This window comes from Mus caroli, unplaced genomic scaffold (assembly GCF_978045245.1).
Source record: "Mus caroli unplaced genomic scaffold, Mus_caroli_1 scaffold_8, whole genome shotgun sequence".
NCBI classification, from domain to species: domain Eukaryota; kingdom Metazoa; phylum Chordata; class Mammalia; order Rodentia; family Muridae; genus Mus; species Mus caroli.
This window is the reverse complement of record NW_028227263.1, coordinates 122,961,925-123,022,872: the sequence shown is the minus strand read 5'-3', so window position 1 is coordinate 123,022,872 and position 60,948 is coordinate 122,961,925. Positions and strand designations below refer to the sequence as shown.

Here is a 60,948-nt window from a genome sequence, read left to right as displayed (position 1 = left end):
GGCAAGGCCACTATGAACATAGTGGAACACATGCCCCTGTGGCCTGGTGGGGAATCTTTTGGGTATATTCTCAAGAGTGGTATAGCTGGCCTTCAGGTAGATCAATTATCTGAGGAACCTCCAGAATGATTTCCAGAAGGATTGTAGCAGTGGAGGAGTGTTCTCATGGCTGTCACATATTGATCTTAGCCATTCTGATTGGTGTAAGGTGGAATCTCAGGGTCATTTTGATTTGCAAGTACCTAATAACTAAGGGCTTTGAAAGTTTCTTTAGGTGATTCTCAGCCATTCAAGATTCATCTGCCGTGAATTCTGAGTTCTGTAATCCATATTTTGATCATGTTGATTAGGTTTTTTTGGTGGTTAGCTTCTTGAGTGTTTTTTTTAAATATATTTTGGATATTAGTCTTCTATCAGATAAGGGGTTTGTGAAGAATTTTTCCCACTCTATAGGTAGGCAAAGCATTGTTAAGTAAAGATAAATATTTAAACATAAAGATTGAGAGTATCTGAGAAAGACATGAAGTCAAACTCTGGTCCATGTATGTGCACACAAATGTGCATATGGACTTGCACACTTGCATGTCTCCAAAGAGAGAGCTCTGACAACCAAGGAGATGATGAGCTCCCACAGAAAAGTGACTCCAACTGCTAACAGATCCTCAGGAACCCCTACCCAATCTCTGATGCAATTTTAAGTGTCTTGATGTAGCATAGGTGTCGAAAGCTGCATGGCTTCATTTGCCCAACAGCTTTATCATGTCCAGAGAACAACAGTTCAGATCTCCTTCTGATCCTCTGTTCCTTAAAGGTTGGGGGATTTGATACAAAATGGTATCTCATCTTTGAACAAAAAGCAAAGTCATGTTCCTTCAAGGAACCCACATTCACGTGGCTCAGAGCTTAAAAATGGTTCCACAGAGTTTGGTGTCTTCTTCTGGCCTGCAAGGGCACATGCATACATGCATAAACATGTACAAAAAACGTATTTTTTTTCCTAAAAAAACCAAGTAGGTGTCTATAGAAGAACATGGTTGACACCTGTGCACCCACATGAACACACACAAAGTTGAAGACCGCTCTAATCACAAGTATCAAGGGAATAGCTGTGTACACAGCTGAAGGCATTGAAATAGACTAATGATGATGAACTAACCCTTTGTGCCTGTGACCCAGCACCTCATTGTGTCACCTACTAAGCCACACAGAAAGCTAGTGCAGGATGCACTTTTTAGGTTCCAAATGGTGGGCATCTTTGACTGCCTATCTCTGCTGGTTTTATAATTCAGAGGCAAAGGGCTTGACATCACAGACAACTAGAGGCATAAAATAAGCAGAGGCTTGCCTTAAACCCCTCTGTAGATTAGACAGCTCGAGTAATAAGACTGACTGACTTATTAACTCTTCCTCTGTTGCAGAAAGCACAATGGGTCCTCAAGAAAAAGACAGTAAAGCAATCTTGAAAGACCGTGGATTGGAAGAGGAACAGAAGTCAGGTTTGCAGGCTGGGTGAGGGTGTAAAGATGTGTACACTTAAAGCCACATGTTTTATAGGCTTTGATCTGAGGAATTATTACCCTGAATCCTAATGGGTGTCCATGCAGGATTGGAGTTTGGTTACCCACATCAGGTTCTCAGAGCTACATGTAATTCAGGCTCCACGAAATCCCACACATCTGTCCTCTGCTGGCACACACAAAACCGAAGACACCTGTAATTACAAGTTTTATTTACAAACTCATTACATTCTAATAGCAAGCTGCTAGCACAGGTCTGAAATTTGAAGGCTTTGAGATGACTAACCAAGGACAACCCTTAATGCCTATAACCCAGCACCTCATAGTCACACCTATCCTAAGGCACTCAGAGGAATTAGTGTAGAATGCATGTTATAGGTTGCAAATGGGAGGAGCATCTTTGCCTGCCTATGCTGACTGTTTTACTGAACTTTTGAGGCAAAGGACCAAATATCACAGACTACATGGAACATAATCAGAGCAGGCACTTACTTGCCTTAATCCTTTATGTAGTTTGGACATGAAGCATTCTCATACCAAGCAGAGGACAATGAGACTGACTTATTCACTCTTCCTCCCTCTTGCAGAAAGAAAAATGACTTCTCCAGAAAATGACAGTAAATCAGTCCAGAAAGACCAAGGACCAGAGCAGGAGCAGACATCAGGTTTGCCAGCAGGGTCGGGTGGAAAGATGGGTACACATGAAGCCACATGCTCTATAAATTTTTATCTGAAGAATTAGACCTTTGAATTCTTATGTATGTGCATGCAGTTTTGAAGTTTGGTTACCAGCACCCACAAGTAGTTCTAAAAGCTACATATAAGTGCTCGGACCCTAGAAATCCAACACCTCGGTTCTCTGCTGGCACATGGCTCATACATACGACACATAGACATGTAATTACAAGTTAAAAATAAGTCTTTGTTTTAGTAGTGGATATTTTCTGAGGAAAGAAGCCTAAGGTTGATCTCTGGCACCCACATTTACACACACACACACACACACACTTAAGACTGATTGCATACCACACAAATATGTACATGAATACTTATACAGTGTCGAGGTAGATATCGGGAAGGGTTAAAATGCTAACACTTCCTCAGGAGCCACTACCCAATCTGATTCAATTTTAAGTGTCTTGATATTGAAAAAGGTAGCCATGGCTGAGTGTCTTCATGTGCCCAACAGCTGTATTATGTCCAGGGAACAGCAGTTCACAGCTCTTCTTCCTATCCTCTGTTCCCTAAGGGTGGGGGAGCTGATAAAATGGTATCTCTTCTTTGAACAAGAAGCAAAGTCATGTTCCTTCAAGGAACCCACATTCACATGGCTGAGAGCTTCCCTTAAAAACGGTTCCACATAGTTTGCTGTCCTCTTCTGGCCTGAAAGGGCACATGCATACACACATAGACATGTACAAATTTAAAAAAAAAAAAACAAGTAGGTGCCTACAGAGGAAAGAGACCATGGTTGACACCTGTGCACGCACATGACACACACAAACTTGAAGACAGCTCTAATTACAAGTATTAAGCGAATAGGTATGTACACAGTTCTGAAATTGGGTGGCATTGAGGTAGACTAATGAAGATGAACTAACCCTTAAATCCTGTGACCAATACCTCATTGTGTCACCTAAGCTATGCCACACAGAAAACTAGTGCAGGGTGCATGTGTTCTGTTCCAAATGGTGGCTATCTTTTTGCCTATCTCTGATGCTGTATCCTGTCCTGCGGGATTCAGTTATTCCTGGGTGCAAGGGGGACCACAAACCTGGAAGGAAATGGGAGGAAGGGAAGGAGAGGCAGGAGACCAAGAAGGGTACCTATCAAGGTCTCATTTATTAGGCTGAGGTGCCTTGTCTTAAAGCATACATCTCAGGGAATAGGGAGGGGTCGAGGGGGAATTTTATAAAGAATAAAGAAGTGGGAATCTGCTGACATGAGAGCCAAAGTCAGGCGGCAGGTCCTCTGCATCTTATCTCTGGAACATAGATCCTCCTTGACAGCCTTGGGTGTCAGGCCAGGCTCAGGCTTAACTCGTGTCCTTGGATTGCATGGGAGTTCAGGAAGAGATAGGGGAGAGGGGACTATAATTCAGCTTTTATAGCCTCTGGTGCCAGGAAGGGAATAGGGAGGAGTGAGTGATAACCAACTCCTAGCACGAGGCCATTTGGCCTATTAGGGAGATTGTGAAGGGCTCGTTTTCTCACGGGATGGTCTCTGAGAATGGTGCTTTTGTACTTCTGAGGGAAAGGGCTTGACATCACAGACAACTAGGGGCATGAACTAAGTAGAGGCTTGCCTTAAATCCCTCTGTAGATTAGACAGCTCGAGTAATTAGATTGACTGACTTATTAACTCTTCCTCTCTGTTGCAGAAAGCACAATGTCTCCTTCAGAAAATGACGGTAGAGCAAACCTGAAAGACAGTGGACCAGAAGAAGTGGAACAGACTTCAGGTTTGCAGGCTGGGTAGGGGTGTAAAGATGCGTACACTTAAAGCCACAAGTTTTATAGGCTTTGATCTGAGGAATTATAACCCTGAAATCTAATGGGTGTCCATGCAGGATTGGAGTTTGGTTACCCACATCAGGTTCTCAGAGCTACATATAGTAATTCAGGCTCCACGAAATCCCACACATCTGTCCTCTGCTGGCGCACACAAAACCGAAGACACCTGTAATTACAAGTTTTACTAACAAACTCATTACATTCTAATAGCAAGCTGCTAGCACAGGTCTGAAATTTGAAGGCATTGAGATGACTAACCAAGGACAACCCTTAATGCCTACAACCCAGCACCTCATAGTCACACCTATCCTAAGGCACTCAGAAGAACTAGTGTAGAATGCATGCTATAGGTTGCAAATGGGAGGAGCATCTTTGCCTGCCTATGCCGACTGTTTTACTGAACTTTTGAGGCAAAGGACCAAATATCACAGACTACATGAAACATAATCTGAGCAGGCACTTACTTGTCTTAATCCTTTATGTAGTTTGGACATGAAGTATTCTCATACCAAGCTGCGACAATTAGACTGACTTATTTACTCTCCTTCTCTGTTGCAGAAAGCACAATGTCTCCTTCAGAAAATGTCAGTAAAGCAATCCTGAAAGACAGTGGATCAGAGCAGGAGCAGACGTCAGGTTTGCAGGCTGGGTTGGGTGTACAGATGGGTATACTTAAATAAACATTTTATTGGTTTTGATCTGAGGAATTAGACCCCAGAATTCTTTTTTAAAAAAACAATCTTTTATTAGATATTTTCTTCCTTTACTTTTCAAGGGCTATCCTGAAAGTCCCCTATACCCCCCCCCACACCCCCGCTCTGCTCCCCGACCTACCTACTGCTTCCTGGCCCTGGCATTCTCCTGTACTGGGGTATATAATATTTGCAAGACCAAGGGGTCTCTCCTCCCAATGACGCCGACTAGGCTATCTTCTGCTACGTATGCAGCTAGAGGCATGAGCTCAGGGGGTACTGGTTAGTTCATATTGTTGTTACTCTTAAAGGGTTACAGACACCTTAAGTTCCTTGGGTACCTCTCTAGCTCCTCCATTGGGGACCCTGTGTTCCATCCAATAGACGACTGTGAGCATCCACTTCTGTATTTGCCAGGCACTGGCATAGCCTCACGAGAAGACCCCAGAATTTTAATATGTGTGTAAGCAGGATTGGAGTTTGGTTATCCACATCAGGTTCTCAGAGCTACATGTAATTCAGGCTCCATGAAATCCCACACATCTGTCCTCTACTGGCACACACAAAACCGAAGACACCTATAATTACAAGTTTTACTATCAAACTCATTACATTCTAATAGCAAGCTGCTAGCACAGGTCTGAAATTTGCAGGCATTGAGATGACTAACCAAGGATAACCCTTAATGTCTATAACCCAGCACCTCATAGTCACACCTATCCTAAGGCACTCAGAAGAACTAGTGTAGAATGCGTGTTATAGGTTGCAAATGGGAGGAGCATCTTTGCCTGCCTATGCCGACTGTTTTACTGAACTTGTGAGGCAAAGGACCCAACATCACAGACTACATGGAACGTAATCTGAGCAGGCACTTACTTGTCTTAATCTTTTATGTAATTGGGACATGAAGTATTCTCATACCAAGCTGTGACAATTAGACTGACTTATTCACTCTCCCTCTCTGTTGCAGAAAGCACAATGTTTTCTTCAGAAGATGACAGTAAATCCATCCTGAAAGACCAAGGATCAGAGCCAGAGCAGACATCAGGTTTGCCAACAGGGTGGGGTGTAAATATGGGCACAGTTAAAGCCACATGCTCTGTAGGTTTTTATCTTAAGATTAGTCCTTTGAATTCTTACGTATGTGCATTCATGTTTGGAGTTTGCTTACCAGCATCCTCATCAGATTCTCAGAACTATGTGTAACTCTGGGTACAAGAAATGCAACACCTCTGTCCTCTGCTGGCACAAGGCTCTGATACATACCCACACATAAACATGTAATTACAAGTTAAAAATAAGTCTTTAATAGTGAATTTTTTTTGAGGAGGGAAACCTAAGGTTTATCTCTCATATCCATAGCAATGTGCACAAACAATCCTTTCAAATTTACTAGATAGTAATGTTGAGTGCTTCAGCCCCAGTTGATTGTTATCTGTGTCTATCCTCTTACCACTATCCCCACTGGCTTTAATGTTTATTTCAGGGTATATGGCTCTTTATATTTGTCTACAAGGTTGGAGGTGAGGGATTTCTTGGTTCCATTGATTCTATCATGAGTTTAATAGCTCCTTGACAACTTCTTTTTGAATAATGATCAGTGAGGCTCTTGATATTGACAATGTACCCAAACACAGATGCATTAAATTGCATCTGTGTTTGGGTACATTGGCGTTACTAAGGTTGTATCTCGAAAAGACAATAAAATAGTTAAAGAAATGTTTCCTGCACTAGAACCAAAGTTCAATCCTCTAAATATTCTGGTGGGAGGAGCATGTGGCTATAATACCACTACCAAGGAGGCAGAGACAGGGTGACCCCTGGTGATGTCTGGTCAGCCCATTAAACCATGGTGAGATCCAGGTTTAGTGAGACTCTCCAAAACTAAGATTGGAGACCAGAGAGGTAGCTCAGAGGGTAAGATCACTTGGTTGCTTTTCTAGAGAATCCAGGTTCAGTTTTCAGCTTCCACATGGCAACTGATATCTGTAAGTCTAGTTCCAGGGGATCCTGCCCTCTTGTGGTTTCAGCAGGCACAGGTTACAAGGGCATACATACAGGCAAAGCGTTCTTTCTTTTTTTTTTTTTTCAATTTTTTATTAGATAGTCTCTTTCTTTACATTTCAAATGCTATCCGGAAAGTCCCCTATACCCTCCCCCCACCTGCTCCCCTACCCACCCACTCCCACTTCTTGGCCCTGTACTGGGGCAAATGAAGTTTGCAAGACCAAGGAGCCTCTTTTCCCAATGATGGCTGACTAGGCCGTCTTCTGATACATATGCAGCTAGAGACACGAGCTCTGTGGGTACTGGTTTAGTTCATATTGTTGTTCCACCTATAGGGTTGCAGACCCCTTCAGCTCCTTGGGTACTTTCTCTAGCTCCTCCATTGGGGTCCCTGTGCTCCATCCAATAGCTGACTGTGGGAATCCACTTCTGTGTTTGCCAGGCACTGGCATAGCCCCACAAGAGACAGTTATTTCAGAGTCCTTTCATCAAAATCTTGCTGGCATATGTAATAGTGTCTGTGTTTGGTGGCTGATTATGGGATAGATGGGGTAGTCTCTGGATGGTCCATCCTTTCATCTCAGCCCCAAACTTTGTCTCTGTAACTCCTTCCATAGGTATTATGTTCCCCATTCTAAGGAGGGACGAAGTATCCATACTTTGGTCTTCCTCCTTCTTGAGTTTCATGTGTTTTGCAAATTGTATCTTGGGTATTCTAAGTTTCTGGGCTAATATCCACTTATCAGTGAGTGCATATCAAGTGACTTTTGTGATTGGGTTACATCACTCAGGATGATATCCTCCAGATACATCTATTTGCCTAAGAATTTCATAAATTCATTGTTTTTAATAGTTGAGTAGTACTCTATTGTGTAAATGTACCACATTTTCTGTATCCATTGTTCTGTTTAGGGACATCTGGGTTCTTCCCAGCTTCTGGCTATTATAAATAAGGCTGCTATGAACATAGTGGAGCATGTGTCCTTATTACCAGTTGGAACTTCTTCTGGGTATATGCCCAGGAGAGGAATTGCTGGATCTTCTGGTAGTACTATGTCCAATTTTCTGAGGAACCGCCAGAATGATTTCCAGAGTGGCTGTACCAGCTTGCAATCTCACCAGCAATGGAGGAGTATTCCTCTTTCTCCACATCCTCGCCAGAATCTGCTGCCACCTGAATTTTTTATCTTAGCCATTCTGACAGGTGTGAGGTTGAATATCAGGGTTGTTTTGATTTGCATTTCCCTGATGATTAACGATGTGGAACATTTTTTCAGGTGCTTCTCAGTCCTTCGGTATTCTTCAGTTGAGAATTCTTTGTTTAGCTCTGTACCCCATTTTTTAATGGGGTTATTTAAATTTTTGGAGTTGAGCTTTTTGATCTCTTTGTATATATTGGATATTAGCCCCTATCAGATTTAGGATTGGTAAAAATCCTTTCCTAATCTATTGGTGGCCTTTTTGTCTTATTGACAGTGAGGTCCCATTTGTCGATCCTTGATCGTACAGCACAAGCCATTGCTGTTCTGTTCAGGAATTTTTTTCCCCTGTGCCCATATCTTCGAGGCTTTTCCCCACTTTCTCCTCTATAAGTTTCAGTGTCTCTGGTTTTATGTGCAGGTCTTTGATCCACTTAGACTTGAGCTTTGTACAAGGAGATAAGAATGGATCAATTCGCATTTTTCTACATGATAAACGCCAGTTGTGCCAGCACCATTTGTTGAAAATGCTGTCTTTCTTTCACTGGATGGTTTTAGCTCCCTTGTCAAAGATCAAGTGTCCATAGGTGTGTGGGTTCATTTCTGGGTCTTCAATTCTATTCCATTGATCTACCTGTTTTTCGTTGTACCAGTACCATGCAGTTTTTATCACAATTGCTCTGTAGTACGGCTGGAGGTCAAGCATGGTGATTCAAGACATCTTTAAACATTAAGATTTGAGAGTAACTGGGAAAGACATGAAAATGTCAAACTCTGGCCCATACATGTGCACAGAAATATGCACACGGACCTGTCTACTGGCATGTACACACAGAGCCTTGACAGCCAAGTAGAGGACATGCTTCTACAGAGAAGTGACTCCAAATGCTGACACTTCCTCTCTGGTGCAACTTTTAAGTGTCTTGATCTTGCACAGATAGCTTTAGCTGCATGCTTTCATGTGGCCAACAGCTGTATCATGTACAGAGGAGAGCAATTCATAGCTCTCCTCCCTATCCCCTGTTCCCTAAGAATGGAGGTAGTTCACAATATTGTATCTTTGCTTTGTACAGGAAGCAAAATCATGTTGGTTGGGTTTTTTCTTCCCTTTTCCAGAAACCTTACAATCTAAGGAAGATGAAGTGACAGAGGCAGATAAAGAAGGTGACTAAAATTCTTATTTGTGGTCAGTCTATAGGGAGGCTCAGTGACAGCAATGTAAGGAATTTAGATAGAAGTGTAGGGTCCTGGTTTCACTAGTGTCTCTGCCTGAACCTTCCCTGTGAGTCATGGGGATAAACCTCACAGACAGAGCCATGTGGCTCACTGCAATTTCTGTTGGGGTTCAGCTTATGGAAATTTCAAATAACCCATAAATCCAGCAAACTGACAACACAAGCCCAAGCCCAAGGTTGACTAGTTCTTAACACAGCTGAGAGTAGTTAACCACACTGATAAAATTTAGAGATTTTATTAGGTTTCAAATTAGCGAACAATGAGAATTTGGTTCTTTTTCTTAGTGGTTTTACTACCATAGATTATATATAACGAGTTTCCCTTTGGTATTTTTGTTGTTGCTGTTTTGAGACAGGGTTTCTCTGTATAGTCGTGGAACTCACTCTGTGGTCCTGGAACTCACTCTGTAGACCAGGCTGGCCTCGAACTCAGAAATTTGCCTGCCTCTGCCTCCCAAGTTCTGGGATTAAAGGCATGTGCCACCACTGCCCGGCCTCCCTTTGATATTTTTGTACAGCTATTCCTACCTCCGCTTTGATTTGTGGTCACCCAATGTGTTAATTGAGTTGCTTACACGAGCATGGGAGAAAGGTTAATTACAGAGGCATGGGCACCTTACCAGTGGATATACCTCAGAAGAAAGTCTCATTTCCCCACCAACCAGTAACTGATGATGGATCCTCAGGCAGTGGCAGGACCTCATGTATTCTAGGCTGACCTCAAACTCTTTATGTAGTTGAGGAGGATCTTGAACAATTAAAGCTCCTGAGTGGTAGAATTCCAGTTGTGTGTGTGTGTGTGTGTTTTGTTGTTGTTGCTGTTTTGAGACAGGGTTTCTCTGTATAGTCCTGGAACTCACTCTGTAGACCAGGCTGGATGTAGAACACATCCAGTTTATATGGTGCTAGGGGTTTAACACCAAGGCAAGTGACTCTATCCACTGAGCAACCTCCCCAGACCCACTGTGTCATCGCCTATGTAGTTTCTTCTAATTTGTCATCTTCCACTTCCAGCCTCTGCCCTCCACCCCATAGCTCACCTTCTGCTCTCATGTCACATGCATTGTCACCCTCTTTTTCCTTTTCTCCTCTACTCAAGATTTCTTCTCCCTTTCTCCAAGATCTTTCTACTTTTATGGGGTATGTATGTTTGTGTGTGTTGATAAACAAAATAGAGGAGAAAACAAGCATTATTTGTCTTTCTGAGTCTGGCACATTTTGCCTAATGGCAGTTGCCAATTCCATTTGTTTTACTGAATAAATAGAATTCCATTAATATAGACAGATGGTAGTGGCTCACACCTTCAATCTCGGCACTCAGGAGGTAGAGACAGGTTGCTCTCTGTGAGTTTGAGGCCAGCCTGGTCTACAGAGAAACTTCCAGGACAGCCAGAGCTACACGGAGAAACCTTGTCTCAGAAAAAACAAAATCCATTGTAAATATCATTATTTTTTCATTCCTTGTGTTGCCTTGCAATATTCTATTATTAATCACAGCACTCGAGGCAAAGGAAAGTGGATCTGTGTAAGTCCCAGGCCATTCAAGTCTACATAGTGAAAAATAAGTAAATACATTCCATTGTAGAGCTGGAGAGATAGTACCATGGTTAGAGTACTTGCTGCTCTTGTAGAGGTCTGGGGTGCAATCCATAGCACTCATTGGGCAGCTTGCAACCATCTATAACTCCAGTTCCTAGAAATTTGAGGCTACCTCTGACCTTTTCAGACACCAGACATGCATACCATATGCATGCATACATACACTCATAGAAAATGCTCCCTACACCTACAATTTTTTCAATTTATTTTTTATTAGTTATTTTCTTTATATTTCAAATGCTATCCCCAAAGCCCCCTTAAACCCTCCCCCTGCCGTGCTCCCCAACCCACCCACTCCTGCTTCCTGGCCCTGGCATTCCCCTGTACTGGGGCATATGATATTCACAAGACCTAGAAACCCTAATGCATTGCATGAGCAAGCTGCTCTCTATTTCCCCACTAGTGGGATTTTCCCTTGTTCTTTCTTCATTAGTGGTTAATCCAGCTCTAAGCATATGATGTCCACTGAGGCAGTGATTAAAAGCAGTGATAGGACTTGGGTGAGATATTTACATTGTACACTTGCTTAGTAGAACTGAGGATCTGACCACCTCGGACAAGAGTCCAAACTGCATCCCACTTTGCTTCAAGAGCCTGATGGGAGGCAATGCTGGGAGCCATGACTCTAGGCCTGTAGGTCACGACCCCTTTGGGGGTCAGACAACCCTTTCACAGGGGTCACATATCAGATATCAGATGTTTATATTGTGCCTTACAAGAGTAGCAAAAGTATAGTTCTGAGGTAGCAATAACTGGTTGGAGCATCACTACAACATGATTAAAGAATCACAGCTTTGGAAAGGTCGAGAACCACTGGTCTAGACTGCAAATGGGGCCTGTATTTATCCATGTTGAAAAACTGATATTTTGAAGTGCCCTCTAAATTCGAATCCATGCTATTTTGTAGGAGTAAGGCTTCAAGACCAGGGTTTCTGTCCTGGAACCAGTTTTGTAGACCAAGCTGACCTGAAACTTGCAGAGATCCACCTGCCTCTACCTCCTGAGTGATAGAATTACAGTTGTGCACCACCTCTGCCTGACTGGAATCTATACTATTAAATATAAATATTGATGGCATCTTGAGCCATTCACTATGGGCCAGGCACTGTGGTGCAAATAGTATCATTGTCATGTCACTTGTTCAAAACTACCTTGTTAAAGAAATTCAAAACTACCTTGTTAAAGAAATTTATATCTGTCATCAGGGTTTTTATTGCTACATTAAAACACCATAACTAAAAAGTAAGTTGGAAAGGAAAGGATTTATTTGGCAGTCTGGAGCATGGGTGTAATAATTAAGTCTGTAGGTGGGGGGGGGGGGAGCAAAGCCAGGTAGTCTTAGGTTCAACTGCAGGCTGCCTTCTGACACTCTATGCAAACCTAAACATGTTAGCATGGCTAATGTTCAATATAAAGATAATGCATTGGTCTAATTCAGCAAATAGAGATTAAGATCTTGTATGCATGAAGGACTGAGTTTAGGACCCCAGAGTAACATAAAGAGTTGGGTATGATGGCAGTGTACTTATAGTCACAGATGGGATGGAGAGAAAGGCAAGTCTCTACAGCTTACTAGTCAACGATAGCCCAGTCTACATGGATTTCATAAGAAAAACATGGCTCAGAAGAAGCTAGACTGAATTATGGATATGACTAAGTTGGTGGAGTGTCTTCTAACATGCATAAAGCCATGGGGTTCAGTCCTCAGTGCAACATAAAACTAAGCATGGTGGTTCACACCTGTAGTCCTGGGAGTTGGGACATAGACAGGAGGATCAGAAGTTCAAAGCCATTGTTGTCTACATAGCAAAGTTGAGGCCAACTTGAGTTATGAACCTCTTCTTTCAAAACAGGTAATGAAGTAGCAAGAACATTGTATATAGCTATCTGACTTAAAACCAAAGAGTGTGTGTCAACTCATATTTGTATGTATTCAGTACAACATATTTTGATTCATTATAAATATATTTGTGGTCAATTAAAAGCAATTAGCATATTAATCACCTTAAACTTCCCCTATCTCTTTATGATAAATCCATTCAGATTTCCTCCCATCTGTCTTGAGATGTTTTAAGCCATTGTTAATTATACTCATGATGCAGATATACATGTCAGTTTCACTAAAAATAAGACTTTGTTCAGTTTTTCTTATGTCCTCTTACCTGACTTCAGATAATGGAGGTTACCTACAAGACTACAAGGCCCATGTGATAGCTAAGTTCGACACAAGTGTGGATCTACACTATGACAGCCCAGAGATGAAATTATTGTCTGATGCTTTTAAACCATACCAGAAAACCTTCCAGCCTCACACCATTATCCTACATGGAAGACCAGGAGTTGGGAAGTCAGCTTTGGCTAGAAGTATTGTTCTTGGCTGGGCACAGGGTAAACTCTTCCAAAAAATGTCGTATGTCATCTTCTTCTCTGTTAGAGAAATAAAGTGGACAGAGAAGAGCAGTTTGGCACAGCTGATTGCTAAGGAGTGGCCAGACTCCTGGGCTCCAGTGACAAAGATCATGTCCCAACCAGAAAGACTCTTGTTTGTCATAGATGGCTTGGATGATATGGACTCTGTCCTCCAACATGATGATATGACACTATCCAGCAACTGGAAGGATGAACAGCCCATATACATCCTGATGTACAGCCTCCTGAGGAAGGCCCTCCTACCCCAGTCCTTTCTCATCATTACCACCAGAAACACAGGCTTACAAAAACTCAAGTCAATGGTTGTGTCCCCCCTCTATATACTGGTTGAAGGACTGTCTGCATCAAGGAGATCTCAGCTGGTCCTCGAGAACATCTCCAATGAGTGTGAGAGAATGCAAGTCTTCCATTCTCTGATAGAAAATCACCAGCTGTTTGACCAATGCCAGGCCCCCTCTGTGTGCTCCCTGGTGTGTGAGGCTCTACAGCTACAGAAGAAACTGGGAAAGAGGTGCACCCTACCCTGCCAGACTCTCACTGGTTTGTATGCCACGTGGGTGTTCCACCAGCTCACCTTGAGAAGGCCTTCCCAGAGCGCTCTCAGTCAGGAAGAACAAATTACTCTAGTGGGTTTGTGCACGATGGCAGCTGAAGGAGTGTGGGCCATGAGGTCGGTGTTCTATGATGATGACCTGAAGAACTATAGCCTAAAGGAGTCTGAGATCTTGGCCCTCTTTCACATGAACATCCTTCTCCAGGTTGGCCACAACAGTGAGCAGTGTTATAGTTTCTTCCACCTCAGCCTGCAGGATTTCTTTGCTGCCTTATATTATGTTTTAGAAGGGCTGGGGGAATGGAATCAGCATTTTTGCTTCATTGAAAACCAAAGGAGCATCATGGAGGTGAAGAGAACCGATGACACTCACCTCCTCGGGATGAAGCATTTCTTATTTGGCCTCATGAACAAGGATATCTTGAAGACTCTGGAGGTTCTGTTTGAATGTCCCGTGATTGCAACTGTTCAGCAGAAGCTCCAACACTGGGTCTCTCTGATAGGTCAGCAGGTCAATGGCACCAGCCCGATGGACACCCTGGATGCCTTCTATTGTCTGTTTGAGTCTCAGGATGAAGAGTTTGTTCACAGGGCTCTCAACCGCTTCCAAGAAGTGTGGCTGCTGATTAACCAGAAGATGGACTTGAAGGTCTCTTCCTACTGTCTCAAGCGCTGTCAGAACTTGAAGGCAATCCGGGTGGATATCAGAGACCTCCTCTCCGTAGATAATACTCTCGAGCTGTGCCCTGTTGTTACTCTCCAGGAGTGAGTATCAGATAATTTTTATCCAAAGCCAGTTAGTGATTTTTGTATATTACTATGCTTAGACATGACCTTTGGAAATATTTTGGATACTAGAAGGTACTTAAAAGATGACTCCTTACTAACGGGACTTGACCTGAGTCTAGTTTGCCATTATCTAGAGGAAAAGCCCTTTTAAAACGGAGTACCATGCTGGGGATATAGCTCAGCTGGTAGATATATTTCAGCCAGTTGAGTGGTTGCCTAGCATGAATGAAGCCTGGGGTTCAATCCTAGCACCACATAGACTAGGTACATACCTGCAATCCCAGAACTTCGGGTGACAGACGTGTCAACCTAGGTTCTACCACTAAGCCTATTAGAACAGCCAAATTAATAATGCAGAATAGAATCATTTAATGAGGCCACAGTAGAAAGAGGGGCAGAGTTCAAAGGTCAATAGGTCTACCTTGACTCCCCTCCCCATAGCCTATCTTTTGTCACTTCATGACATTACAAGTTCAGGGACTTGCATGTCTTAAGTAGTTCTGAGCGAAGTGCATGAGCCCTACCCATCATTGCCATGTCATCTGGACTCCAGTCTCTCTAGCAAGGTGGGCTGCTCTGTGTGGAATTGCTTTCTAGGGGGACAAGTTATCCTCTGGCTGACACCAAGCTCCAGCCTTTCCCTTCTAAAAGGCAATTTCTAGAGATTGGCAGCAGCTTTGGCGCCCATCATTTCCAAAATCTGATAGTCAGAATGATGGACAGATTAACAGACAAAAGTAGGCAGAAGAGGACTCAGTGATTATGAGCATGCACTCCTGTTCCAGAGATCTAGATTTTGGTTCTCACCACCCAGTGGAGTGTCTCACTACCTACAACTCCATGTCCAGGAGCTCCAGCACCTTCTTTTAGCCTCCACAGGCACCTGCATTTTATGCACATAGTCCTAGGCACATGACTTGCAATACACATAAATGAAAAATAATATTAAATATTTTTAGGATGTAATTATTATATACAAGTACACTGTAGCTGTCTTCAGACACACCAGATGAAGAGGGCATCAGATCCCATCACAGACGGTTGTGAGCCACCATGTGGTTGCTGGGATCTGAATTCAGGACCTCTAGAAGAGCAGTCAGTGCTCTTAATTGCTGAGTCATCTCTCCAGCCCAAAATTTAATTTTTTTTAATAATAAAATACCTTCATCTCTGTAAGCTGGTTACAGAGAAAGGATCGATGTTCAAGTTTTAAGATCACTTAGCAATTGTAAGTATATATGAAACATGTTAATATCATTAATCACAATATAATAATTAAAACACAATGTGCAGATCTAAGTTTGTTCCTTTTGATTGACTCTTTGAGTTTCCTTTCCCCTCCTCCCAGTCTCAGGTGTCATGACCATCCCACTATCTACTTCTGGAGAATTTTGTTTTTAAACAAGGTTCCATTTTAGTGTGTGTGTGTGTCTGCTGTCTATTCTGTGTGTGTGCACAGGTGTGTGCATGTCATGACATGCGTGGAGATCAGAGAACAACTAGCAGTAATAGATCTTTCCACCGCAGAGTTCTCTGGGTTTGATCTCAGGTACTCAGGCCTCACAGCAAAGTCCCACCTCACATAGATAATGTCCTCATGGGAGCTGTCATGGAGGCATGTTTTCAATTATCCACTTCCATGTATATTCTAGCATCCTCCAAGATCACTTGCAGCTGAGGGAGGACAAGGAGTCAGAGTTGGAGTCTCATGTCAGGGGTCCTGTAACCTTCCTCTTGCCACTACTAGAAATTAGACACACTTCCTTTACCATATACTTGGCTTTTCCTGTACTGTTTTTGTCCAGGTAGTTGCCATAACTAACAGGAAGTGGTAACATCTACTCCAAGATGGAAATGGAATGATCATATCTCCAGAGAAAAAATAAAATCCAAGCTAAAGAGATGGCTCTGTAGTTAAGAGAACTTACTGTTCTTCCAGAGGATGTGGATTTGGTTCCTAGCATCACTTTGGGTGGCTCATAGTTGCCTATAACTCCAACTCCAGGGAGATTTGATGCCTTTCTCTGGCCTCCATGAACACATATATAGAGATACAGAGACATGAAGACAACACACAGACACACACACATACAGACACATACATGCACAGACTCATGCACAGATGCACACGGTTACACAATTTTAAAAATACAATCATTTTTTAGTGCCATACAACACAGCCATACCATTTCACCATTAGTGAGCTAGAATTTAAGTCAACAGATGACTGGAAGGACTGAAGGCTCCTCTGATTGGTCTAGCATATCCCCGGGGAATATTGAAGTATCAAAGGAGTCTGACTGTAGGGCTGATCCTGTAGATCATGTACCAGGTAGTTTCCACTGAGCTGGCTTTATTTCCTCAGCTGTCCCGTGCTCCCTTACAGTCTAGTCTCCCTCCTGTGGCTGGCCTTGCTGTGGCAGTCACTCATGTTCAAATCTACCTGTTCAATCATATTTTCTCTCACTTCTTCCCCTCACTGACACAGGACACAATGTAAGCCCCTCCTCATGGAGTGGTGGGGAAACTTCTGCTCTGTGCTTGGCAACCACCGGAACTTGAAGGAGCTGGACTTGGGTGACAGCATCCTGAGTCAATGGGCCATGAAGATACTGTGCCTCGAGCTGCGGAATCCGTCCTGCAAAATACAGGAGCTGACGTAAGTGCTACCCAGCCTGGGGTAAGCAGTCTTTGCCGGGGCTTATCCTGCCAAGGCAAGGTTCTTCTGTAAACCCTGGGGAGATTTATTCTGAAAGGATAAATGCTATAAAAGATCTCTTGCATGAACCAAGTCTCCAGAAGCATGAAATGGGAGCTGAGCAAAAGACCTTCTAAAAAGAGATACATGGGTTTGAGGCGAGTTTCATTACTGTGGATTTTGAAATATAAGTAGGAATTGGTTAGAAAGGAAGAACAGGAGAGGAGGACTTTGGGGCCAATAATATAACATGAGGTAATTGTTCAAGTTATATGATTTATATTGTTCCTTGATCACTCTTTGATAACTCTAAAACTGTACAAATATGTGACCAGCTAATGGTTAAATACAACAGGGGTAACAGCAGTCAGTCTGGGAAGAAGCTGACGTGATTCCCTTCAGAAGAGGCAGTTCGATGGAAGGAAGAGCAGAGTTTACAGGAACAATACAATGGAGAGAGATCCAAACATGATGAGGCCTTTAAAATGGAGAGATTTTCCTTTAAACCCTGGAGAGCAGCTTTATTAAGAGAGAGGAGGAGGCAGAGGGGTGAGAGGGGATAGCTAGGTGGTTAGTGGATCAGCTGCTTTTGCAGAGGACTCAGGCACTGTTCCCAGCACCCACATGGTAGCTCACAGCCTCTCTAACTCCAGCTCCAGGGAATCCAGTTTCCTCTTGCCACCTCCATGGGCCCTGGCATGTATGTGGTGCATGTACAGTCAGTCATGCACACACATACACATTAATGAGAGAGTATGCTCAAGTCATCCCAAGAAGGATGTTGGGCTTGCGTCAAAGGACGGCAATCCCTTCATTAACACATCTTGGCAAATCCCTCTGAGGAGTCTCTGGACCAAATCCCCAAAACATAGAAGTTTGGTTTTTAGGAGTAGTAAGAAGTTTCCCATCACATGATTTAGTTCAGTTAGCATATGTGACAAGGAGCATGAAGAACCCAATTGAGAGCTGTCAAGTCACAGCATAGACCATTTACCTCTGTCCCAGTGAGAGCTACAGGAAGGGACATGGCCTGTTTGCCTCAGGATATGGGATCTGACCTGTTGTAAGAAACACTACCCTTGAGAGTCAGCCTCACGCTGTAACACTAATACAAATCTGAGCCTGCTACAGATGCCAGGTATCTTGGGGAAGGAGGATAAATCCCCAGCTCTATTTTAGACAAGAAGCTCACTCTTTTTTTTTTTTTTTTTTTTGGTTTTTCGAGACAGGGTTTCTCTGTGTAGCCCTGGCTGTCCTGGCACTCACTTTGTAGACCAGGCTGGCCTCGAACTCAGAAATCCGCCTGCCTCTGCCTCCCAAGTGCTGGGATTAAAGGCATGCGCCACCACGCCCGGCTAAGAAGCTCACTCTTTAACTTGTCCTCCCAAGCCAGGGAAAATCCACATGGCATCCAGCTTGGGGCTGGTCAAGTTCTCAGTTGCTAATGCACACTGGGTTCCTGCCCTGACTTCCCTAGATGATAGACTACAAGCTGCAGTGACGGAGTTTTATCACAGCAATAGAAACCCCATCTGAGACAATGACTAAAAGCTACATGGGGAGAAAGTTTTCTTCCATAACTCTCAGGTCATATTGTGTCTTTGAGGTAAGTCAAAGTACAAACTGCAGAAGTCATGGAGGAATGCTACTTAACTGGCTTGCTCCCAATTGAATGCTCAGCCTGCTTTTTTTATACACACAGGACTACCTGTCCAGGGGTGGCACTGCCCACAGTGCTCTGGTCCCTCATACATGAATCATTAATTAACCAAAAATGCCCTTCAGGTGTGCCATCCTCCCCAGAGTCTAGCTTTATCAAGTTGACAAAAAAAAAAAAAAAAAAAAAAAAAACCAACAAGGCAAAACAACAAAAATGGGGACAGCAGGTAGGTGTGGCCACGCCCAGTAATGAAGCAAAGTCTTGTGTTTGATGCTATCTGGTATCCCTGTAAACAAATGGTTCTCAACCTGTGGGTTGTGATCCTTTGGGGATCAAATGGCCCATTCATGAGGGTCACATATCAGGTACTCTGCATATCAGATAGTTACATTACAGTTCATAACAATAGTAACATTGCAGCCATGAGTAACAATGAAAATAATTTTATGGTTGGGGGTCACTACAACATTGAGGAATTATGAAAGGGTCACAGCACTAGGAAAGGTGAGAACCAGCACTCTGGAGAGAGCTCTCCAAAAACAGGATTGCTTAATGTCCTGTTCCTGGGGCCTCTGGCACACTGTGGGATGCTGTACAGTTAAAGGCAATTAGAGCTGAGGGGAGTGGCTTAGTAAGTAGAATTCTTGTCTGGCATGCAGTAAGGCAGACTTCAACCACCAGAATCACGTAAACTATACATGAGGGCACAAGCGTATAATCCTAACACTTGGGGCAGTGCTGGCAGGTGGACCTGAAGTCCAAGGTCAGTAGCGTCTTGCAGAAGACCAGAGCTGGGTTCCTAGCCTGTAACTCCAGCTCTGATGAGCTATTATTGCCCTCTGCAGGCCTCCATGGGTACCGAATACACATGCGCACAAAAACCTTTAAGATTGTTAAAAAGCTGTTCAGCATCATCCACAGCTACATAGTGAGTGCGAGACCAGCTTAGGATAAATTAGAGCCCATCTCAGAAATGGCGAACTTAACTGGCAGGAGTGTTCACACAGGGACGCAGTCCCAGCACTCGAGTAACAGTTTCACACGGTATAGGCTACGTCTCAGAAACTCTGTCTCAGAAACAAACGGTATGCAAAGAGCTACAGCTTTGAGAGCTGGCAAGATGGGTAAACAGAAGAGTGTTATTGATCAAATGTGATTAATAACTAAATGAACAATTAAATATGACCATTCTCTCTCTCACCTCCTCCCACTTCTGCAGGTTTAAGAGTGCAGAGGTAGTGTCTGGCCTGAAATATCTCTGGCAGCTCCTTTTTAGCAATCAAAACGTAAAGTACCTCAATCTAGGGAACACTCCCATGAAGGATGATGACATGAAGTTAGCCTGTGAAGCACTGAAACATCCAAAGTGCTCCCTGGAGACTCTGAGGTGAGTGTGTGACTTTTTACTTTGAAATTTGGAATGATTTCCAGGAAGTTGAAAAATACAGCAACTTGTGGGTGGTGAACTGGGGGTTAAAAGGTGGCCTGCATCCACTCTGCCCCAGGGCTCTGGCTACTAGTGGAAGTGGGAGACAAGAGTCTTAAATCTGTTTGAAATGTTCAGTTTGTTGGCATGTAGCCCAGTCTTTTGTCTCCCATCCCTACTATTGCATTGCCAAATCACTATGGCCCCCGCCTCCAGAACTTCTCCATTTCTAACTCCCTAGAGCAGTGGTTTTCAACCTTCCTAATGCCGTGACCCTTTAATACAGTTCAGCTATGAAGTACGCTTACCCCTTGCTAGTGCTGGGCTGGTGTTGGCTATGTGAAGACGCTGGACACTACTCCAAAGGTGGGGGAGCATAGTCTGAAGTCTCAGGGACTGCTGGAGCTGGCTCAGGAATCCCCAGGCCTGCACAGAGGCTGGAGCCATTAGGTTCTCAGACTCTTGGGCAACCAGACACCACTGGGAGCTGCAGAAGAGCTGAGAATGGAGTTGGGGACCCATGGGCTGGATCTAGCCCAGGGCCAAAGAGGAAAAGAGGGGAGAGCTCTGGCTGAGTCCTGTGGGAAGGAGAGTCCTTGGCTTGCTCAATGGGGGCTTGGCTTGGTGGAAATCATGGCTGGGAGCACTGAAAGGCTTTGTGCAAGAGACTTGGTGGCTGGCTCTTTAGATGAAGGCCTGCTCCATTGCTTCTCACAGTGAATCCCAATGAAAAGAGACAGTCCATGTTTTAAAGACATTTATTGTCATGGTGGAGAGTGGCAATGAATAAAAACTGTACCCCACTTTCTCAGGGCAGGCCTGAGGTAAAATGTTTTGCAGGGAGAAGTGTCTGGGAAGGGGAGTTTATTAGCTAAGCTCTTCAGACCTTTAAGTGCCTCATCAAAATGGAGATCTGTCTTGAGGCTAGGTGGTCTGTGGTCATGTCCTCTACCTGTGGAGTGGCTTGGGGTGTTGACCTTATGTGACTGGCCGCAGAATTATTATGGAGAGCTGCAGCCTCATGTCAGGGGTCTGGTGTTCAGGAGTGTGCCAAAATGCCTATTGTCTCTTCCATGGTTATCCCCTGAGGGGTCACCTGTGGGGTCACTGGGGTTTCAACCCTAGTTCAACCAGAAACCAGACTGCCGTTCACGGTCCCACAGTGAACCCTTTGGGGCTCATTTATCAGCTATCCTGTGTATCAGATACTTACATTGTGATTCAATAATAGTAGAAAACTTAGTTATGAAGTAGTGACAAAATAACTTTATGGTTGGGGATCATCACAACACAAACTGTATTAAAGGGTCACAGCATTAGGAAGGTTGAAAACCACTGCTCTAGGGAGTTAGAAATGGATAAGTTCTGGAGGCGGGGGCCATAGTGATTTGGCAATGCTATAGTAGGGATGGGAGACAGGACAAAAGAATGGGCTACATGCCAACAAATTGAACATTTCAAACAAATTTTTATGGTATAAATATTGCATCTATGTTTATAAAAATTCAGTGTTTTGTAAGCACTTAAAACAGGACCAGGGGATAAAGGATTTTGCCACCAAGCCTGATGACCTGGGTTTAATTCCCAGACCCCCCATGATGGAGAGGGAGGGGGGGTAGGGAGGGAAGAAAGAGAAAACAGGAACTCCTAAAAGTTGTCCTTTGACCACATGCCCTTTATGGCACATGTGTGTGCACACATATACATTAAGAAATATAAAACGAGTATATACCTGTAACCTAACACTGTTGTTGCTGAGTCATGGGGATGGCAAGTTTGAAGTCAACCTGCTTTGTCTAGCTAGATAGCCTGTTTTTAGAAAAAGTAGTGGAGGGTGGTAAAATGGTAGGGGTAGAAAGGCTCAGCTGGTAACAGGCTCATCATAGAGCATACAAGAAGCACAGGGTTCAGTCCCCATAGGTGCACAAATCCAAGCATAGTGCTTAAACCTATAATTCCAGTGCTCCAGAGGTAAGGGCAGAAGGAGTGGATCAACCTCAGCTTTTTAGTAATATGGAGGCTAACCTGGGCTAACACAAGGCCTTGTCTCAAAAAGAAGGTCACAGGTAACCTCAGGCATTTTTTTGAATGGTTATGTAACTACGGTGAACTTTCTCAATGAGAGCTGACACAGGCCATCTTGTGAAGTGTTCCCTATCAAGACATGTTAAGGAGCTGACACTTTGGTTTGCTTATTTTTTAAATTAGATGTGTGTGTGTGTGTGTGTGTGTGTGTGAGCGTGTGCGCACACACACATGTAGCATGTATGGTTAGAGAACAACTCGGAGCAATGTGTTCTCTCCTTGTACCACTTGGGTCCTGGTTCATACTCAGGTTTTCAGTATGTGTGATGAGACCCCTTTATCCACTGAAAACTTGCCAGCCCATGCTTTTCTTTTCCATTTGGCAAATATAGATGGCGTATTGCATCTATGGGGGTGTGGTGTGCTGGTTGACAGTGTTGACGAGCTGCTATAAGGAAGAGAGAAGTAAAACTTTGTGTGAGCAGTCCCTTCCATTTCCTAAGGAGCTAAGTAGAGAGAGGGTTACCAAAGAGGGACAAGAAAATAATCTTGTGCTGCCTCTCTCTTCAGGTTGGATTCCTGTGAGTTAACCCTCATTGGCTATGAGATGATCTCCACGCTTCTTATTTCATCCTCCAGCCTAAAGTGTCTCAGCCTGGCCAAAAATACAGTAGGAGTAAAAAGCATGATATCCCTTGGGAATGCCTTGAGTAGCTCAACGTGTCCACTGCAAAAGTTGATGTGAGTTTCCCTTCCTCTCATCCCATGACTCTATTGCATCTGAGATGCCCCAGAGGTGGGTGGGGCTGGGGAGTGTTTCTCCAGAATGAGGATGGTAGCTATGGCCTCATGGGAATGTCCTGGTGTTGGGACATACAAGAAACCCCATTCACTCAATCATGGCAGCCCTTCTGTTGAAAGGGAGCCTAGTGGGTATCAGTCAAAGACCTATGTCTTAACAAAGCTCTTTTAGAGTGTGACACCTATATGAGCCAAGTGGGTTAGTTCACACTTGACTCCACAGTTATAGTTATCCACTTGTTCAGTGACCAATGACTTTCTTCTTGGTTGTTCAAGCCCAAAGCAGAGCATGTACATGGTTGGCACAGTTATATAGTTAGAATACCCAACAGGGTATAGTTGTATATGACTAGAACCCAGGAGGCTAAAAAAGAAGGATCATAGCAAGTCTGAGGTCAGCCTGGGTTACACAATGAGTTCTTGCCTTCTCTCTCTCTCCCCCTCCCTCGCTCTTCCCCTTCCTCTCTATTACACATAACACAAACCAGAAAGAAGTTTTGGGGAGATGACTGTTGAAGAAGCCCTGTACAAGCATGAGGACTAGAGTTCAGATCACCAGAAGCCCTGTAAATGCTAGATGGGCTTGGTGGGTTACATACAGCACTGAGGAGGAAGAGGGGATCTCCAGCGCAATCTGGCTTCTCAGACTAGACAAACTGATGAGCCTTGGGTTCAGTCAGAGAGACCCTGCCTCGATGAAAAGATGGAGATTGAGCAAGGAAGATACCCAATGTCAACCTTGGGCTTCAAGCATGCGTGCAGAGACATTTGCACCTGCGCATACATGTGCAATCACAGACATACAAATATACACACATGCATACACTACACATGCCCAAAAGAGGAGGAGGGGTCCTAACAGAGGGATCATCTTGAATGCCAGATAACTCTGACCTGGGGAGACAAAGGAGCCAACAGAGAAGAGACAAGTCTAAGAATGTTGTTTTATAGACATGCTTCCACATGGAAACTTGGGCCAGTTGTTACTGTCCATTTGTCCTGTGTGCAGAGAGGAGAGTGAAGAGGTAATAATTGTAGAAACCACCATTTAAATTGAAATGAGATTTACCAGCTCTCATCAGTGCCTGCTTGCCTGCCTTCTCCAAACAGCTATGGAGTGGCTCCATCTTTAGTCTCACTGGTAAGCAAGGAGGCAAGTTTAGGCTAAGTCACTCATTCATGGATGAACTATTATCAATGGGCAAAACAGAAACTCTGATCCACAGTCACCATTCAGAGCTGTGTGCTGGCACCTGTCATAGCTCTAATTAACGTCACCGAAAACACACAGTACAAGTCGCCCTTTAGAGGCCAGAAGCAAGGCTGGAAAGATAGCTCTGACTTAAAGGCACTTGCCACTGGATTGGATTCCAAGCACCCATATTAGATGGTTCACAACTACCTGTTACTCCAGCTTCAAGGGGCTCCAGTGCCCTCCTCTGACCTCTGTAGGCACTGCACCTGCATGCACATACACACATAAATAAAAATCTTACAGGCCAGAAACAGAAGAAATGACAATGTCAACGTGGTTTCTGGACATTGGACCAATCCAGCTGATTTCTTTATTCACTATTAGTGATACTGAATAACAGGTACATGCAACAGGCCATCTTAAGAATTCAGGTTTGTTGGAGTGGTTAGTTTGGCCACAGCCTTATGAGAAAGGGTCTATAAAGCTTTGTTTTCTAGTCTGACAGCTTTCCTTTGAATGGCTAAGTATGAGGTAATCAAATAGATTTCGCATTGGCAAATATGTCAATTACTTCAAATATGTAATCAAACAGTTTACATAATCTATTGTCACACATAGGAGTTTCCTCCCATAGATTCATAGTGGTATTCAGTGAGATGGACAGGAACAAAGAAATCCTAGGCCAGTGAGATGGCTCAGTAGTTAAAGAACGTTTCAATGAATGTTTTTGTGTGTTCTTACTAAGATCTCTATTTTGTGGGTGTCTGTGTGTTAGTGCAGTACTTGGGGAGGACAGAAGAGGGCATAAGATCCTTAGGAGCTGGAGTTACAGGTAGTTGTGAGCCACTCAGTATAGGTTATGGGGACTGAACTCTCAAGCCCTTTGGAAGAACAGCAAGCTCTCTTTACCATTGAGCTATCCATCCAGCCCCTATACATGCACATCCTGTATGTTAACATAACACTCATGCACAGATATTCTCCTTTCTCTCACCCATGTGCCCACCCACTATCTCCTTTTATTCTCCGGACACATTCTTTTCTATTTTCCTGATGTTTATATGTATACAATTGTATGTGCACATAAAATCATGGGCTGGCTGGCGGGATCAGTACCAGGTCTTGGCAATCTTAGCCTAGTACTTGAACCCACATAGTGAAAAGTGACTCCTTTCAGTTGTTCTCTATGTGCACATGTGCGTGTACATGCTCATGTACTCCTGTACTCACCCTCACACTGTACCCCATGCAGGCACATAATAAATCCACTTTTTAAAAGTGTGAGGCTGGAGAGATGGCTCAGCAGTTATGAACACTTGATGCTCTTCCAGAGTTCTGAATACCCACATCGGTCATCTCACAATCACCTGTAACTCCAGCTCCAGAGAATTTAGCGCCCCCTTCGGCCACTCACATAACATGCAGATAGATACATACAGACTTGCACAAATACACATAAACATTTTTAAATAATAAAAAATTAAGTCTAGGAACCACAAATGAAATTGGCTTGATTCCCTTAATATGCTTGTCTCTTGTTGCCTCCATTTCTCTACAAATGGCAACTATCGTACTTGTGAAGGCTGGAAAAATATTCCATTAATATTCCATTAACTGTATATACATTTTCCATATAAATTGTTCTGTTGCTGGACACTTTGGTTGGTTCCATAGTTTAACTGTTTTTTTTTTGTTTTTTTTTTTTGGTTTTTTGAGACAGGGTTTCTCTGTGTAGTCGTGGCTGTCCTGGAACTCACTCTGTAGCCCAGGCTGGCCTCGAACTCAGAAATCCGCCTGCCTCTGCCTCCCGAGTGCTGGGATTAAAGGCGTGCGCCACCACGCCCGGCTCATAGTTTAACTGTTATGAGTAGTACCATAATAAATGTTGCAATGCAAGTTCGGAGGAGGGAAACAAGAATGGACCTCATTGTTTTCTCTGGGGTTATGGGGTTCTCCTTGCAGACTGGACAGCTGTGGCCTCACACCTGAGAGCTGCCTCCTTCTGGTCTCAGCCCTTTTCAGCAACCAGAACTTGACTCACCTGTGCCTGTCAAACAACAGCCTGGGGACTGAAGGAGTGCAACTGCTGTGTCAGTTCCTGAGGAATCCAGAATGTGCTCTCCAGCGGCTGATGTGAGTCTGGTTAGTTTCTTTGGGAGGCCATCACAGCTTTCAGACTAATAGGTGTGTGTGTTCTACAAGGGAAAGATGTGGGTGGGAGGTTGGTGTGTGGGAGTTAGAGTGACGGTAGTGATGCTATGCGGTGCATTGGAAGCAGCTTCCCCCAGTGTATTGGATACTTTTGTATTGCTGTGATGCAACACCCTGACAAAAAGTAACTTTAAGAAGAAAGGGGGTTGTGGTTTGTCTTAGCTCGTGGTTCCAGAGAGAGGGATTCCAGCTCCATGGGGATGGCGTGGCGGTAGTCAGGAAAAACAAAATGGCAGGAGCAGGAAGCTGGTGAGCCATTTTTTTTTTTTTAAAAATACATGGTAGGAAGCAGAACAGGAAGTGAGATGAGGCTGTAACCCTCACAGTCCAAGTCCAGCTGTGTGCTTCCTCCAGTAAGGCTCCACCTCTTAATGGTTCCACAGTCTCCCTAGGGGGCACTACCAACGGGGGAACCAATTGTTCAAGTATGTGAGCCTTGGGGGCGGTTCATAGGCTCATATTCCTCTCAGCACTCCCAGTATGTTTAGGGCTCCGGTTCTTTGACCCTCATTAGTATGAAAGCTTTTTGATATTGCTACTTGTGTATATGTTTTGAAGATGATTCTGGGCTTTTATTACATGATTATATACAGGGATGAGTACAAATGCCACAGCACTCACATGTAGGTTGGGAGGACAACTTGCAGGAGTTGGTTCTTTCCTTCCTACCCTGTGGGTCTTGGGGGTCAAACTCAAATCACTGGGCTTGGCTGCAAGCCCCTTTACCCACTATGCCGATTTTTTGTTTTGTTTTTCCAGCCCTCAAGATTCTTTCCAAACACAACCTTTGTTTTATAATTTGCTTGTGTATGTTTATGGGGAGAGGCGGTTAAGAGGATGTGTATGTGTGTGGGTACAGATGTGTGTGCATGTGGAGGCTGAATGTTTGCTGTTTTCAGTCACTTTCTGTCTAGAGTCTAGCTTGAACCCAGTTGTTAATTCATCTATCCCAGCTAGCTAGCTCAGTGGACCTATCTCTGCCTCAGAACCACTGAGATTATAGGAGGTCACTAAGTCTGACCTGCATGTCTATGGATTCCTAGGATGTGAACTCAGGTCCTCTTGCAAACAACTTTACCCAGTCATCTCAAGTTCTACGGTATTTTTCAAAAATATAAGATGGTGTATTTGCAATATCCTGTACACATTTCTCTGCACACACTATGCCTTCTAATGACAAAGTGAAGTATATATGGTATGTAGTCGTATTACTGAATATGGACCACAAAACTGCTTTATATGTTTATTTCAGGCACAGCATTTTTTTTGTAATGTTTGATACAGATATTGTTTAATACACAGGTGTAGGGTAGCCATCTGGGCTGAGTCCTGTCCCTCTCTGTTTCTGTGCTTTGCTCTGTCCTTGTAAATCCTATCTGTCTTTGTTTTCTTGTAGTGGAAAAGGTTTCCTTCAAATATAGTGGAGCTGTATTCCCTAAGTATCCTTGACTGCCCAGTCTGAAGCTGTTATTCATGGTGACACAGGCTTTTCTTCCTGGGATCTTTGATTGTTCTTTCATCAGCCACTCAACTCTGACTTTGTGTTTTCCATGGAACAATGCTTTCCTTCATGTCTACTGTGGATCCAGCTACAGTGGCTTGTGCCTGACAAGTGTTATCTAGAACATCACAAGGGATGTCCTAGCCTCCTGGTGCTTAGCAATACTGCAGTCACTTTCTAGTTGGGGTGTTGGTGTATCAAGGAGGGGGTGAACATTCACATGTGGGACACCCATCCATGTGAGTACAGAAATGTGCATGCCACACTGAGGTCAGCCTTGGCCACTGAGTCTCACTTTCCACCTTCTTGAGCTGGGGCTCTCTGTTGTTTGCATATGCCAGACTAGCCAAATCGGCAAGCTAGCTAGGTTCAAGGAAGATACTTTGCCTCAGTGTAATCAGGTGGTGGAGATCCATCAAGGAAAACACCAGCAGCCAACCTTCTTGCTTTAAGGCACTCCCATCTACCATTCATGGTGCAGGGATACAGATATGTGCTGGACTCTAGGGATCCAGACACAGGTTAGACAATTGTCTAAGAGGCAGTCTACCCACTGAGTCATCCTTCCAGCCTGAGATTTCTGAGAGCAGGATCTTATGTAGCCTCATGAGACTTGTGATCTCATTTGAGGAACAACTGTCAAGGGCCTACACACACATGCACACATGGACACGTACCTAGGAAAATATTTTTTTAGGAGGCAGCAGTTGGCTCAGGGATAAGACCACAGATACATGGTGTTGGAAGCTCCTAGGAGCACCACTTGTGCAGGCCACAGTGGGAAGACATTCTCCTCAGCTGCTGTGTAACACTTGTCCCATGTAAATGTTTTAAAAACTAAGTTACCTTCAACCATAAATCTTAAGTCTGACAATGAAATTCTTGTTAACACTGATTAACGCAAGCTGTTTATTCTGGTTGGGGGTGTGGGGTGCTTCTTCTTGTTCATTCCCTTTGCTTTAAGGGAATTAAATTAGCCCACTAATAACTTCTTGTGAATAAAACATATGAGGCAGCTGGTAAAGGAAGTTGCAGCCAAGCTTGATGACCTGAGTTCAATCCCCAGGACCCATATAATGGAAGGAGAGCTGAGTCTCACAAGTGGTCCTGTGGCACATCCTTGCTGATGCACATACCTTCATTTCAAAAATGTGAAAATATGTGTTCAGCATGTCTGAATAATCCAGGAAGTCTGTTAAAGGATATAAGCTTAGCTGCATGGAGTCACGCTTACTTGTAATGACAATATTCAGGACGTGGAGGTAGAAATTCTAGGTTATCCTCATCAACAAAATGAGTTCCCAACCAGCCTAGCCTACCGAAGATCCTGTCTCAAAAAATATATAAATAGGGGCTGGCAAGATGGGTCAGTAGGTAAAGGCACTTGCTGCTAAGGTTGACAGTCTGAATGTGATCCCTGTGACTGCACAGTGGGACAGAGAGAACCAACTTGAACCAATTATCCTCTGACCTCCCTTCATGCACCATAGCATAAGTACAGTCCCACATATATACAATAAAATTAATATTTTCATCCTATTAAAAATACAGGAGGACTAGAGGTTCAGAGGGTGTGTACATGCATGTGCCTGTGTGTGTGCCTGCACAGCAGGCATATGGGTGGCCTACCCATATAAGATGGTAGGAGTCAGTTATTTTCTTCCACCATGTAGTTCCCAGAGAACGAACTCAGGCTGACATTCTCGGGCTTGACAGCAAGCACTCTTTTTTTTTTTGGTTTTTCGAGACAGGGTTTCTCTGTGTAGCCTTGGCTGTCCTGGAACTCACTTTGTAGACCTGGCTGGCCTCAAACTCAGAAATCTGCCTGCCTCTGCCTCTCGAGTGCTGGGATTAAAGGCGTGTGGCACCACGCCCGGCTCTGACAGCAAGCACTCTTAACCTGTTAAGCCATCTTGCCAGCCTGGTCAGTTTGAGACTCTTCCAGTATGGCCTAAGGCTAGTAACTACCAACTTCTTTAATCACCTCCACTTGAGACTGACAGCAATGGGCAATATAAATAGGAGTCCCATCCTACAGAAGGGTAAACTGAGACCAAGAGGAGTCTCTTATCCAAGGTCATAGGAAAGAACAGTGGTGATCTTTCTCTCCCATTTGTCTCCACAGACTGAATCACTGCAACATTGTAGGTGATGCTTACGGCTTCCTGGCATTGAGACTTGCAAACAACACAAAGCTGACGCACCTGAGCCTGACCATGAACCCTGTAGGGGATGATGCAATGAAGCTACTGTGTGAAGCTTTAAAGGAACCTACTTGTTACCTTAAAGAACTGGAGTGAGTGAACAGTGGGGGTTAAGGGTCATCTCTGCTGCCAGGTTTTTGGAGAGCAAGAGATGGATAAGGAGATGTGAGAATCAAAAACCAACTCTAGGGTCAAGTACTCCTCTTCCTGGCCGTCACAGTAGATAGATAAAGTGAGGAGCTGAGTTCACAGAGTTGAAGGAAAGAAGGAATTACTATGAACAGGGACCCCAAGGCAAAAGTAGTTCTCAGTCATCCTTGATCCCTAAAATCTGTTCATGGCTTCAGAGATTTTTTTTTTTTGAGTGGGGTGCTGTTTGAGGTACTCCAGGAGTGCAACCAAGATCGATGCATATACACTATTACTGAGCCACACTCCCCAGGCTCTCACTGAGGGATTCTAGGCAGGTGCTCTATTACGGAGTCACACCCCCAACCCTAGGGTTAGCCCCAAAATCTAAATGTAAAGAGGATTTATATTTCATACATTCCTTGAGTGTAAAAGTGGTTTCACACAGAGCTTCAAGTGCAGATATGTTATAGCCATGAGCTGTCACATGAAGTTAGATGTAAGACTTTTCCCTTGTGGGCATCAATGTGATACTAAATTTTCGTGGGTGTCTGGGTTTAGTACAAAATTTTTGAGAATCTTTGAATTATCAAACTCAAGCAGCCAGGCATAGTGGCACATGCCTTTAATCCCAGCACTCAGGAGGCAGAGGCAGGAGGACCTCTGAGTTGAGAGGCCACATGATTTCTACATGGTGAGTTCTAGGACAGGCAGGGATATATAAAATAGACTCCGACCATCTAGCTGTTCTTGTGGTGTCACTCTCCACTCACCCCACTCTGCAACAGAAGCACAAGGTTCCACTTCTTTGGGAAATCCCAGCTTCTGTTGGTATACTACAATGAGTTTCTGTGTCCTTTCCTCTCTGTCCTGGCATTCTGTAGTAAAATTTACTTCTTCAGTCCTTGCCTGTCTCTCAGCCTGTGGACAACTTTGGCCCCTTCTGTATCTGAGACTCAATTGATATACAAGTTATTTTTTCAAAGATGCCTCTGTTCAACCACTGCATTTTCTTCCCCACTGCTATCCCTCTCCCAGGATAACATCTACTCTGTACCATTCATGAGAATAGGTTAGAAAGGCTACCTCTTGGGACTGCAGTTAGCTTCCTGGATACAGAACGTGCTGAGTAAGCATGAAGACCTGCATTCAGACTCACATAATCCCCATAAAAGCCTCCAACATGAGCCTGTAAACCCAGCATTAGGGAAGGAGGGCCAAAAAGATCCCAGTGGCTCACTGGCCAGCAAGTCTCTCTAAAATGGCAAGCTTAAGGTACACGGAAATGAAGTGTTTCTGTTGATTGTATTGAGGCCAATCTCTGGCCTCCAAACACATGTGCACAGATGTGACTACCCCTACACTCCCATACACATATGCACCCATGTGTACACCACAGAGAATAAAGACCATCTCTATTTAAATTATATTTAATTTTGGGTGAGAGCCTTTATTGCAACAGGGTCAGAGGACAATTTGCAGGAAACAGTTCTCCCTTTCGACCATATGTGAATCTAGGGTATCAAACTAGAGTCAGCAGTATTGGTGGCAAGTACCTCTATCCACTGAGCCTTCTCACTGACCCCAAGACATTCTATTAAAAGGAAATAAAGGCATATGTGCTGAGTGTTTGCGAATGTTACTCTTGCTGTATTTGTTCCCCACTGAAGATGTGGGTCCTCTGTGTCTCTTGCAGACTAGTGGACTGCCAACTCACACAGAACTGCTGCGAGGACCTGGCCTGTATGATCACAACAACCAAGCACTTAAAAAGTTTGGATCTTGGTCACAACGCCCTGGGTGACAAAGGAGTCATAACCCTGTGCGAGGGACTGAAGCAAAATAGCAGCTCCCTGAGGAGACTTGGGTAACTTCTTGGGATCACCTCTTTGAGGGGCTGGGTTTAGTGAAGGTGAGAGGACCTGAACATGAAACCAGGGTGCTGTTGTCATGTTAATGACTTCATAAAGTCATACAGTATTAACCTCGGGGTCATGGGTCTGGGTGTTCCTGATCTTCAAGTGGGGAACCTTCAGATAGATGCTCATTGAACTTCGCCCTTGGTGCTGGAAATACAGAAACTAATACTTTGGTGGTCCAGCACATTTAATTGAGCAGGAAGAATGAATACAGAACAACCAGGAACAGTGGTGGTTCTTAAGACTTTAGTCATCATGTCATCCACCTGGGAGTCTGTTAGACCAGAGTCCTACCCAGGTACGGTGGCTCACACCTGTAATTCCAGCACACAAGAGGATGAAGGAGGATCATCTTGGGTCTGATGCCTGGGCTACATTGAGTTCTGTGAGATCTAATTCATGAGTGTGCATGTGTGCACACTCACACATGCACTCATACACTCCCACACACACAACAGACATAAATAGAAATAAAACTAATTTATCTAATTACTAGATTATGGGCCAGTGAGATGGCTCAGCAGGCATCCAACAATGTGAATTCTATCACTAGGTTGAAGGAGAGAACAAGCTATAAGTTCTCATCTGACCCCCCCCCCACATGCATATATACACAGAACAAATAATCGTAACTTTTAAAGTATCTGATAATACCATTATCAACTGATTCGCCCTCGCCCCTTCGAGGTGGAGTCTCTCCATGCAGGCCAAGCTTACAATCCTTGTGTCTCAGCCTCTTCAGTGTAAGGATTATGGGAGTGTGCTGCCATGCCCAGCTCCATGGTCACTTGATCTTTTCATTTAAAGTTTATTGTATAAGTGTGTGTTTGCGCGCGCATGCCTGCATCTCTAGTTGCATCACATGCATGCTTGTACCCACAGGAGAGGTCAGGAGAAGGCATCAGATCTCCTGGAGCCAAAGTTAATGGGTAACTGTAAGCTATCTGGTGTGGAGCTGAGAGCCAAACCAAGTCCTGTGCAAGAGCAGCAGATGCTTTTAGTCTCTGATTAATTGTTCCGGTGCCCCTTGTTAATGATATTCTCTCTGGCATGCTGCTCTTAGGATAAAGTCCTAAATTTTTACTACATACATTCATCCTACATAGTATTGGGTTTCACAGGTACACTTTCACACAAGTATATAATATACATTGACAAGTGTCTCTCTCTCCCTCCCTCCCCCTCCCTCTCCCCCTCGCCCCCTCCCCCCTCCCCTCTCACACCCCTCCCCTCCCACCCTATTAGTTTGCTTTCATTCCCCTAGAATCAGCTTCACATCTTCTTTAGTGGCGTATATTTGTGTATATATGTACATCATATCTACATATGACTTTATGTACCTACTTACAATCTGGGTTCCATGAACAAGAGAAAACAATGCAATATTTGACTTTCCAGATCTGCCTGACTTCACTTCCTATGCTAACCGCCAGTTTCATCCATTTTCCTAAAACCCTAAACCTTTAAAGTCTTCAGCTTTATCTCCTATGTCATGGTCTCTAAGCTCTGACCTCCTAGGTGTGATAATCTCTTAAGAGCACCCTCAACAAGAGCAGTACCCGTGCAACTTTGTACCATGAGCATGTCCAGACTTCATGCAGCTCCCCACCCTACTGAGTATTTGGCGCAGTATCAGCAAGTATTTCTGTATTTCTTGTCATATTCCTGATTTCAGTGTAGCTGGGCTGTTTCACAAAGGCACTTTGAGGTACTCAGCAGCAATCAGAGCCAGAACCAGAACTTAGAAATGAGAATGTTGGGCTCTCTCCAAGAGCAATTAAGTCAGGCTCTGCATGGAGTCCCTCTCACCTGTAAGCACGTGGTTGAACTCTTAAAGGCCAGCCAAGTGGAGGGTCCATCATTAATGGGTTCCTTCTTGGTCTTCTGGTAGGTTGGGGGCATGTGAGTTGACTTCCAAATGCTGTGAGGCATTGTCATTGGCCATCTCTTGCAACCCTCACCTGAACAGCCTAAATCTGGTGAAGAATGACTTCAGTACATCAGGGATGTTGAAGCTGTGCTCTGCGTTCCAAAGTCCTGTCTCTAACCTGTGGATAATTGGGTAAGTTCCAAATTGTCTCCTGAGACATAAACTCAGGCACTCTGACACGTTAATTGGAGAAACAGAAGCAATTGAAAGTAGTTGAGACCGTGGCTTGGCAACTGTCTTTATCCAGAGCAGTGGTTTTCAACCTTCCTAATGCTGTGACCCTTTAATACACTTCCTTGTGTTGTGGTGACCCCCAACCATATAATCATTTTGTTGTTACTTCATAACTTATTTTGCTACTATTATGATATGTGAGCCCCCAAGTTGGGAGGCTCTGGATCCACAGGTTGATAACCACTGTCAGAGAAAGTTCCAAGACAGCCAAGGTTACACAGTGAGACCCTGTCTCAAAAAACATGTGTACATATATGTTCTTAGTGGCAGTTTTCAAGAAAGGGAGTTTGATGTGTGCTCCTACATGAATAAACCACAATGACTTTAAGTGAAGTCAGTAGTCACAAAAGGCAAATGCTGTGTGATACTATTCATATGAAATTCCTAGGTGGTAGACTCATCATGACAGACGAAGTTGCTAAAGGATACAACAAAGAAGGTTAGAGGCTTAAAACTCCAGAGAAGAGCCCTTTTTTTCCCCATATATAAAGTCCTGGGTTCCATCTGTAGCACTGCCAAAATAATTTAAAAGGGAATGGAAAATTTAGAGTTGATATTTATCATCTACAGGCTTTTCAGTTTGAGATGATGGGAGAGTTATGAAGAAGGTGGTAGCACTACATGTGTGTAATGCCACTAATACATCCAAATAGTTAAGATGGTTAATTTTGCCAAGTGTTGTGACTCATACCTACAACTGTAGTCCTTGTCAGACTTAAGACAAAAGGAAGGCCATAAATAAGTGATCATTTTTGACTACATATAGTGAGTTCTAGGACAGCATAAATCTCAGACCCTACCTCAATCAAAAGTAGACAAGTTTGTCATGCATGTTAAATATTGAAAGTAGCCACTGGTGAGTTCCTGAGTCCTGATAAATGGTGCCTCCCACTCATTATTAAATGGAGTGGGTTAAAATGGGGTTGGAAAAATGGCTAGATAACTTTAAAGATTTGCTAATCTTGCAAGGGAACTGAGTTCAGTACCCAGAGCACACTTGGTGGCTCATAACAGCCTATATCTGAGTTTTCGTGTTTTAATACCCTCTCCAGGTCTCTGGGCACTGCAAGTGCATAGTAGAAATAGGCACATATAGACACATACACATACATTTAAAAATACTAACATTTATTTATGTGCATATGTGGAGTCAGAACAACTTGAAAAAGTCAGTTTTCTCTTTCTTGATTCTGGGGATAAAACTCAGGTTGTCAGGCTTGGCCATCAAGTATTTTTATCCATTGAGCCATCCCACATGCCCAAGTATACTTATAATCCAAGAAAGTAATTTGGGTGAAGCACTGAGCAAGGTGGTGCGTGTCTGTAGTCCTGCCTCTAAGGAAGCAGAGACAGGAAGATTGCTGCAAGTTTGAGGTCAGGCATACCTAGTACATTCTGGACCAGGTATTCTTGTGTAACAAGACTCTGCTCCAAAAATAAAAACAAAGAATTTGGCTAGAGAAGATTGGGCAAGCAGCCCAGGTGAGGCTGATGGTGAAATGATTGGTGAGTAAGTTCTCCAGATAATAGCCATGATTTATCCAAAGTGAAAATTTCAGCACATGGATATAAGTGCAAAAGGCCCAGGAGTGACTTATAGGGATGGAGTATCATTGAAGACAGACAGGAGGGAATGGAGGGTTGGGAATTCTGGCTGAGTGAGGTTGGCAATCTTTACATAAGTACATTACAAGGTACACGCACAAACAAGAGCAAAAGGCAGAATGTTGTTTAAAAGAGCCAGCTGTAACAATGAGCTACAAGGCACAGTGATGAGAATGGACTTAGCAATTGGTACAGTCTTGGGGGGATTGTTCCTCCTGTAAAGTGCTTCCCACACAAGCTTGAGGTCCTGACTGCTGGTCTCTAGAACCCATATAAAAGCCAGCTGTGGTGGTGCACATACCTGCAGTCTTAGCACTAGGGAGGCAGAGACCAGAAAGATGCTGGAGTTTGTAGGTTAGCCAGCCTGCCTAGCCTATTGGCAAGCCCTGGATTTGGTGAGTTTGTCTCAAAGTGAAGAGTGATGGGGAAAAGGCACCCAATGCTGGCCTCTGTTCTCTGCATTCTTGCTTGTATTTGTTGTCCCTTTCCCCTTCTCCCTCTCCTCCTTTCTCTCCTTCTCTCTCCCTTTCCTCTCTCTCTCCCTTCTTCCCCTTCAACTCTGCACTCTCACACATGTGCCCCCTTCCCTCCTCCTTCCCCCCTTCCTCCCTCTCTGGGTCCCCGACCCACCCCCCAACTTTCACCTGGAACACATCCATACACCCACCCCCACACACACATTTTTTCCCCTCCCGAGTGCTGGGATTAAAGGCGTGCGCCAACACGCCCGGCTACAGACCTAGATTTTTACCAATTTATTTGTTACAGGCAAAATGGGATTTCTCTGCAGCAATTTAAATCCTTGCATACCCTTTTCCTGGACTGGAATGGGTGGGACTTTGCCTTACCCTTGTCCTTGCCATTGCCCATCACTGTGCCTCAAATCTGGGACAAGGCCCAACACAGAGTAGATCCCTGTGCATTTAGGACTTACTATTATATGTGTGGATTCTGTGGCTCACATGCATATGTGTGCCGGTATATGTGAAGGCCAAGGGGTTAACCTGAGAGGTCTCAGAGTAGCTATCCGTCTTGGACGTTGCATGATGGGTTTGTTTTTTGTTTTGTCTAAGACAGGATCTCACTGTATAGTTCTGGCTGCCCTGGCATCAGCCTGGCCTCAGACTTACAGAGATCTACCTGAGGGATTAAACCTGTATGCAACCTCACCTGGCCCAGCTTGGGTTATGTTTTGTTTCTATGTTTTAGATATTTTTAATTTATGGGTGTGAATGTTTGCCTGAATGTATGTTTATATACTACTTGTATGCAAAGCCCACGGAGGCCAGCCACTCCTCTGGGCCTAGTGGTTATGAGCTGCTGTGTAGGTGCTGGTAATAGAACCCATGTCCTCTGGAAGGGCAGCCAGTGCTCTTGACCTCAGACTGTGCTGTCTCTCCAGCCTGGAAGCCTGGCTTTTCCATGTGGTTTAAAAGCAGTTTCTGATGCTTTCATGGCAAGTACTTCATAAACTGAGCTTATCTCCCCAGTCCTTTTATTTTGTTAAATAATGTGCTTACTCTTTGAAACTTTTATACATCCATATCACATCTTTTGATGATATACACCTGCCACTACTTCCTCCAGATCTTCCCATGGTACTCCAATATATCTCTCTCACAATTTTTTAAATTAGTCTAATAACCCACTGCCTCCAACTATTGAAGTTCATAGGCACAGGGGTATGGTGTCATTCACTGGAGCATGAGAAACCTACCAGGTCTTCAAAGAAATGAAAGTGATTCTCCTTCTTCCATTAGGGCTGGGGCCTTGGAAGTCCCTTCCCTAGACTTTTTAATCTATGGGGGTGGAGTGATGTACTATGTTCATTGAGAGTTCTCAAAAAGGGTTGTAGTCTTGATATGGCTTCCAGGACAGTAGGTCCTAGCATGAAATCTCTTTCTTCCCAGCCTGTGGAAGCAGGAGTACTATGCCCGAGTGAGAAGACAGCTGGAGGAAGTGCAGTTTGTCAAGCCCCACGTGGTGATTGATGGTGATTGGTATGCTATTGATGAAGATGACCGAAACTGGTGGAAAAACTGAAGACATGAGTCCCCTCTCCTTCACGTCCTAGCACTGCAGTATCTGTGAAATGTTTGTCTCACCTCGGAGGATGTAGTGGGAATGAAATAAACACAGCATTTAGAAAAGCATTGAGGTCACATCATCAATCCATGTGGGTGTGGCGTAAGGGCAGAGATGAGATGGGGGGCAGTGACTCAGTTAGTAAAGGGCTTATCATGCAAGCATGAGTGTCTGAACTTGATACACACAACCCATATAAAAAGCCAGGTGTGGGTATATGCTTGTAATCCCAGTGCTGGGAGATTGAGAAAGAAAATATTCTCACAGAATCAACTGAAGGGAGAAATGGCTCCATGTGCACATTCACACAGAAGCATGGGGACCCACACATATGTATACACGCGTCCGAAAATATGCATATACACACATAGATACCACACATGAAAAATGGACTCTTCACCCCTCTGGACCATCTCCTTGCTGTGCTCCTGTGATGCATGCATGTACAGACCTTCATGACACCTAAGATGTGGGTAGCTTATACCCATCTTTCAAGGATTTTGAGGCATGGGGTGCCTGAGCATTCCCATAGAGTAGATGGAAAAGCTATCATTCAGAGTCGGGAAATCTACTCTGGATGCCATTGCTATCCCTGGAGCACCAGGGAAGCATTCAGCCGCTCCCATGGGCCTCAGACCACTTTTTTTTTTGGAGCCTCATAATGCAAACAGCATTTCTGAAGCCAGAGAATGTTCTAGGCTTGTTACTTGTGAAAGCACAAGTTTCCATGTGTAGTGGAACACATCTTTATTCCAAGCACTTGGGAGGCAGTACAACTTGGTGGCACATAAAGTGGGTTCCAGGACAGCAGAGCCTACATAATGACAGCCTCTTTTTGAAAAGAAAGCCTTAGAGTCAGGTAGTCACCTGACTACCCTACCAAGTCTCCTCTAATGAGAATGAAAAGCTTGTTTCTAGGAGCAGAACATGCATGCACATGCTCCTTTTATGGGGATGGGTTCCTGAAGTGGCATTGATAAGCAGCAGGGAGTCAGAAACGAATAATAACTGAACCACTTAAATCCACACACATGTTTGGGTGCTATTAAAAGGAGTGATGGGAGTGGAGCTTGTGGATTAGTTGGTAGCTTACATACCTAGCATGTGGAAAGCTGTGGATATCCCTAACATCACTTAAAAACCACAGAGTGGCAAATTTTGTGATCCCAGCATTCAGCAGGTGGAGGCAGGATGATCGGAAGTTCAAGGTTAACCACTGCTATGTAGCAAGTTTGAGGGCTGGAATAGGGAAGGGGAAAGGAGAGTGGGGAAGGGGTAGAGAGGAAGAGAGATTAAGAGATGTGTACCCTCTAGACAATCACAGATAAATGCAGTTTATGGAAACTTAGATGATAAAGAGAAGGTAAATGGAGACTGAGGATGTGGCTCAGAGGTAGTGTGCTTGCCTCAGGTCCTGGATTGGATCCCCAGTAATGGAGACAATTAGGTGGGGTAAACTGGAGACATACAGTTCATATGTGGATGCCAGGTAACAGATGGTGGGTGCTACTAGATGACAGTTATGTAAATGAAAGGTGGTTATGTAGGGCATGCTTACATTGAAAGAGTAACTTGTTACTGTGTGTGAATGTGTTGGGGTGCTCACAGTCATGGGTATGATACAGCTCACATGCAGGTCAGATGGTACCTTTTAGAAGGTAGCTGTCTCCTCCCACCATGTGAATTCCAGGGAGTAAACTCAAGTTGCCAGGCTTCTTTGGCAAGGACTTTCACCCAATAAACCCTCTAGTGTGCTGTTTTCTCATACACACAAACCAGATGTGTTTCTACGAGTGTATGGCATGAAAGCAGAAGGGGGAACTATTTGTAGAGCAAAGAAACTAAGGAGAGGTGGAAGGAAAGGTGGTAGAGGAAGGGAAATATTTTAAAAGTATGAATATATTTGTCATGTTGAAACTCTCTCTCTCTCTCTCTCTCTCTCTCTCTCTCTCTCTCTCTCTCTCTGTGTGTGTGTGTGTGTGTGTGTGTGTGTGTGTGTGTGTAGGTGCCTGCAGAGATCGTATAAGCCATCAGGTATACTGGAGTTGGAATTAGAAGCAATTCATGTGGGTGCTGGGAACTGCCCAGGTTCTTTGCAAGAGCAGGATGTGATTTTAACCACAGAACCATCTCTCTGGCCCCAGAAACACAGTTTTCAGCTGAGTGAGGTGGTGCACTATGCAGTCTCAGCACTGAGAAGGGAGGGAGGAGGATCAGATGAAGGACATCAACCACACAGCAGGTTTCAGGTTAGCTTGAACTATGTGATACCATGTCTCAAAAAAATTCTGTTTACAAAAACTAAGCCTAGTTATTGTACTGAGTATGTCAAAAGATGATGAGTTAAGGACTCTGAAAGCTACTATTGGGAAGAGTTGGTAGCATTTCCTCCATAACTTAAAAAAAAATACTGTGACCAAACACCAATTCTTTGCCCAAATTCTCAGCACAGCTCCCATAATAATTGTATCCATGAACACAGTCTACATGAGTTGATGAGATGGTTTATCAGGGAAAGGCACCTGCCTCCAAGACTCATGATCAGAGGTTGATCCCAGAATCCACATCTGGAATTTTCTATCCCAGAAATAGAGAATTTCTGCAGATTGTCCTCTGACTACCGCATGAAAATGCATGCACATAATTTTTTTTAAGTCAACAGCTGGGAATATAATATCTGCTATTCCTCTACTGAGAGAACCTGGGCGCTACACTTGGCCTCCTCTGACCTGTTTCCTTAGCTGAAAAATGGGACAGTTCCTCCTAGCAGGGCATAGGTGGGTAAGAGACTAGGATGCCTGAGGACTGAGTGGGGGAGACCTAGGCCAGAGCTCTCAGTCAGGGCGAAGGCATCATATGGTGGCAGAATTTACCACACCAGCACCAAGATGCTCTATGAATGAATCAAGATTTCATGGCCAAACAAGTTCAGAAAATTGAAGTCTATATCTCAGCTGTCCATGCTCCTCTTCCTCCTCCTCCTTCCATTGTCCACTTCATCAATGGACAGCATCACCCCACCCTATTCAGCCTGCTTTATGGAGAATATGGCTGCATGTCTAGCTGGGAACAGGTTTGGGAGGGGGGTTGTGTGCCATTTTCAAGTCTTCCAAGAGGCACAAGGAAGGGGGAGGGGAGAATTGGCATCAAGAAACATTTCAAGTACTGTTCTACATAGTAAAAAAAACTTGGATCTGGCATGTTCTCAAATTATTTGAGCTGGGGACTGTGTGCCCAAGAAACTCTAACGCTGGAGGTCCCTTCTGATCCTGCAGCTGCAGGGGTTCTGGGGCATCACTGGACTGGCACTGAGCAGCATCTGGATCAAAGCATGCCACAGCAACTGCCAACATCCTGCTCTCATTTGGGTACTGGATTAAAAATCTACTCCATGTTCCTCCTCCTCCTCCTCCTCCTCCTCCTCTTCCTCCTTCTCTGATCTGCTTTACTGAATAGTAGCAGTCATCAAGATAAGGCTTGCTCTGCAGAGAATGCTGATATATGCCTTATGAGTGATGAGAGCATGGACCAGGGAGGGGTGTGCTATTTCTATGTCCTCTATAAGCCATCCCCTTTCCAGCAGGAACAAATAACCTTCTCAACAGTGACCTTTTACCAGGTCAGCAAGGGACTCCTTGGTAAACATGTCTCTTTCTGGAATTGGTTTGGGACACCCTGGGCCCAACATGCTCACCCCTCATTTAGTGTTTGTCACTTCACAAAGTGAAGATGGCTCCATTTAATCATTCTCTCTTCTCCATCCCAAACTCAAGAAATAGGCAGTGCTGGGACAACTGAATAATGTTATTTATTGTCCAACATCCCTTCTTCCACTGCCAGGACAGGGAAAAAAGCACCCATCCTCCCAATAAGACCATGCTAGGAAGAGGAGGCTACTTCACATCTCTGCTACTGCAAATCCAGGAGGAAGAGCAAAGGCTTCGGCTAGAAAATTAATAAGGACCCATGGGGCAGAAAAGATAATATTGGATGAAAGGGGTCAAAACAGTATGATTAAGAGAGAATTCTAGAATGGAAGAAAGACCCTCTCAATACATAAAGCCAGGATTCCCTCCATTCCTTAGGACACAGCAGCCTGAGACCTGTAGTAGGGGTGGACTTTCCCTTAAGCATCTAGTGCCAATTGATCCTGCAGTTCTCTCAGTCTCTGGCTCTCAGACTAGGAACCTACAAAAGGCAGCTCCCCCAGGCAGTAGGGCAGTCCTGTGGGTCCCCTTACACCCAGAACAGCATGAAGGAAGGAAAAAGAGACAAGACCACTGCTTTCAGTCTGGTTCTCTCTGGACATCCCTTGTGGTCTTGCTCACTTGTAGTCTCCACCAAACCCAAGGAGCCCTGTCCATCCCCCTCCCTGGACATCTCCATCCCTAAAAAGCCTCCCACCCTGACTCCCTGCACACAGCACAGCAGTCAGTTGGTCCTCTGTCTGCAGTTGCTGCAAACTGAAGGTAACCCAACTGCATGAATCTTCTTGTGTCTCTGCAGCATGGTACAGGAATCCTTCACCACACTCCATGCAGATGTGCACAGGTTCCTCCGCACCCTTTAGCCCTCTAGCCTGTCCCCGTGCTGAGTAAGCTGGTGGGCTAGGAGCCCAGCCCTGTGCCCAAAGCCCTTCCTGCACTCCATGCACATGTATGGCTTAGGTGCCAGCGCCCTGCACATTTGTGTCCCTGTTGCCCACGTCCCCACCCTGGCCAGAGCGCTGCAGCACCATCCCCACCAAGATGATGTCCTCGCCATTGCCTGCTGGGATCGTAATTTTACCTTCTGCAATTTTAACTTCTGCTGCTGTGGCCTTATCAGGTGCCCTGGTGCTTTACACGCTGGCCTCCAGCATCTTAGCTGCTACACCTGGCCCTGACAGCTCTGGGTGCAACTGCAGGTGGGGTGCCAGGCTCTTGGGCTGGCTGAAGCCATAGCCTCAACTCAGGCACATGAAGAGCTTTCGACCACCATGGAAGTGATGGTGCTTGGCTAGGCTGTTGCTCTGTGTGAAGCTGAGACCTCAGTTGGGTTAAGTATAAGGCTTCTTGCCCTTGTGGATGTACTGGTGCTGTGTGTGTTTGGAGCTGCAGCTAAAGCGCTTGCAGCACTCTGAACAGGCAAATGACTTCTTGCCTGTGTGGATGCTCCTGTGCTGCACCAGGTGCAAGCACTGCGAGAAGGTCTTGCTGCAGGTGGTACAAGAGTTGGGACACTTACCTGTGTGCATGCATTGGTGCTGCAACCTGTGAAGCTTAGCCTTTTCCCAGTCAGTGCAGATGTAGGGAGCTGGTGGCTACGATTGCGGCAGGGGCCAAGGAGGAGGTGCAGACTGGGTTGGGGACAGCTTGATATGGGAGAGGGCAGTTGGGAACATTGTCATCATCCATGATGAGGATGTCCACTGCAAAGCAAGAGGGAAGGAGGAGGCAAGTCAGAGGTGGCAAACCCACAAGGAACATCCATGCACAGGCTGCCAATGGATTCCAGCTTAGTGAGGGGCCCAGGGAAGCTCATCCTTTCAAGGTTCCTCCAACCTGGGGACTGCTGGGTTGTACCAATGCATATCCCGTGGAACACCAACCACTCAAGGCATTTCAAGTATTTCTGTGTTCTTAACCCATTCCCCTAATATTTGTTCTCCTTCTGAGTGGGTGTTGTCTCTGCTAGCCTTTCTCTGGGTCTAGAGACCAATGCCTAAGGCTTCCAGGCCCTCATAGAGGTCTACCAACCAAAGCTATAGAGGGCCAAAGTTAGGGGTGTGAGGAGAAGCACAACACAAATGGCACCTGAAACCCAATCAGGATGGGAGGGCCAGGCCTGCAGGCTAGGAAATAATGGTGTCACATTTGGATAATTGTAACTGCAGGGTGGGAAATAGAAAAGGAGAGACAAGTTGGACAAAGAGGGTAGGATATTAGCTTGGGAGGTGTGCTAGCCCCTCTATCTGGGCATTCGAAGCCCAATCACATAGTTAATATTATAAACTAAGGTAGACTGTCCCCACCCCATCACCACCATGGAAAAGTACAGTATAGAAGTATTGGTCTGGACAGCTGGAGACTGAACAAAGAGTAGTTAGAGGATTTTTGTGGGTAAGTTTGTGTCCACCAAGGACAACCTGTCCTGGTTACTGCAGGTGTCTGTTTCAGGTTTCACATTTCCTATTGATAAGAGCCTTATCTGTGGTCACCCTTATAAGTTCTTAGGTGTTTCCTTTGTCCTGGTTTCATCCAGAGATGCCCCTCCTCACCAGTCCCAATTCTCTCTGATTCTCTCCTCCCCAAACTTGGTTACTTATGCTCCCCTCCCACACTCTCTCCCACACAGTTCCCCCTCTCCATTAACTTCCAATATCTATTTTTTCCTCCTCAGTGAGACTCAAACATCTTCCCTTAGGTCTTCCTTGTTACTCAGCTTCTTTCAGTCTGTGGATTGTAGCATGGACATTATCTACTTTATGGCTTCTATGTACTTATGAGAAAAAACGCACCACGTGTGCCTTTTGGGGCTTGGGTTACATCAATCAGGATACTTTCTATTTCCATTCATTTGCCAGCAAAATCCATGGATTTAATGGGTGAATAGTGTTCTTAATATGAATGTACCACATTTTATTTATCCATTCTTCTGTTCAGGACACCTGTTTAGTTTAAGATTCTGGCTTTTATGAATAGGGTGCAGTGAACATAGCTGAGTGAGCATCATTCTGGTAGGACTGAGGGTCCTTTGTGTATACAACCAGGTGGAAGTGGGTTTTTAGGTAGATTGCTTTCAATTTTTCTGAGGAACCTTGCTAATGATATTCATAGTTGCCCAAGTTTTCACACCCTCTAGCAGGAAAGGAGTGTTCTCTTTGCTCCTGAACCTCACAGCACAAGCTGTTCCTTGAGCTTCTTAATGTAAGCCATTCTGACAAGCAGAGTATAGAATCTCAGAGTCATTTTGACTTGTATTTTCTTGATGACTAAGGATGTTGAACACCTTAAGTGCTTCTTGGTCATTAGAGATTCCTTTGTTGAGAAATCTCTTTTTTTTTTTGATGTCTATTTTCTTAAATTATTTTATTTTCATTTATGTACTTACTTTACATCCTGATCATTGTCCTGCCTCCCAGTTACCTCTCTTCAGTCCCTCCCTACCCCCCCCCCCCACTAAGGCAGCCCATGTAGAACAATGTATTCCATAGACAGGCAGCAGCTTTACAGATAGCCTCTGCTCCAGTTGTTCAGGACCCAAGTGAAGACCAAGCTGCATATATGCTACATATATGCCATGATACTAGGTCATCCCATGAATAAATACTCTTTTTTTTTTGGTGGCTCAGCATCTGAGAGCCCCTAAGTGTCCAGGTTAATTGATTCAGTTGGTCTTCCTGTGGACTTCCTCTTCATTCTGGGTCCCTCAATCTCTTGTCAGCTCCTCCATAAGCTCCCCAAGCCTCATCCAATGTTTGACTCCAGTTTCCTGATTCTGTTTCAATCACCTTCTGGGTGTAGTCTTTCAGAATACAGTTATGCAAGACTGCTTTCTACAAGCCTAACAGAGTATCATTAATTGTGTCAGGGGTTGGTGCTTGCCCATGGGATAGATCTCAAGTTGGGCCAGTTGTTGGTTGGCCTTTCCCTCAGCCACTGTTCCAACATTGTCTGTGCATTTCTTGTAGAGAGGATAAATTTTTTGTCAAAATTTGGGGGTGGGTGGATGTCCTTATACCTTCCCTGGGAAAGATAATTGTCTTTCTGTTTCTGGGAAATCTCACACACTGGTTATTTCTTGCCCTACTATTTACCTCCTGATTTTGTATATTATTCTTTACAACTGATGCTATTCTGATCTGTAAGTGCCCCACATTTCATTGATCATCAGTTGATAAGCACCCGGGTTATTTTTACTTCTTGTCTATTCTAACTAGAGTTGCAATAAATATTGATGGTTATATTTATCTCTTAATGACTTGTTCTATCCATCGCCTGTCCTGTGTAACCAGAATTGATTCTTACACTGCAGATTTTCTAGAAATCTAGCAGCAGCTAGTAGGCTTTGCATGTACCCAAGGCTCTATAGTTTGACTTATCAGAAAACAAGCCACAATCTACCTCCAGACAAAAGCACACTGCCATAACCCTAGGATTTATGAGGGAAACCTTGGTGTCAGGGGGTAATTTGACATATTAAACATTCTTGTGCAACATGAGGGAATAGGTGGAGTAAAATTACTCCATAGCAAACACCACACACTAGATCACATGTTGATGGTCCTTATGAAATTCCTTGTTGTCAGGAGGATTTTAGAAGAGTGCCACAGTGCTATAGAGTGTACCTGATGAAAATGCAATAAACAAATACATTTATTCACCCTGGAGTACATTCTTCAATTTCTGACTGCAACAGAGTACAGAACTTCCAAAAGTTTTCCCCTAGGTAACTTAGAAAACTTTTCCTATCTTCTGCTCAGCTACTCATTAGTATCTAGCCAACTGGCAAATATCATCATTAACCATTAGAAGGTAAAAGTGGTGAATTGTCTTGGGGATAAATATTTATCCCTTCATCTTAGATATCCCAAAGTCTCCATGCAGACAATTCCAGTGCTACCACAAATGACAAAGTAATTGACTCTCTGTAGGCTGTTAAATTCATCTATATTGTTATTTTATAAGGTCTGGCAACCTGGGCTCACCTGCATTAACCTTCATAGCATTAAGAAGAAACTAAGGGGCAGGTAAGCATTTCCTTGCATTATTTCATTAGAAAAAAAGAGATCTATAGATAGGTGTTTAATGTATGCTTTTACCTAACAATCTATCCAGTGAATGGATTGAAACTGATTCCTCCTATGGAAAACAAAACACAAGCTTTCAAATCCGAGTTTCAAAATAATCTGTGTGTACATGGGTTAAAGTGTGACAGTGTTAATGTATTTCAGAGTAACTGAGGGAAGCTGAGTATGATTCACACACCTCCAGCATCTGATTCCATAATAAAAGAGGCAAGATTAATGAAGTTATGAATAAATAATATTATTTAGTCCCCAGAAATGTTTCCAATATACAGACTGTATGTATAAATTGAGGCTTATGTACGGGATAAGAAAACTAGTGACTTTTGAAATATTTTATATTTTCCCATTTTGGTTTTCTGAAAATTTGATACTTTGTTTTCTTGCTACTTTATTCATTTATGAAATTTTATTGGTTGCATATAAATGTTATTTTCATATATAATCATATGAGGAATGATTGGATTCTAATTATTGAACAGTATACTCTAATTTTTCACTTTTCACGAATTCACCTGTAAAGCTTGTATTGTGTCAAAATGTCATTATGTTGTTGATCAATAGAGAAATAGTTACAACATCTGTATAAGTTTCTTCTCAAAATAAGAGGAATTCAGTGGCACAAAATCATATTCTGAGTTAATATCCATGCAGTGTTCTCAGGCAAAGATTATCTAATGGAATGTAGTAGTGTCTCCCTTCTGACTAGAAGAAATCATCCCAGATCAACTGATAAGTGTGGACAGTAGACCAGAGTCCTGAGGACAGGCCTGTCCTTCGTGGTCACCCCTCCAGTTGGCACAGAAGCCTTTCAATGTCTTCTCAGAATGAAGCCATGAAAACCACTGAGGAAGTGGCACTTCAGATTGTGTTGCTTTGTCAGTTTGGGATAGGGTCTATGGCTAACATCCTTCTGTTTGTCCATAATTTCTCTCCACTTTTGAATGAATGTCAGCTGAGACCCAAACAAGTGATTTGTACTAACATGGCTGTGTCCAGCATCTTAATTCTATTCATGACTGTGTTTCCAAACAATGTGTTTGTTGCTCAAAGGAATCCACCAAATGACCTTCAATGTAAACTTGAGTACTTCGTATACATGGTAGCAAGAAGCACAAACTTGTGTTCCACCTGTGTCTTGAGCACCTATCAGTTTGTCACTCTTGTTCCTGGCAATTTTGGTAAGCTGATGGTCAGAGGAAGAAGACCCAAGGTCATAAGCTATTTCTGTGGTAGTTGTTGGTTGTTTGGTGTCTTATATAATGTCTACATTCCAATCAAAGTCAGTGGTCCACAGAACACAAATAATAAAACCAGCATTAAAAGTAAGTGGGTCTGTTTTACATCCGGCTTCAGTGTCGGCATTGTGTTCTTGTCATTTGCCCATGATGCCATATTTATCAGCATCATGGTCTGGGCCAGTGTCTCCATGGTACTTCTCCTGTATAGACACTACCAGAGACTGCAGTACATTTTCCCTCCCCATCAAGGCAACAGAGGTTATGCTGAGATCAGAGCAACCCATAGCATTGTGATGCTTGTGGTCACATTTGTAAGCTTTTATCTTCTACACTGTATTTGCTTTATTCTTCACATTGTTTTTGTAGACTCCCATTGGTGGTTGAGGCATGCAGGTAAAGTTTTATCTTCAAGCTTCCCCACTATTTCTCCCTTGCTGTTGATGTTTAGGGATCCTAGTTATCCTTGTTCTCTGATCTTCAACTATAGAAAGCCAGTCATTTAAAATAACAAGCCCTTAAGACAGCTTATTAACACTGTTGAAAAATTCTACTGAATAAATATATGTTTAACATGTCTTTATAAACCAGGTATGGTGGCTCACTGCTATAATTCCAGCACTATTCCTGCTGAGGTAGTGCAGTTGCTATGTAACCAATCGTAGCACTGAGTAAAGAGGGAGTTCCTGTCCAACCCATGACACTGAGCCCTTGTCCTTGACCTCTCCTCTTACATCAGCTGAAGAATATTCACAATTATAACGTCAAGGTTTCACTTTTGATATATGAAGCAAATACACTGAATGTGTTCTACTTTCCCAATAAACTCTGGCCAGTACCTCCTGAGCTGTCTGAACAAAACCATACTTGTTATTATTTGACTTGTTTCTACACATTTTATCTCCTCTGTGTGAGAATAACAATGCAGATGTATTAGCATATAATTGCCATATTTCTAATCTAAATTTTATTGAAGAAAAAATGCTTTTATACTTCACATAGACCAATATGCAATACCAAAGCAAAAGAAAAAAAAAGTATCTTTTTACCTCTCCTTTGGTCTAGTTTCATTCATCCTAAATCCTGCTATGATGAGCAAGAAAAAATACTTCACAATATATTATTTCTCACCCATACTGAAAACATTCTTTGAATCATCTTAAGAAATTTTTTTCTGATGAATGGTTATTAAAATGGTTTATAGAACAGCAAAAAGAACATGAAAGATTTTACCAATACCATATCCAATAGAGGGATCATTTCCAAAATACATTAAGAAATTGAAAACTAGGTATTAAAACACACAACCCAATTACATATGGAAATATAAACTGAAAATTCTCAATAGCGGAATGTTAAATGACTGAGAAATATTGAAGAAATGTTTGACATCTTTAGCCATCAGAAAAATATAGAGAAAAAATTATTTTGATACTCCTTATTGCATCTGTAAGAATGGTTAAGATCCATAACTAAAGAAAAGTTCATTGTGCAAGGGATGTGGAGCAGGTAAGTAGTCTATTGTTGGTGGCAGTTGGAGCTTGTACAGTCATAATGGAAACTAACGTGGTATTTCCAAAGAGAACTGGGAACAGATATATTATAACTCAGCTATACAAGTACTGTGAAAGTGCTATCCAATCACCTGCTCACAGTGGCTTTAGTCACACTACTAGAAGCTGGAAACAACATCACCCATATCTGTCATAAATTCCATAAAGTTTCCACTGCACCACATTTTCTTAGATCCCTCAGTTAAAGAATGGATAAAAAATATGGTACATATACACAATAGATTATTTCACAGCTGTTACAAGAAGACATAATGAAATTTTCAATTTTCTGAGCAACCGCCAAACTGATTTCCAGAGTGGTTTTTACCAGCTTGCAATACCATCAGCAATGGAGGAGTGTTCCTCTTTCTCCACAACCTTGACGGCATCTGTTGTCACCTTAGTTTTTATCTTAGCCATTCTGATTGGTGTGAGGTGGAATCTCAGGGTTGCTTTCATTTGCATTTTCCTGATGGCTAAGGATGATGAACATTTCTTTAGGTGCTTCTCAGCCATTCATTATTTCTCAATTGAGAATTATTTATTTATCTATGTACCCCATTTTTAATAGAGTTATTTGGATCTATGCATATTAGCCCTCTATCGGATGTAGGATTGGTAAAGATCTTTTCCAAATATTTTGGTTGCCCATTTATCACATTGTCAGTGTCCTTTGCCTTACAGAAGCTTTGCAATATTATGAGGTCCCTTTTGCCAATTATTGATCTTAGAGCATAAGCTATTGGTATTTCTGTTCAGGAAAATTTCCCCTGTACCTATGTGCTCAAGGATATTCCCCAATTTCTTTTCTATTAGTTTCAGTGTATCTGGTTTTATGTGAAGGTTCTTGATCCACTTAGACTTGAGCTTTGTACAAGGAGATAAAAATGGATCAATTTGCATTCTTCTACATGTTAAACTCCAGTTCAACCAGCACCATTTGTTGAAAATGCCGTCTTTTCCCCACTGGATGGTTTTAGTTTCTTTGTCAACGATCAAGTGACCACAGGTGTGTTGGTTCATTTCTGGGTCTTCAGTTCTATTCCATTGATCTACCTGCCTGTCACTGTACCAATATAATACAGTTTTTATCACAAATACTCTGTAGGTTGGATTGCAAGTTGGTACAACCATTCTGGAAATTAGTTTGACAGTTCCCCAGAAAATTGGACATGGTAGTATCTGAGGATCCAGCAATATGTGCATATACCCAGAAGATGCTTCAACATGTAATAAGGACACATTCTCCACTCTGTTTATAGCAGCCTTATTTATAATAGTCAGAAGCTGGAAATAACCCAAATGTTCCTCAACAGAGGACTGGATATAGAAAATGTGGTACATTTACACAATGGAGTACTACTCACCTATTAAATACAATGAATTTATGAAATGCTTAGGCAAATGGATGGATCTGGGGGATATCATCCTGAGTGATGAAACCCATTCACAAAAGAACACACATGATATGCACTCACTGATAAGAGGATATTAGCCCAGAAGCTTGGAATACCCAAGATAAAATTCACAAACCACATGAAACTCAAGATGAAGGAAGACCAAAGTGTAGATATTTTGATCCTTCTTTGAAGGGAGAACAAAATACCCGTGGAAGGAGTTACAGAGACAACGTGTGGAGCAGAGACTGAGGGAATGACCACCCAGAGATTGCTCCACTTTGGGATCCATCCCCAAAACAATCACCAAACCCAGACATTATTGTGGATGCCAACAAGTACTTGCTGACAGCCTGATATAGCTGTCTCCTGAGAAATTTTGCCAGTGCCTGACTAATATAGAAGTGGATGCTCACAGCCATCCATTGGACAGAGCACATGGTCCCCAATGAAAGAGCTAGAGAAAGGACCTAAGGAGATGAAGGGGTTTGCAGCCCAATAGGAGAAAAAACAATATGAACTAACCAGTACCCCCAGAGCTCCCAGGGCCTAAACTACTAACCATAGAGTACTCATGGTGGGACTCATGACTCCAGTTGCATATGAAGCAGGGGATGGCCTAGAAAGTCATCAACAGTAGGAGAGGCCCTTGGTTCTGTGAAGGCTCTATTTCCCAATGTAGGGGAATGCCAGGGCCAGGAAGTGGAAGTGGGTGGGTTGATGATCAGGGGATGGGGGAGGGTAAAGGGTGTTTTCAGAGGGGAAACCAGGAATGGGGAATAATATTTGAAATGTAAATAAAGAAAATATCTAATAAAAATTAAATTTTCAGAAAAAGGTTATAACTAGAAAAAAAAATCAACCTGAAGGAGTTAACCCAGACCCAGAAAGATAAGCATGGTATGTGTTCACTTATTAGCTGTTATTAGCTGTTATTAGCTGTTATTAGGTGTTCAGTAAAAGATAATCATGCTACAAAGCAGAAACACAAACAGGCTAAGTAACAAGAATGGTTTTACCAGGGATGCACAAATGTACCTTAGGGTAGGTGGGGACATGGAATAGATTTCAGATGTGAACTAGGCATTAGTAGGGAAGGAAAGCGTAAAGTATCAGGCAAGGTAGGATGGGATGGAGAGAGAAAGTATGGAATAGAGATGTCAGGAATTTGGGGGCATTTGCAGTGTGGGGTGGAAATGTAGTGCAGTGGAAACTTTCTGAATTTGTGAGGGTGTCCCTAGTTAGGAATCCAGGTTATGAAGGATTCTCTCCTTCTTCTGTAACCAGGCAAGTCTTCCAGTAGTGGAACTGTATCACCAACCCAGCCCCAAAACTTTCCATCTACAATCTGCCTTGCTTCAAGGTGTGCTGGGGGCAATGGTGGTTCACAGCTTACAGCAATCACAACCAATGACTGGTCTAATTTGGCACCAACACAAGAAGTGCATGTCTCACAATGCCTGTGTGACCATGAAAGGGATACCAGATAGCCCAAAGATATAGACACTACTAGCAAAACCTTAATGAAGTCATTCCTAATGATATTCTGCTATATTCATAGATTGGTCCCTAGCCCAGTTATAAGATTAGCTTACTCCAGTTGATGATGGATGCAGAGGTACAGACAGCATTAGGTGATGATCAGAGAACCATGAAGAAGGAGATTACCTCATCTAGCCTTGATATGAATAACTTGGAAAATATTTCATTAGTTAAGATCGGTTTTTGTTCACGCACAAGGACCAAGTTCCGTGGCCAATCTATAAGCTCCTTCTTGGCAGCTTACAAATATTTATAACCACAGATTTAGGGGATCTGATGCTCTCTTCTGGATTCCATGAGCACTGCACATGAGGTGCTCTGACTCATGTAAAAATAGCTATACACATAAAATAAATAAGTCTCTTTTTCTTACCTTTATTTTTTACTTTTCTACATTAAAAAGAACAAAGGTTACCATGTTATATTTTACCCATTTGCCTTTTTGAATTTCTTCTGCCTGTTTTCATGATTGTTTTTATTGCTTTAGAATCTTTACTCTTTAATTTTTATGATTTAAGTTAACAATGTTAAACATGCAAAAATTAGTATTTGTTTTAACAGTTTAATATTGGTTCAAAAATATCTTAGTTAGAGCTGCTATTAGACAATTCATAGACTATTTACAAATGATATGATATTTTCATGTGAACTATAGTAGGTTTCACACTTTTGTATTATCTTAGTAGTTACAAACACGAGAAAGAGAAACAAAGTTAGAATGTGATGTGATAATAGGTAGCTCATACATTGAGCCACATTTTCTGTTGATAAAATAGAAGTTTTCTTTTTGAAAACAATATTCCTGAAACAAAAGGAGCTTTGTAAACTCTGTTGCATGGTCAGAGTTCATTTATTTACTAGATCCATGGCAATAGCTTGTGAATCCTGTGTTACCTTTGAAAAATATAATTCTCAGAATGCATTCATCTTTGTGGTCTTTCCCAAACACCTCTTTTTTACTCTTTGCTATGGTTGGAACAATATTATGTTGGCACCATACACAAATGGAACTGGTGATTTTTACTTCACATTCATAAAGCTTCCAAAATAATATAAGCAGTCCAAAACTATGGAAGATATAAAATGATCTCATATTCATTTAGGCTATGTCAAGTCCCCTATTTTATTTTGCTCTTGAAATTACGAATTGTCACTTGTCATCCTATCTTCTACTAGCTGTTATCCCATGTCCCTGGCTTTATTCCCTAGAGCTTCCAGCAGACCCTGCATGCATATAATCTACTGCTTGTGTAGTAAAGTCTCACTTCCCCATTGGTTCTATCCACATGTTTGCCTACACTGCTAATTTTACTTTCTCTCTCACAATTCACATATTCTTTCTTCAATTTTCTTTCCCCCTCCTTCATTTCTCCTTCTCCTCCTTCCCTCCCTTCCTCTCTTCCACTTACAAATTACACTCATTAATATGATAATGGTGCATGTGCCAGAACATTCATGTAGATGTTAGCAGATAATTCCAGTAGTTGAATCACACATCTACCATGTAGATGCCCAGGATTAAATTTATATAGACAGGCTTAACTGCAATCACATCTATCCACTAATACCATCCCACCAGCATTTCAATGAAGGATTTTGTTGTTTTTGTTTTTTAAGTACATAAAATTTATCTGGGGTGATAGAGGTGGGTAATACCTGAAATTTGGGATTGCTCTTTTTTTTAATGATTTCCTTTGCACCCTGTTCACTTCCCTACCTCCGAGGCATCCCCCACCATCCCTCCCACATTTGACTTCCTCTTCTACAGTGATGCTATTCCCCTGGTACCTCCACCAGGGCACATCAAGTCTCTATGTGTTTAGGCAAATCCTCTTTCACGGAAACCAGACAAGACATCACAGATAGAACACATCCCACAGATAGGCAACATATTTTGGATAGCCTGTGCTCCAGTTTAGGACCCAAATGAAGACCAAGTTACATATCTACTACATATGTGTGTAAAGTCCAAAGTTCAGCCTATGTATGATGTTTTGTTGGTGGGTCAGTCTCTGAGACTCCCAGGTTAGTTGACTTCCTGTGGAATTCATATTTAGGGCCTTTGATTCTTCCTCCAAGATTTCCATAAGACTCTTCAAGACCCATTTCCTGTTTGGCTGTGGGAGCCTTCATCTGTGTAAGTCAGCTGCTGGGTGGATATTCTCAGAAGACAGCTATGATAGACTCCAGTCTGCAAGCATAACAGAGTATAATAATGTCATGAATAGGTGCTTGCTTATGGGATAGGTCTCTAGTTGGCTAGTTTTAGTTTGGCCATTCCCTGAGTCTCTGCTCCATCTCCATCCCAGGATTTCTTGTAAACAGGATAAATTACAGGCTGAATGTTTGTGGATGGATTGGAATTTCTGCCTGTCTATAGGTTTCAGATACCTGATATTATGAGTCTCTTTTAAGGTCACTCTCGTTGATCTTGGGGCACCTCTCCTATACCAGGCCTCTGTTTGGCCTTGAGATGTTCTGCACCCACACTCTCACCAGTTACAGGTTTCCATTATTTCACATTGTTTCTCATGGCCATCTAGCCATCTCTCCTATAACTCCATAACTCCCCATCTCTCATCCTAAATACTCCAATTTCCAACTCCATTCACTCTCCCAACAGTTTGCTCTCTCTTCTATCCTCCAATGGCTATTTTATTCCTTCTTTTAAATGAGATTCAAACACCCTAGTTTGAGCCTCTTTTCTTTTTTCTTTCCTTTATTTTGGTTTTAAGGTGTTTATTGTGGAAAGGGAGGGGAGAGAGAAGGGGGAGGGAGAGGGGGAGAGGGAGAGGGAGAGGGAGAGGGAGACGGAGAGGGAGAGGGAGAGGGAGAGGGAGACGGAGAGGGAGAGAGAAGTGAAGGGAAGGGAAGGGAAGGGAAGGGAAGGGAAGGGAAGGGAAGGGAAGGGAAGGGAAGGGAAGGGAAGGGAAGGGAAGGGAAGGGAAGTAGAAGCCAGCTATGGCCATGTGGAGAGAGGGGTAAGGGAAGGTGGAGAGAGGGTGAGCAAGGGAGCAAGAATAAGAGAAAGACAATAAGAGTGAGTCTTTTTTCTTGTTTAGCTGTTTACAGCATATCTCAGGTACAGTCGGCATCAACCTGCCTTTCTACTGCCTCAGTCAGATGGCAGAGGAAGTCTGTGAAGGACTTCTAAAGCAGTTGGACAAGGTTGTCAAAGCAAGCAGAGAAGTCTTGAGGGGTGCAGGCCTTAAGGGCCTAAAAGGTAAGATTGTCCACTTGAGTAAAGTAAGCATGAAGTCACATAGTGGCCTGAGTGACAAGTTTAATGCATTCCTCATGGCCAGTAAGCATTTCAAGAGTATTGTTAAGATTGTATTCCATATTAATTCTAACCTAATTTTCAGCTCAGTCATGGTATGAAGACCTTCGATTAAGAAATATAGCAGGGTAGAGCACCATCTTAAGGAGATTATATCCATTTTAATGTACCTATTCACAATGCTGTGGAAGCCATAAGGAATAAAGATATCCATAAATGGGTTGTTGCTACTCATCCTTTGGACCCTGGTGTGGGCCCAATTACATTCCTAACAGCCTCCATTTAGGCTTTGATCATTGAGCTTGTACAGAGTATGTGCACTCCTCCACCATGTCCCCCTTATTGCACCGTTTATAGCTGTGGTAAGCCTTTTTACCTTAGACAAAATTGTCCCTCAGCTAGGCCACAACATGTGACAAGTGTTTAAAAAGAACACATTTTCAATAAGGAGCACTAACTTTTGTTGTGTCTTGAGCTCTCAAGGTCAGAAGTTTATAGTATGCTTGTGTGTGTGTGTGTGTGTGATTTAATTGAATAAAATCTCCAGATTGAACAGTATTTTCCTCCTGATATATTTTCTGCATTAATTCCATTTCCTCATTGTATGGTTAAAACATCTGAACCCACTTCCATGTTTGAAAACTCACCAAACTTCACTAATCTCCATGTTTGAAAATGCCCAAGTTTGCATTGAAATCCATCCAATCCCCACTGTAAAAATCTCCACCTTAGAAAACTTCTCCTAAAGAAACTCAAGCCTGCCTCCTCAGTCCCCTGATTTGTCACACCCTACCAGAGGCAGCCACCCTCTTGCTTCTCTCATAGTAAATCTCTTGTATGAGGTTTGTTGTGTGGTGTGACTTCTATATTTTTTTCTCTCAAATGATGGGATACATTTCTCCTTGGACCTGTTTCCTTCCATTGGAGAAAAACCTTCCCCCTCCAAGCTGCAACATCTCCATTGGGGAAGCCTTTTCTTTCAGTTTTGTACCACTTGTATTGGGAAAGCCTTTCCAATCAGAGATGTAATATTTAGCACTCATTCTTCAGGGTAAGCCATTGTATTGCCTGAATCAACTCCTTTGCCTCTAGGTCATGCTGCTTTGAAACTATATAACAATGAAATTATTTAGCTTATGATATTTGTGATAGTTTGCTTGAATATGCCACCCTCAGCTCATAGGGAGCTGCACTATTTGGAGGACTTCTGGCCTTGTTGAAGAAACTATGTCATTGGCAGTGATATTTGAGGTTTCAGAAGTTCAAGTCCAGCCCGGTGGTTCTCTCATCCTTCTGCCCATTGATCCAGATGTAGAACTCTTAGCTTCTTCTCCAGCACCATGCCTGCTTGTTTGCTGTCATGATCGCTACCATGATGATAATGGACTAAACCTCTGAAACTGTAAAGCCCACAATGAAATGCTTTCATTTATAAGAGTTGTCATAGTCATGGTGTCTCTCCACAGCAACAGAAAATCTAATTAGGATAATATTCTAAATCTCACAATCCCAGTGTTTCACAGTATAAAATAGACATAAATGTCTTAACGTACGCAATTCTTCACTTAGACATGAAAACCACACATTTGGGTTAAAGGTGTATCCCACCCTTCTAGGTGCTGCTCCCTTTCAATTTTAGCTTTACACAGTGTCTTACTGAGCATCTTGCCAGAGGGCGTCATGGGATGTTCAAGTTTGTGATTATACGAGTGTGTGGATCATTCTTTGTGTTGTTGTTTGTGATGTATTGTTTAATCCTTGTTGCAGTGATCAGTCCTTCATGAATGTTTTAACTTGTTGGGTTGCATTTTACCTTCTGTGTTATTGTTCAAATTTCCTTTCTTTATTCAGTCTTACCAGTGGGGGAATATATATAATTTGTATTGCAGCATTAGTTTGACATTACATGTGTTGTCTGATATGATTATTAACTATTCCTCTCATGAGGGTTTCTTGGCTTGAATAATAAGTTTCATTATTTCCCAATCTGCAAACAGACTCCTTATTTTTTCCTATGATTATAAAACAAACAATAACAATGAAATATTTCTGAATTTGCCAATGGTTACATTCCTGTAAGACCATCTAAAATACTTTGCTTCCTTGACAAACAGAACTTCATTATAGAAAAGAGTAAGATTATCATGTCTTGGTAGAAGCTAATAAATTGTTTAAATTGATGAACTGTTAACGACATATATGTATTTTCCTTCCTTATCTATAGTCTTAACATCTGCTCTCCCCACAACCAATTCCATCTTCTTTCATTAGAAAACCCGAAAATTTGCACTTATTTTTTTTCTTTTTTGAAATTCTAGTTCTGATATAGAATGGTGTGAGAGTCTCACCACTTATGCCAGTCGAATATAAAATGGTGTGAACATATTAGGCATGTTGAATATAAAACAAACTTTTGTAGAAGAAATTAACATTTAAAAACAGGTTATTTCCAACTCAGGACTATACAAGTAAATAATCAAGTTTTTAAAATCTTGTCTGTGAGAACAAGAGGAGGTATTTTAAGCATCTTAAAACAAATTTAATCCTTATAGAAGATGGAAAATAGTCTTTTGCATTTTTTTCATGGGTACTATAAATGTTTTATATTACTTTCCTCTGGGCTTAAAACATGGAACTAATTAATGTTTTCCGGTGTTCTGTACAACATGTTTCTAGAAGTACTCTGTAAGTGTAGAAATAGTGAACCTATGTTTCCCTGAATAGGAATTGGCTAATTACTGGGAGAGGAAGAACCATGCTCAATGGTGGCTCATATTGTGAAATAAAAAGCAAGGTCTCTTATTTTGTCATACTCTTAGGCTTTGACGAAATTTTTCTCCAGTTTTTTTCTTGATATGTAATAACATATTTTATCCCAAATTTCTTTTTCTCGGGATATTTCAACTGCCTTAAGTTTCCACAAAAATTTTTAGCAGATTTAATATGTTGATATGAGTGACTAAATTTCAAGTTAGTCACTTCATAATTCACTAATTCACTAATTAATTCACTTCACTAATTCACTTCACTAAATTAATTAGTGACTAAATCTTGAGTTACTTTAAGATTTCTAACTCTCAAAACTTTAGCAAAGAGGTTGTGTTTTGAAATATGAAAGGTTGGGATCAAAAGAGATGGCTCAGTGTTAAGAGCTCTGACTCATTTTAAAGGACCCAGAGCAGCCACATGCTGTCCAACAACCAACTTCACCTCCAGTTTCAGGGAATCCAACACACTTCTGGCCACTGTGGGCACTGAATGAATATTAGATAATGACATATTAACAATCAAAATATCCATACACATAAAATAACAATCTCCAAAAAGTAAAAATAAAGTTCTGAAGATGTATCTTTAGATTACAAATGAATTAATTTATTATTATTTAATTTGTATGACAGATTATTATCACCATCCATTAACACCATCGATTTTCAGATTAAACTTTATAAAATGTGGCTCTTGAATTTACAAATAACTGTATCAGGTATGTGCTATGGTAAGTAAAAAGTAGTGAAACACTCCCATGAATCTCAAGAATAAAAACTATATGCATTGTAGTACATTCATGTGTAAATTTAGGTTTAATAAATAAATAAATATATTTTAATATTAAAAAAATAATATATCTTAAAGGATTCCCCAAGCATATAAAATGTCCATTTTCAAGTGATTGCCTAACCATTGGGGACACTACCAGCCTTCACTGAGTATAATATTTACAAGGGACTACTCGATATTGTCATCTCACCTCACACTTGGCTTTTGGAAGTTCACTGCACACAATGCTTCCAATTTTACTTCCTATGTTAACAGGGATCCATTCAATTATGATATGACCCCATTATGAGCAACCAGGGTCTATGTGGACCCTCTAATTGTCTTGATCTATGTCCTGTTACTTTCCTAAAAGATGGAAGTCTCTTTAATGGGACATATTTACAAAAAAATCAGTTGGTAAAAATGTGCAATGGGGTGACCCCTGTCAATGTGGCCATTGGCAGCCACGTTGGCTGGAATGAACCACTATCTGTGTCTGACTCCATTTTTTGTTCTGATTATCAGTACCTTCAGTATCAGAGATAGCCTTAACTGCTTTAAAGAAAATATGTCCTGACCACTCGCTGGATGTAGTATTCAACAATGGCCATTGTGATGAGGGAACCAGCTGCCATTTGGGTGCCTGAGGCAAATACTACTCACTTTCATGCCATAATCCTAATGGCCCAGACTCACATCCCCTAGTCCAAGATAAAAGGGATTTGGATATTATGGCTGCCATCATTGCAGGCATTGCTGCGGTGACAACAGTTGTCTTGACCCAGACAGCAGCTACAGTGGATAATGTCAACGTCTCTATGTCAGATGAGGTGCTGCAGGCACAGGAGGTATTAAATCAACATCTTTACCAAGCCATCCACATTTTGCAACTACAGATTGGCCTACTGGCAGAAGAGATGGCTCTTGTGAGGAACATGTCTCTATTGGCTTGTGATGCCAGGTTTCATTCGTTCTGCCTAATCCCTTAGCAGGTATATAACACCACTGAAGGTGAAGTACCTATTCAGATGAGATAGATGAGTACAGGGAACACATATTGCCTATACAGGTATTAATAAATAGATAAAAAAGAAAACAACAATTTTTTTTCTTTGCTAAAAGCCAGGAATGTTATTGGGATTCTGGCAATAACCTCTACTTCAGAGATCAAAGATGCCAGACGTGGTTGGGTTTGTTAATACCTGATGTGGTTCTGAAATAATTCTGGGTTTCCACTTTAGAATGGAGAAGACTAGAGTAATAGTTATGTCCAAGAAAATATAAAAATTTATACTGAAGAAAGTAGAATCTTTGATCTGCTTGGAGACTCAAATTTAGAGTTTTAAGGGTCAATTGCCTGGCCAAGAAATTGTGTCTCAAAAGGAAGAGTTACCCCCTGGAATGTGGGCTCATCATAAGTCATGCTAAATAGATGAGTAGAATAATTATCTGT

The 60,948-nt window shown here is 42.8% G+C and overlaps 2 protein-coding genes and 1 pseudogene across 9 annotated transcripts; 2 read left to right on the top strand and 1 right to left on the bottom strand.

The window, feature by feature from the left end:
* Positions 1-1,426: 1,426 nt before the first annotated feature.
* LOC147003432 (NACHT, LRR and PYD domains-containing protein 5-like) lies at positions 1,427-38,115 on the top strand. 3 transcript variants are annotated; one of them, XM_085841006.1, is made up of 15 exons: positions 1,427-1,496; positions 2,105-2,182; positions 3,898-3,978; positions 4,589-4,666; positions 5,693-5,770; positions 9,045-9,092; positions 12,935-14,510; positions 17,023-17,193; positions 20,112-20,279; positions 22,914-23,084; positions 26,302-26,472; positions 30,177-30,347; positions 32,081-32,251; positions 34,273-34,365; positions 37,983-38,115. In XM_085841006.1, exons 1-15 carry the CDS (start codon positions 1,427-1,429, stop codon positions 38,113-38,115), a joined length of 3,258 nt encoding a protein of 1,085 aa, XP_085697132.1. The 3 variants fall into 3 exon arrangements, with proteins under 3 accessions (XP_085697132.1, XP_085697130.1, XP_085697131.1); XM_085841004.1 differs by having other exon boundaries at positions 34,195-34,365; XM_085841005.1 differs by lacking the exon at positions 9,045-9,092 and having other exon boundaries at positions 34,195-34,365.
* A 4,473-nt stretch (positions 38,116-42,588) lies between these two features.
* On the bottom strand, positions 42,589-43,559 carry LOC147003431 (uncharacterized; annotated as a pseudogene).
* Positions 43,560-46,817: 3,258 nt separating this feature from the next.
* LOC147003430 (vomeronasal type-1 receptor 4-like) lies at positions 46,818-53,597 on the top strand. 6 transcript variants are annotated; one of them, XR_015048004.1, is made up of 3 exons: positions 46,833-46,888; positions 50,553-50,745; positions 50,845-53,597. XR_015048004.1 is itself a non-coding variant. In XM_085842065.1 (2 exons), the coding sequence occupies exon 2, from the start codon at positions 47,760-47,762 to the stop codon at positions 48,687-48,689; it is 930 nt and encodes a 309-aa protein (XP_085698191.1). In that variant the 5' UTR covers positions 46,818-46,888; positions 47,093-47,759; the 3' UTR covers positions 48,690-48,768. The 6 variants fall into 6 exon arrangements, 2 of the variants coding, with proteins under 2 accessions (XP_085698191.1, XP_085698192.1); XR_015048003.1 differs by having other exon boundaries at positions 46,849-46,888; positions 48,775-50,745; XM_085842065.1 differs by lacking the exons at positions 50,553-50,745; positions 50,845-53,597 and adding an exon at positions 47,093-48,768 and having other exon boundaries at positions 46,818-46,888.
* Positions 53,598-60,948: the final 7,351 nt, after the last annotated feature.

Bases quoted from the DNA above. Each gene is read 5' to 3' on its own strand.
- LOC147003430 (XM_085842065.1), top strand. From the start codon at position 47,760: ATGTCTTCTCAGAATGAAGCCATGAAAACCACTGAGGAAGTGGCACTT.
- LOC147003432 (XM_085841004.1), top strand. From the start codon at position 1,427: ATGGGTCCTCAAGAAAAAGACAGTAAAGCAATCTTGAAAGACCGTGGA. The intron at 5,771-9,044 runs GTTTGCCAACAG...TCCCTTTTCCAG, and splicing joins AGAGCCAGAGCAGACATCAG to AAACCTTACAATCTAAGGAA. The intron at 9,093-12,934 runs GTGACTAAAATT...ACCTGACTTCAG, and splicing joins GACAGAGGCAGATAAAGAAG to ATAATGGAGGTTACCTACAA.